This window comes from Lissotriton vulgaris, unplaced genomic scaffold (genome assembly GCF_964263255.1).
Source record: "Lissotriton vulgaris unplaced genomic scaffold, aLisVul1.2 SCAFFOLD_236, whole genome shotgun sequence".
NCBI classification, from domain to species: domain Eukaryota; kingdom Metazoa; phylum Chordata; class Amphibia; order Caudata; family Salamandridae; genus Lissotriton; species Lissotriton vulgaris.
The window spans coordinates 179,866-251,954 of record NW_028246389.1 but is presented as its reverse complement, the minus strand read 5'-3'; positions in this window follow the sequence as shown (position 1 = coordinate 251,954).

Sequence of the window (72,089 nt, the reverse complement as noted above, 5' to 3'; positions counted from 1 at the left end):
TGGGGTACAGGGGGATTTTTAGGTTTCAGGGTTGGGTTTGGGTTTTGGGGTACAGGGGTATTTTTAGGTTTCAGGGTTGGGTTTGGGTTTTGGGGTACAGGGGTATTTTTAGGGTTCAGGGTTGGGTTTGGATTTTGGGGTACAGGGGTATTTTTAGGGTTTTGGGGAACTGGGGTATTTTTAGGGTTCAGTTTTAAAATTAATTTAAATTAATTAAAAAAAGTAATTTTAATAATTTTATTATTTATTAATAATAGTGCTTTACTAATAATAGTTCAATATATATATATATGTACAAAATAATTATTTAAAAATAATTTAATTTATTAAATTAATTAAATTTTAATTAATTACATTTTTTAATAAAATAATATACTTACCTATACTTACGTTGTAATGGCATGCGTTGTAATAGCATCTGCTATGTAATGTCATGCGTTGTAAAGGCATTCATTGTAAATGCATCTGCGTTGTAAAAAATGCGTTGTAACGGTGTGCGTTGTAAAAGTTTGCGATGTAACGTCATACATCCCCATGAATGCAGATGCTATGACTGTTACAAAATGAACTTGCAAACTGTTTCAAGAAATTGAAAGAGACATTGTGTACTGCACCTTCATGGGGACTGCTGGACTGTGGGACACAACTATGTGTCTTTGCTTTCTGCAGTGGTTAGGAGCCAGCAGCTGTGATGGTGGAGAGGACGGCTCACATTGTGTTGGACTATACCTGTATTGTCTAGGTGCCATATTTGGTGCAGTTGTTGCTCTCTGAATCGACACAACATTTTTCTGCTAGCAGGCACACAGGTTATAATGGCACCATGTAAGATGCCCACCTGTTAATTTGGCAAAAATATCACCTGCAATAGGTTATTCTGATGAGGTCCATTCTCTTAGAAAAAGATATGACCCCTAAGTAAGTTGGTATTGAGATTGTAGAAAATGACACCACGCCAAGATTAGACACCATTAAAAAAGGCAGACTAAAGAAGTGGTACACTGATGGTTCCTCCAGCAGACTGATAGACACTGATTACAGAGCAGGGTATGCTATTGCAATAGCTGAAGTGCAGCTCTGCCACTTGGAACATCTACCCAATAAGATGAGCTGTATGCTGTAACAAAGCATGAATACTAGTCCAGAGTAAAACTGTTAACATTTAAGCTGACTCACATTATGCTTTGCAGTTCTTATTTGTGGCCAGCTGTGGAAGTATCACGGATTCATAACAGAAGTAGGGCGCCTTATTAAAAATGGTCCTTTAGTAAGGATCTTATTTACAGAAATACTATTATACACCACAATAGCGGTAATAAAATGTGAAGCCTACACAGGAGCTAAATCTAAGTTAGCCAAAGGTGATGCCATTGCTGACACAGCATTAAATGAAAGCATGTTACAGCCAGTGCAGATGGGACTAATGAACAAAGCATTCCAAAAATACAGCTCATTGAGAGACAATTGTAGCAAGGTAATGTAAAGGAAGCACAATGGTCTGCAACACCAGATGAACATAGAGGGAGGATTGATGATGGATGTAAGCTGAATAATGAAGAGAGTATGGGCCTACCAGGATGAGATGCCTGTGTCCCCACGCAGTATGTTCCTATCCCTTACAAGACTGGAGCAGGGACCATCTGATATTGCACAAGGGAGGATGAATGCGCAGATGCATGTTGCTTTTCAGTGAATGTATTTAAATATTTGCTGGTGTGGGTGGATATGTTTTCAAAATGTATGGAGGTGTATCCAACAGGGAAGAATAATGCGGCAACTGAGGCACAGTACTTCAGTAAAGCCATCTCTCCAAGACTAGGGACCCACTACGCCATAAATAGTGATAATAGGAGATCACTTACATATAGATTCATCATCGGCATGTTTTGCGAGTCTGTAATAGCGATTATTAAGGAATCGCTATTACAGACTCGCAAAACGGGATTCATGTAGACATCGCAATATTTATTGCGATTCCTACAGCTTCCTTATTTGCGATTAGCTAATTGCTCATCGCAAATAAGGAATAATTTCCCATTCATTCCTATGGGGCTAAAGGCCCATAGGAATGAATGGGAAGACATATCAATGTGCGAATCGCTATTAGCGATTCGCATTTTGAGTTTGCGATTTCAAGGGTGCAGGGGTGTCCAAAGGACACCCTGTTGCACCCCTGAAATGACATTGGATGCTGGTGTTACGCACACACATGTCCCAAGGACATGTGTGTGTGTAACATGAAACTTAGAAAAATGCACTTAAGTGCATTTTTTGTAAGTTTCCGCTATTTACCACGAGGTTTGACTTTGCGGTAAATTGCGGCCCCGGATTGCGAAATCGTAATTTTAAAATGGTTCATGCATTGCATATAAGGAATCGCAAATTGCGATTCCTTATATGCAATCGCAATTTGAGAACTCGCAATTATTTGCGAATTCTTATATTGCGAGAGCATGAACCATTGATCAATCCAAATGCAATTTTTGCGGGCGCAAACAGATGATTTTTGCAATTCGCACCGTTTGTGCTCGCAAAAATGCTTGATGAATCTACCTGTTAGTGACTACATTTATGCAGAAGAGGTTGTTTTGGGGAATAAAGTATAACATGCATACCCCATACCACCCTCCAACTTGAGGCCAGGAGGAGTAAATGAACTACAAAATACAAATAAAAATAAAAAATAGATTATTAGTACAAGAAACTGATGGAACAGGTCTGAAATGGCCTGAAGCTCTGACTTTAGTACTGCCTGCAATGTGGCAAAGATATCTAAAGCAATTATGGATACATGGTCATTGCGAGAAAAATAAAAGCTGTTTCTTTTAGTTCTAGGTGGACTGGACCACAGACAGTGAACCAAAGCCATGAATGGATTGAGGGGAGAAGATGCAGGGCAGCACCCCAACGTCTGAGAGGATGGTACCAGAAAGTGATGACCATCTGTAACCAGAGGACCTGAGCAACACAGCAGTCAAGAAGAGGACAGACCAGACCATTTCTACGATCTATGAGGGCCCATCATAAAGTGTCAGAGGGACACGACATCTAGATATAGATGTATGCTGTCAAGTGTAGTACACATGATGGTCTGCACCTGCAGAAAAATAGACTGAAGAGGACAACACAGAGCAGGTTTGTGACACCGCCCCTGAACAAGACGACTGCGGACCAGGAGGAGAAGCAGATGACCGCTCACTGCGTGCCTTTAAATTAGTGACACTTGAAGAAAGTGCCCAGGAACTGAGTGACTAAAGTGACACTTTAGCACTATGCATTGCACGGAGAAAAATATTTGTTGGACACTTACTGCTGGTATCTCAACAGCCTGCTGATATAATAATGATCTCATCAGGCAGTATCAATGTGACAATACATGCATTGTATACAAACACTGTGTAATGCCATCCGAAGATATGTAACTAATGTTTCCTTCATATAGACATATATATATATATTTTGGTTTTACACTAATGTTGGATAGGTCTATCCAAAAGGGGGGATTGTTACAAAATATATATGAATATCCATATAAATTCATGTGTATGCACTTCAAAAGATATCATGCTTAGATAAGATCACATTAACATGAGGCCTGGAGCTCAAAAGGGCTTCCTATCTGACCTTGACTGGACAAGCTTCAACAAGCTATTCTGTTCCACCTTAGAGGTCACCTTGCTTGTCTTGACTACATGATATTTCTTATTCTGCTTGTGCAAGTTGCTTACACAGTGCAGAGCCTGCCTTTCTGGTCTGCCCATATCTGGCTGTTTTACATGGTGCAGACATTGCACATCCATGTCAGCCATATCTGGCTTGGTGCCTTATTCTAGCTCCGCTGACATGGCATTACTTTAGGTATATAGCAATAGAAATCTGTCACTCTGGGAAGAAGCAGTCTGAGAGCCCCTAAGGTGGCAGATCTGACTTCTTCCTTGTTAATTAGCAATGATGCATGCTTTTGGTACCAATAAATACATTTCACTCTGTTTCTGAGAAAACCTGCTATGTCTGGTGAGTTTCATTCATTTGCTCCTGGGAGGGTGCCAGTATTTCCCCATCAAAATGGTGTCAAAAGTGGGATATATTGGAGGACTGTGATGTCACCAGTTGGTAAGTGAGATGTAAGCTAAAAAACTAACTTGCCTTACTGCAAGTGACCTTTCAGTCTTTCAAATATGTATTTAACACATAGTATTAATAAAAGGGGCATTGACTGGCATTTAAAATAGACAGGGGACTGTAGAGAATGTTTTTAAAAATATTCACTGTATCAGTACACTAATTGATCTGTGGCATACACTGCAGGAGAGCTTGGGTTAGAGAATAATTTATGTGTCCCTACACATATAAGAAGTAGTGAAGCAGGTGACTGATAAGTAACTAAGTTACTTTATGTCAATAAATATTGATAAATGGCTAGACCCTTTGGGGGTTTTATAAAATCCATTTCCAGGAGACCCTATGCTAGTAGGGGGTATTGATTTTACCCACAAAAAAAACTCTCCCAGAATATAGTGAGTGGAGCTTCTGATTTGCTGGTTGCACAGGAACAGAGGGAATAATTTTGAAATATGTGTAGTTATGTCATGGATGAATCAATGCATTTGAATAGGGTATTGATCTTCAGTACTTGACCTCTATGTTTCCTTGATTTATATACAAAATGGAGCGCATCAGTGCATGAGAGAAGGAACTGGGTTTTATATGTGATGTCCCTGGCTGGTCCATGAGTGTGCATTTTCCATTTTTTTAAAAACTAATTCTATCCTTCACCTAACAACTTTTCCCTTGCAGGTGACCTTTTGAATTTATCTTTCAGGGTGTAAGCGCACATTGTGAGTAAAAAATCAAAATTTCACAAGACAGGATCTCAGATGAAAATTATGGTAAGCTCACTAGAAAGCTATTTAAACAAGCATTTACAATGCAATAGGTCTCGCAGCATTTAAGTTTGAGTTATTGGCATTTTGTATGACAATGCGTTGCATAAACTTTTTAGCAAACTTTGAATTGGTGAGCAGTGTGAGTGTGTGCAAGAGTATGCTGTTGCTCACAGCTGTTATTGGCAGACTGTGAACAGACAGACAGTTCTGAAGACTGCTTGACACTTTTTGTCAAAGAGAATGAGTGGTTCTTTAAGGAACTACTGTTAGATCTCAGCAGACAGAGAGGTCGGGAGGTAATGGGAGAAAGAGGAATGAAACATTTGACAGTAGTGGATAAGAGCTGACATTTTCATCAGTCCATTACCCGCTCTGTCCATTTCATATCTACGTTTCTGTTAACTGTCTGACACTCAATGCATATGCTTACAAACCAGCCTATTCATCCATTCACACTCCCCAGTCTACCCACTGACCCATCCATGTATCTGTGGTCTGCATACCCACCAGTGTATTCATCCAGTCACACTTACAAATCTATCCACTTATCTCTCCATCTATGTCTAATTCTCTCTTATGTCTGCATAGCTATCAGTCTATTCATCATTCACATACCCAGGTCTATCCACTTATCTATAAACCTGTTTATGTAGATTACTCTCTTGTGTCTGCATATCTACCAGCCTATTAAACCATTCATACATCCCAAGGTATCCACTTATCCATCCGTTTATGTATGTTACTCTTATGCCTGCTCATCTGCCAGTCGATTCATCATTAACACACTCCAGTCTGTTCACTTATTCGTTTACTTATATGTTACTCTCTTATGTCTGTGTATCTACTAGGTCAATTAATCCATTCACACACCCCAGTGCATTTACTAATCTGTTTATCTATGTCTGTCACTCCAGCAATCTCCCTCTGCGCTCCCTCTATTTATGTGCCTATGTCTCTTCAAATCTATACAACAATGCCCTCCATGCTATCCATAGGTGTATGCCTATGTACATCTATCTATGCCCTCCAATCAATTCCTACAGTTATGTCTAACTACAGATGTCTCAGCACTTCACTTTATTTATCCTATGTATGACTATCTAATGTGTCTAGCTGCATCTGTCAGTGCACACCACTCTGTTTATTCATCTATTTATGCCTATCCACAAACTTCCATCTACACATATGCACTCCGCTCTATTCATCCATATATGTATAGTTGTCTACATCTATGTATGCACTCCACTCTGTTTATCCATCTATTTATGCCTATCCACAAACTTCCATCTACACCTATGCACTCTGCTCTATTCATCCATATATGTATAGCTGTCTACATCTATGTATGCACTTCACTCTGTTTATCCATCTATTTATGCCAATCTACAAACTTCCATCTACACCTATGCACTCCACTCTATTCATCCATATATGTATAGCTGTCTACATCTATGTATGCACTCCCCTATGTTTATCCATCTATTTATGCCAATCTACAAAATTCCATCTACATCTATGCACTCTGCTCTATTCACCCATATATAACTGTCTACGACTATGTATGCACTCCACTCTGTTTATCCATCTATTTATCCCTATCCACAAACTTCCATCTACACCTATGCACTCCACTCTATTCATCCATATATGTATAGCTGTCTACATCTATGCATGCACTCCCCTATGTTTATCCATCTATTTATGCCAATCTACAAACTTCCATCTACATCTATGCACTCTGCTCTATTCACCCATATATATCTGTCTACGGATATGTATGCACTCCACTCTGTTTATCCATCTATTTATGCCTATCCACAAACTTCCATCTACACCTATGCACTCCGCTCTATTCATCAATATATGTATAGCTGTCTACATCTATGTATGCACTCCACTCTGTTTATCCATCTATTTATGCCTATCCACAAACATGTATCTACATCTGTGCACTCCTCTCCATTCATCCATATGTTTATATCTGTCTACATCTATGTATGCACTCCACTCTGTCATTCATCTATTTATACCTATCCATAAATGTCTGTACATCTATGCACTCTGCTCTATTCACCCATATATATATCTGTCTACGACTATGTATGCACTCCACTCTATTTATTCATCTATTTATGCATAACCATAAACTTCCATCTACATCTATGTACTCTTTCTAGTAATCATACATTTATATCTTTCTACATATATCTATGCATTTCACTCAATGTATCCATCCATACCTAGCCACATATGTATACATATATCTATGCACTTCCCTCCATTTATTTATCTATTTATGCCTATTTACATTTGTCTATCTAAATGCATCTGTGCACTCCCCTCTATTTATCCATTTATGCTTATCCACATGTCTGTCTTCATCTATGCACTCCGCTCTATTCCTCCACATATTTCATATCTTTCTACGTGTATAATCTGCACACTCCACTGTATTTATCCATATGTTTAGCTCTTTCTAGGTGTATCCGTTCGTCCATATATTTATATAAATCTACATATATCTGTGCACTCCAGTCTATTTATCCATCCATGTATACCTATCTACGTGTGTCTACATATATCTATGCACTTCACTCGATGTATCTATATATTTATCCCCATTTTATGTTTGTCTGTACATGATTCTAAGCACTCAGCTCTATTTAGCCATATGTGTATGCCTATCTACTTATGACTACCTAAAAGCATCAATGCACTCCATTCTATTCGCCTGTCACTTGTACCTATCTACCCACGACTATCAACCCATTTATTCAACTATGTATCCATCTATTTACGCCTAACTACTTAGGATTACCTACATTTATCTGTGCACTATCTATGTATGCCTGTCAAGGTAAGTATAATGTAGCAGGCGCTGCACCCCAAATGTCTGATCCGTACTGAGAGTAATGGGCGTGGGGGTGCGGGGTGCACTGCTCAACAAAGCGGGACAGAGGACATGGGAATGTGCATTTTCCAATCCCGTTATTTTTATTTCTACTGCGAGAGAGGGTGGCATTTGTGGTAAATACAGGAAACATGCAAAAGTGCTGCGGCCCAAAAGGAAGGACTACCCCTCCGGTACCACATCCTGTAAGCAAAACAGTGGCTGGTTGGGGCGTCCTGCATTACCCATATGAATCCAGCCCTTCAGGCACCAAGTTTAAACCTTTATTATTCTGCCCGCCGGCGAAAGCCTATGTTTATTTGTTCGTCTTTCGGGGGCTCTGCAGCGTCAGGAAGAAGGGGCTGCAGGGGGCTCCGGGCTGGAGGTGGACAGGCTGGAGGGTGCATCCTGTGTATCCTGTAGATGCCGAGCTCGCGGGGGAGCGGTCAGTGTGTGAGGTCTACTGAGAAGGACCAATACAAGCGACATTGTGCAACCATGCTAAACAGGTAACCGAAACAGAATGGCCACAATCCTGTAAATCGCATATCTCCCATCTCTGCATATTTAAAATGGATTATTTTGTTTTTAGTTGTTTCCCGTGATGGGGAGAGCAGACAGTGGGGTTGACTGAGTAAAACGATGATAATACTCAAAATGGATGGGCACATTATCTGACTTCTGTTTTAGCGCAGTTAGAGAAAGGCTGCATGGATTACATTACCTAACGTTGAGGTGAAGAACACTGGTTCTGATCCATTCCCAACATATGACTCACCACCAGCAGATATTGGCCGCCCAGCCAGCACTTCATCTCAGCGAACCTGCTCCTGTACTCCCCAGCTGGTCGTGTGGTGCGCGTGAGGAAAACTACCGTGGGGCGGGACTTCCGTTTCCTGCTGGAAGCTCGCGCCCATGGAGTGCCTGGCCAGGAGAGGAGCAGTGGTGACGCGGGGCTCCCATGCCCGAGGGAGAGCCCCACGGTGGCGGCTGAAGTCCGGAGTGGCGGTAAGTGGGCTGGGGGGGCAGGGGGGGTGGGGGGGACGCTTGGTGCACTTGTGGGTGTGTGTGTGCGCGCGTGTGTGTATGCGACGGTGGGGGTGGGTTCTCTGTATGTGTGGGTGTGGGTGTGTGCGTGCATGGGCGCTCGTGTGTGTGTGTGTCTCTGTGTATGCGCATGCATGTATGGTGTTTGGAGCTTCCCAGGAGACAGCAGCTGAGCGCGTTCGCAAGCGCGTGCCCCGCTCAAATCGCCTCCTTGAAGAGGCAATGCGCGCGGCCAGGTGCTGTCTCCTGGGAAGCAGAGTCAGTAACAAAAGATCTCCTGGCGGACACAGCACTAATGCGCTGTTACGCCACGAGACCTAAAAAACCATCAGGAGAGAAAAATTCAAATGAAGGTAAGAACATTAATTATAGAAAATATGTTAAGTGCCTGTACTCTACTATGGACAGTGAAGCAGTGAAGCAGTTACAAAGTATAGCATATAAAAGGAGACTGGTTTTGCATACATTGTCCTGTATTCCACTTGTCCCTTTGTCGTGCCATGCAATGCTGCAACAAATTATGGCACCAATCTCATTATATAAAAGTTTTGTTATAGCATCTCTGATCATGCCAGGGCTCATACCATAGTAGGGTTTGAATACTAGCAATTCCCTTATGTGCCAAGTTTCTGCAGGTCTACATACTGAGGCTGAAGTTAGTGGTAAGCAATAGTTCCAGGGTTGGAATGCCCTTTTGAGTCTGTGCAAACCTACTGACTTGCATGTTTAGGGTTTTCACCAATTCTTCTCAAATATTCTCATAATAAGAAGGGTAGGAAATTTACTCTTGACAGTGGCAGACGTAAAACTTCTTCCAGGGTTAGAAAAAATTGGTTGGAGGAAAAGTGAACCTGGAAACATTCAGATTTTCACATGAGCAAATCTACACATGCAGATTTGCTCATGGAAAAATGCAGTTCACAAATATTTTCTAGGAGTACTAATTCTTGGCCTACTACTGTAAATTCTTGTGAACTCAAGGAAACAGTATATATGCAAGGATATAGACCATGCATGCACTTTTGGAACTTTCTTTAATAAGTGGGCTTCTAATTAGGCCTGACGTTAGCCATCACCTTTTGTGTATATTAAACTTATGCCTGTCACTCTCTCTCTCTATCAGCTGGCATCACTGTGAGTGACTGTATTCTGCTCTTTCACAAGGAGCATATTGACACACAAAGTAGTTTTGTACAGTGCCCAGAACTCCTGTGGCAAAGTGTACTTTTTGAGACCAAAAATTATTTTTGCTTTTGCCAATGCTTGTTAGAATGGTGAGGGTCCAGCAGCTCCAACACTGATATGGTTTTACAAAAACCATACCTAGAAAAAGGCATGTATTGAAAAAAATAAAAAACTGACCTCCAATTTCAGAACTACTGGCTTTGCAAAGATATAGTACCAAAAATATTACAGTAGTTTAGCTAAATGTTTTTCCTGCTTGCATTTTCTGTGAACGTTTTATTTTGAAAAAAAAGAATAATAACACTTGCTTTCAAGCATTTGCAAATATTTGCATATAATAAGAGAGCATTCTGGGATCATTATACATAGCCTCATATTACTAAACTTTCAAACGTGTGTACAAATTTATACTGGAACTACCGTCAGTGGTGCAGTCAGAGCTTACAACATTTAAGAATCTGAGGCTTTTTGGCAGCTGCTGACCCAGGATGTGTCAAAGAGGGCAGAGAGGATCCTGGGGTCAGGCAGGAATAGATTTGTAGGAGTGCGGGCGAGTGGTTTGGTAGAGACAGAACTGGGTAGCTCAGTGGGTCTTTAATACTAATTGGTACATGGCAATGTTCATACCGACTGTTCCTAGGAAAAGGAACTAAATAGAAAAAAAGTAGGCCTCACAGAGAAAAACAAATTTGTGTGTTTTTACAAAACTAGGACATAACAAATATTAAAAATAGATACAAAATGTTGCAGAAAACTCAAAATGTCAGTAGTGAAAGCTGAATTTATCATTGAGGTGGAGTAGATTTGACTCTCTTTAGATACATGATATTAAATATTAAAAGGCATTCACATTATATGAGTAATTGGTGGCTGCTTAGAGGATGAGCTGCTGTAAAATAAAAACTGCTAACAATAGATTTAGACTGGTTTGGAATATTTAGCACTGTTGAAAATTATTCTGTGTAAAGTATATATCCAGATTTCAATGTGCACATTAAGATTTATCCCCAACTGGTTAAAATATGTTGTTGCACCACAAAAAATGGTGAATATTAGTTTATCTAATAACACCAATATTACTGTCTCTTAGTGACAAACTTAAAATGTAGTATTGCCTAATGGCTGCAATGTCAAATACAAAGGCTTTCAAAAGTAATGCAAAGAGTAGCTCTAGAGACCTGAATTATATTGCACGCATTAATGCACAATAGTTCTGGGTGCATTATGTCAGTTCTTCAGGTGATAAGAAGCACACTGCACACAAATAAAAATAAGTTATTCTCTTACCTCTAAAACTGCCAAACAAGGAAATAGCACTGAACACAAGAGATGGAAGCTGTTCCTCTAGGTGTGGGGCCAGCCACCAGCAAGATAGTGGTGGTGGAGCTAGCACTAGGAGGAAGTGGGATGGAGGATCCTGCTTTTGTGGAACTAGGGTCCTCACACACCCAGCAAGCTAGGTGTCATGCTTCATCATTTGGACCTGCTCCTCATTGGGCCTGCGCTGCAATGTCCAAGGGCACCCACAAAGGGGCTCTTTGTCGGAGATCTTTTGTTCCTTTGCCGTATGATGAAGTGGGGGTGTGTGGCCCTTGGGTGTGTAGATATAGTGTGGTGCAGTGAGAGCGTGTTTAAAAAAGGTTGGATATTCCCAGTAGATAATCTTTATTCCGGCTGGTAATCCACCTTATTAAAAATATATAACAGAGTGGCAAATTCCCCTAAGGAGGGGTAGTCATTTCCTATTATGCTCTACTCTCTGGGTCGACATGTTTCTTGCCCTGTTGGTTAATTAAATACTGTGGTAATTCTTCAGGACTGATATGTGTAAAAGCAGTGAAAGTGGTGTTTGATATCTACACTGAATGGTGTTTCTAATAATTCGCTACCACCCAGGAGTGACTACATATCATAGCTCATGTAGTCTCTGTAGAAGGACCTCCCTATTGGGTAAGAGGTGCCTCAACAGAGGCGGGCAAGTCGTGCAGGTGCCTCAAAGTTAGGAGCCTTGTCCTTTGTGGAGTCCACGCTTGTAAGACTACCCTCGCTGCCCGTCGCTGGACCGCTGGACAAGGGAATAGGTCTGCTTTCCAGCTCTCTGTCTCCAGGGAAACTTTGAACTGGGAGAACTGCATGGAAACACTTGCACACAAAATGGAACAGCTGCTAATGGGTTAAAGGTCGAGATCTACATTTAGAAGGCTACCAAGGTTTGCCTTTGACATTTCGACCTCCGAAAATATTTGAAAGACAAGATGGCAGCACAGGGAAAGAATGAGGAGTTGTGCTTATTTTTTTTGTTGGCAAAAGAAAGTTCTTATGCACTCATATGAATATACAGCAATACAATTGTATATGTGAGCTTTCCCATATATACAGCGCTAATGCTTTTAGTTTGGCGCTTACTGTACAAGGGCTGAGGCAATGGGATTTAGTTTGACTTCATGTGCCGGTATTTTACAACTAGTATACTTACTAAAGGGATTGGAGGTTGGGTATTCATGTTTTTTAGCTCTCAAAGTACTATTTACCTCCTCAGAGTTTCTTTATGCCCAGTTTCTACAAATAGGGGTTGATAGTGTTGACAGAAGTGAAACCTGTTTCAGGTTTCCTACTGTCAAAATGGGGGAAGGAGGCTAGCTCCTCTACAAATTAAGGGCAGGCAAATTAATGTTTTCTCTCTCTTTTTCTCAATCTCTTTTGAGCCTGTCTAAACTGTCTATGAAATAGCCATGAGACATTCAATTAGCTATTCAGTAATACTGTTTTAAACATTGTTAGCATTAATAAAATGAATATATATATGCTATGTTACTGCCATCCTGTCTGATGTTTTAATGAGAGGATGAGTAGTCTACATTGCTGTTCCCTTATTTGACCTTTAAGGGGAACTAGATGTGGGTATTTTTGTTCTAAAAATCTAAGGTGATAACACCAATATTGTAGGTTATTCTCATGCTACATAGTTTTGTAAGGGCATTGCTAGTTTTTATTAGCTAGTCTGTGTAAATAAGCTGACCATGTTTATTAACGCTGATGTTGCATAGTTTGGATTGTGAAAAGTAGAATGCAGGAAAGACGCCCATGTGATCCTTAGCAAACATTTTTGAAGAAAATATTGTTTTATAGGAGTTTGCGACAACATGTTCTGCTGGAGAAAATCTACCCACTAGAATACCTGTAAAATTAGCAGTTTGGGATTTTCCTGCTGCTCCTATAACATAAGAGCATGGTCCTAAGCGTACAATGTAGGTGCTTTTATTAAGAGAAATAATTTTAAAAGTGTCTGCAGTCCTTTACAAGTAATGTAAATTCTGTCCACGCAGGGAGTTTTGAGCATTTTTTATCTGAGGTTAGCCACATTGTGTGTGTACAGAGCTGTGTTTGATTGAACGGGGAACATATTCCTTTCCAGCAGATTTGCTTCTATTATGGCCTACAGCAAATAACAAGTGTTAAGCAAATGCAAACTCCAGTGCAACTTGTTCTAAATAGGAAAAACAGATATAATACCTGCTTCTAATTTTGAAGAGTAGTTTAAACAACTTACATTTCTTTGTGTTAATTAAATTTCCTGATTCTAACATTATAGGATTAAACACTACACGTAATTTACAAATAAGATCATAGCATTTAAAAAAAATGCTCATTTACGAGAATGTCAAAATAAACTTAGCTCTGGTGATGTCTGAGGCTATCATGTCCTTAGGAAAATTAGGGTCAAATTAATGCTCAATTCATGTTAATAATATTCAGGATATCGGCATTAGTAATTTAACTACATTTAATGAATGAAAGAATTTACCTAGTTGTTTCAATGAAATTATGTCCTTGAATAAGCCTTCCTGGAACTAGATTGGAGATATCACTGTTTTCTTGAGAAATAATACCTTTGTAGGAGATATGCAGGGTGGGTTTATTTAACTGAATAACATTATCAAGGGGTGCAGCGTAGATACCAGACAGTAAATAAGAGTATGGTATCAGTTTTATTGTTGCACAGTGTTTCAGGATGAAGATACCAGACATGCTCAAGGAGAATCTCATGTTTCCACTAAAGTGGAAGATGTTTCCACTAACGTGGGAGATAAAGGGATACATTTCACAACTTTAATGTAAATAAATATAATTTTGCAACAGCATATATGTATATTTTTTTATAAATGGAATTTACTCACAAATACCTAACGATAGGTTAGAACAGGGCACTTGCTGCTTGCAGCTTCAGTAAGGGTTCTCTGTTGTATGCACCCCCTGTAGAGCACGTTTGGATGTGTTGAGAGATGATGAATGATGCTGTTAGACTGCAGTTTGTTACATATGAAAAGGAAATAGATGGATGTACACATAACTAACAAGAAGGTTATAGATCTAGGGAACGGAGAGGTTTTGGATAAATGCCCACACCATAAAGTGATATTTGAAATAAATAAAATTTAAAAAAGAGAGGGTGATGATAACATGTTGTCCCCATAAAGTGATTACCTTATGAACTTGTGGTTCTCTGAGAGCCGATCGTGCCTGACACCAGTACTGTATTATTATGTGTACCTGTAGAGGCAGAGTAGTTTCTCTCCTCATTGGGTTTTAGCATTAAAGTCCATTCACTGGGTGAAAACCTCTGTGCCATCATACTGGGATACCAAGTCCACTTCGTTCACTGTGAGTCCCAATGTCATTACGCAGGAAGTAAACAGAGACTTGGCTGATAACCTCCTTGTGACATCTCCATCACTTGCGGCCTGTGAAAGCTTGTGACAAAAGACACTGTAGATCTGCTGAACTACCTCCAGGAGAGAAGAGAAGCCTCATTGTCAAAATGCCAGTGCTGCAAAAAAAGAGGTGACTTACCTGTGTTTTGTGATATTCCAAGGTACACGCCGCATATCACCTGACAGAATTACATTTTTTTAGGGCATTCAGCTCCTGCCCACCAAGAAAGGAATGATGTCCTTCCTGGGAATAATGAACTGCTGCCACCAATGGGTCCATGAATGGGGAAACAACCGTTACAACGCAACTATTACAACGCACACCGTTACAACGCACACCATTACAACGCAGGATCCTTTACAACGCATGCCTTTACAACGCATGATATTACATAGCAGATGCTATTACAACGCATACCTTTACAACGTAAGTATAGGTAAGTATATCATTTTATTTAACCTTTTTTTAATTTCAAAAATATTAAAAATAATTAAAATAAATTAATTAAAGTAATTTTATATATATAGTTTGGGTTTTGGGGTACAGGGGTATTTTTAGGGTTCAGGGTTGGGTTTGGGTTATGGGGTACAGGGGTATTTTTAGGGTTCAGGGCTGGGTTTGGGTTTTAGGTTACAGGGGTATTTTTAGGGTTCAGGGTTGGGTTTGGGTTTTGGGGTACAGGGGTATTTTTAGGGTTCAGGGTTGGGTTTGGGTTTTTGGGTACAGGGGTATTTTTAGGTTTCAGGGCTGGGTTTGGGTTATGGGGTACAGAGGTATTTTTAGGTTTCAGGGTTGGGTTTGGGTTTTGGGGTACAGGGGTATTTTTAGGGTTCAGGGTTGGGTTTGGGTTTTGGGGTACAGGGGTATTTTTAGGGTTCAGGGTTGGGTTTGGGTTTTGGGGTACAGGGGTATTTTTAGGGTTCAGGGCTGGGTTTGGGTTTTGGGATACAGGGGTATTTTTAGGGTTCAGGGTTGGGTTTGGGTTTTGGGGTACAGGGGTATTTTTAGGGTTCAGGGCTGGGTTTGGGGTTTGGGGTACAGGGGTATTTTTAGGTTTCAGGGCTGGGTTTGGGTTATGGGGTACAGGGGTATTTTTTAGGTTTCAGGGTTGGGTTTGGGTTTTGGGGTACAGGGGTATTTTTAGGTTTCTGGGTTGGGTTTGGGTTTTGGGGTACAGGGGTATTTTTAGGTTTCAGGGTTGGGTTTGGGTTTTGGGGTACAGGGGTATTTTTAGGGTTCAGGGTTGGGTTTGGGTTTTGGGGTACAGGGGTATTAGGTTTCAGGGCTGGGTTTGGGTTTTGGGGTACAGGGGTATTTTTAGGTTTCTGGGCTGGGTTTGGGTTTTGGGGTACAGGGGTATTTTTAGGTTTCAGGGTTGGGGTACAGGGGTATTTTTAGGTTTCAGGGTTGGGTTTGGGTTTTGGGGTACAGGGGTATTTTTAGGTTTCAGGGTTGGGTTTGGGTTTTGGGGTACAGGGGTATTGTTAGGGTTCAGGGTTGGGTTTGGATTTTGGGGTACAGGGGTATTTTTAGGGTTTTGGGGAACTGGGGTATTTTTAGGGTTCAGTTTTAAAATTAATTTAAATTAATTAAAAAAAGTAATTTTAATAATTGTATTATTTATTAATAATAGTGCTTTATTAATAATAGTTCAATATATATATATATATATATGTACAAAATAATTATTTAAAAATAATTTAATTTATTAAATTAATTAAATTTTAATTAATTACATTTTTTAATAAAATAATATACTTACCTATACTTACGTTGTAATGGCATGCGTTGTAATAGCATCTGCTATGTAATGTCATGCTTTGTAAAGGCATTCATTGTAAATGCATCTGTATTGTAAAAAATGCGTTGTAACGGTGTGCGTTGTAAAAGTTTGCGATGTAACGTCATACATCCCCATGAATGCAGATGCTATGACTGTTACAAAATGAACTTGCAAACTGTTTCAAGAAATTGAAAGAGACATTGTGTACTGCACCTTCATGGGGACTGCTGGACTGTGGGACACAACTATGTGTCTTTGCTTTCTGCAGTGGTTAGGAGCCAGCAGCTGTGATGGTGGAGAGGACGGCTCACATTGTGTTGGACTATACCTGTATTGTCTAGGTGCCATATTTGGTGCAGTTGTTGCTCTCTGAATCGACACAACATTTTTCTGCTAGCAGGCACACAGGTTATTAATGGCACCATGTAAGATGCCCACCTGTTAATTTGGCAAAAATATCACCTGCAATAGGTTATTCTGATGAGGTCCATTCTCTTAGAAAAAGATATGACCCCTAAGTAAGTTGGTATTGAGATTGTAGAAAATGACACCACGCCAAGATTAGACACCATTAAAAAAGGCAGACTAAAGAAGTGGTACACTGATGGTTCCTCCAGCAGACTGATAGACACTGATTACAGAGCAGGGTATGCTATTGCAATAGCTGAAGTGCAGCTCTGCCAATTGGAACATCTACCCAATAAGATGAGCTGTATGCTGTAACAAAGCATGAATACTAGTCCAGAGTAAAACTGTTAACATTTAAGCTGACTCACATTATGCTTTGCAGTTCTTATTTGTGGCCAGCTGTGGAAGTATCACAGATTCATAACAGAAGTAGCGCGCCTTATTAAAAATGGTCCTTTAGTGAGGATCTTATTTACAGAAATACTATTATACACCACAATAGCGGTAATAAAATGTGAAGCCTACACAGGAGCTAAATCTAAGTTAGCCAAAAGTGATGCCATTGCTGACACAGCATTAAATGAAAGCATGTTACAGCCAGTGCAGATGGGACTAATGAACAAAGCATTCCAAAAATACAGCTCATTGAGAGACAATTGTAGCAAGGTAATGTAAAGGAAGCACAATGGTCTGCAACACCAGATGAACATAGAGGGAGGATTGATGATGGATGTAAGCTGAATAATGAAGAGAGTATGGGCCTACCAGGATGAGATGCCTGTGTCCCCACGCAGTATGTTCCTATCCCTTACAAGACTGGAGCAGGGACCATCTGATATTGCACAAGGGAGGATGAATGCGCAGATGCATGTTGCTTTTCAGTGAATGTATTTAAATATTTGCTGGTGTGGGTGGATATGTTTTCAAAATGTATGGAGGTGTATCCAACAGGGAAGAATAATGCGGCAACTGAGGCACAGTACTTCAGTAAAGCCATCTCTCCAAGACTAGGGACCCACTACGCCATAAATAGGACCCAGCCCCTGTAAGATTCCTAAAAAAGGTGTCCTCCACCATTGCCCCCATCATCAGGGATCTGATCAACTCTTCCCTAGCTAGCGGAACGGTTCCCCCCAACTGGAAGAACGCAGTCGTAAAGGCTTTGCTCAAAAAGCCCCAACTAAACCCGGACGACATGTCCAATTACAGACCGATCTCACTGCTCCCCTGCGTCAGTAAGATGGCTGAAAAATTAGTCAATGCTCAGATATCCCAATTTCTCGAAACCCACAGCATCCTGCGCCAATCCCAAACTGGGTTTCGACCTGGCCATGGCACGGACACCGCACTCCTCGCTGTCATCGAGGAGGCAAGGTGTATCCTAGACTCAGGGGGTTCAGTGGCAGTGATCCTCCTGGATCTTAGCGCCGCTTTCGATACGGTGGATCACCGTGTCCTATTACACCGCCTGGCCAAGGCAGGAATTGCGGGTACGGCGCGAGCATGGATCGAATCCTTCCTATCCTATCGATCCTTCCAGGTGTGGGACGGCAATTCCCGGTCAGATCCTCTTCCACTGAAGAACGGAGTTCCCCAGGGGTCGTCGCTCAGCCCAACTCTTTTTAATGTTTATATGGCGCCCCTGGAAGACGTAGTGGCCCCCTACGGTATAAAAATAATCAGCTACGCTGACGACACCCAACTTGTCGTATCCCTGTCCCACCTGGATAACCATCCGGACAGTTTGCTCCACTGTCTCCAGGACATTCATACCTGGATGTGTGACTCGGCCTTGAAGCTAAACGGCGCAAAGACCGAGATTATGCTCCTAGGCAATAAACGGATAACCCTGCCGCCTACGTCCTGGCCCGACACCTTCGGTGAAATCCCATCCCCTAAAAATGAAATTAAGACTCTAGGAGTTTGGTTAGAACCGGACCTCACCATGAAAACGCAGGCAACCAAGACAGCAGGCACCTGCTTCGGTCTACTACGGTCCGTTCGTAAAATCCTGCCCCTTCTTCCCCTCCCATCCAGGAAATTACTTGTCCAGGGTCTTGTCTTGGCACGGCTCGATTATAGCAATGCCATCTATCTAGGGGCCCCTGAGTACTCCTTGGCCATACTCCAACGTACTCAGAATGCGGCGGCCAGGCTCATCATGAACCTTTCCCCCAGAGTGTCGGCTAAGCCCGCCCTCAAAGCCCTACACTGGCTCCCTGTTCGCCAGAGAGTAGAATTCAAGGCCCTTTGTACCACCCACAAGCTTATGAATGGAGCTGGCCCTGACGCACTTAAACATATGGTTACCCCATATAAAGCCTCAAGATCCCTTCGCTCCGACGCCGAACATCTTGCCACGGTGCCCAAATTCAGGAAGGCTCGTTCTGGCGGACGCCGCTTCTCGGTAAAAGCCTCCACAGCCTGGAACCTACTCCCCCTCAGCCTACGTTTGGAACCCTCCCACATAGTGTTCCGTAGGAAACTCAAAACATTCTTGTTTCCCAATTAAAACTTTACCTCCCCCCTCTTTGGATAGCGACAGGTGTAATAGCGCGGGGATGCCTACGGGTCACCAGGCGCTTTAGAAATCGCGAAATAAATAAATAAATAAATAAATAAATAATAGGAGATCACTTACATATAGATTCATTATCGGCATGTTTTGCGAGTCTGTAATAGCGATTATTAAGGAATCGCTATTACAGACTCGCAAAACGGGATTCATGTAGACATCGCAATATTTATTGCGATTCCTACAGCTTCCTTATTTGCGATTAGCTAATTGCTAATCGCAAATAAGGAATAATTTCCCATTCATTCCTATGGGGCTAAAGGCCCATAGGAATGAATGGGAAGACATATCAATGTGCGAATCGCTATTAGCGATTCGCATTTTGAGTTTGCGATTTCAAGGGTGCAGGGGTGTCCAAAGGACACCCTGTTGCACCCCTGAAATGACACTGGATGCTGGTGTTACGCACACACATGTCCCAAGGACATGTGTGTGTGTAACATAAAACTTAGAAAAATGCACTTAAGTGCATTTTTTGTAAGTTTCCGCTATTTACCACGAGGTTTGACTTTGCGGTAAATTGCGGCCCCGGATTGCGAAATTGCAATTTTAAAATGGTTCATGCATTGCATATAAGGAATCGCAAATTGCGATTCCTTATATGCAATCGCAATTTGAGAACTCTCAATTATTTGCGAATTCTTATATTGCGAGAGCATGAACCATTGATCAATCCAAATGCAATTTTTGCGGGCGCAAACGGACGATTTTTGCGATTCACACCGTTTGTGCTCGCAAAAATGCTTGATGAATCTACCTGTTAGTGACTACATTTATGCAGAAGAGGTTGTTTTGGGGAATAATGTATAACATGCATACCCCATACCACCCTCCAACTTGAGGCCAGGAGGATTAAATGAACTCCAAAATAAAAATAAAAATAAAAAATAGATTATTAGTACAAGAAACTGATGTAACAGGTCTGAAATGGCCTGAAGCTCTGACTTTAGTACTGCCTGCAATGTGGCAAAGATGTCTAAAGCAAAAATAAAAGCTGTTTCTTTTAGTTCTAGGAGGACTGGACCACAGACGGTGAACCAACGCCATGAATGGATTGAGGGGAGAAGATGCAGGGCAGCACCCCAACGTCTTAGAGGACGGTACCAGAAAGTGATGACCATCTGTAACCAGAGGACCTGAGCAACACAGCAGTCAAGAAGAGGACAGACCAGACCATTTCTACGATCCATGAGGGCCCATCATAAAGTGTCAGAGGGACACGACATCTACATATAGATGTATGCTGTCGAGTGTAGTACACATGATGGTGGTCTGCACCTGCAGAAAAATAGACTGAAGAGGACAACACAGAGCAGGTTTGTGACACCGTCCCTGAACAAGACAACTGCGGACCAGGAGGAGAAGCAGATGACCGCTCACTGCGTGCCTTTAAATTACTGACACTTGAAGAAAGTGCCCAGGAACTGAGTGACTAAAGTGACACTTTAGCACTATGCATTGCACAGAGAAAAATATTTGTTGGACACTTACTGCTGGTATCTCAACAGCCTGCTGATATAATAATGATCTCATCAGGCAGTATCAATGTGACAATACATGCATTGTATACAAACACTGTGTAATGCCATCCAAAGATATGTAACTAATGTTTCCTTCATATAGACATATATATATATATATTTTGGTTTTACACTAATGTTGGATAGGTCTATCCAAAAGGGGGGATTGTTACAAAATATATATGAATATCCATATAAATTCATGTGTATGCACTTCAAAAGATATCATGCTTAGATAAGATCACATTAACATGAGGCCTGGAGCTCAAAAGGGCTTCCTATCTGACCTTGACTGGACAAGCTTCAACAAGCTATTCTGTTCCCCCTTAGAGGTCACCTTGCTTGTCTTGACTACATGATATTTCTTATTCTGGTTGTGCAAGTTGCTTACACAGTGCAGAGCCTGCCTTTCTGGTCTGCCCATATCTGGCTGTTTTACATGGTGCAGACATTGCACATCCATGTCAGCCATATCTGGCTTGGTGCCTTATTCTAGTTCCGCTGACATGGCATTACTTTAGGTATATAGCACATAGAAATCTGTCACTCTGGGAAGAAGCAGTCTGAGAGCCCCTAAGGTGGCAGATCTGACTTCTTCCTTGCTAATTAGCAATGACGCATGCTTTTGGTACCAACAAATACATTTCACTCTGTTTCTGAGCAAACCTGCTATGTCCGGTGAGTTTCATTCATTTGCTCCTGGGAGGATGCCAGTATTTCCCCCATCAGCCACATCCAGGGAATATAAACTATTAGGCCACACTCAAGAGGAGTCCCCTCTGACTCCTTTTGGGAGTTCAGTCCCAAGAGTCTACAATGTCACAATACTGATCGCAGTAAGTCCCCTAGGGCCCCGAATGCCCAGTTCATGGTTTACCAGCTCTGGCAGTATGGATTCCCTCAGTAGCGCAGTGAAGTCCTGGTCTGGGTCAGCAAAGTCAGGCTGCGCAAGGTCAGATGCAGCAGCACCCGGCAGGCACAGACGGTCTCCTCTGAGCTACTCTACAAGCTGGTTCTAGCAATTGGGGTTGTTCCCTGTCCAGTGATTGCACAGTAAGTCACACTTACCTTCGCAGGGCTGGATGTCAGCCACAGTGATATGTGCATCAAAAAGTTAAACCTGGGCTCCCAGCCCTACTCTTTATGATTCCCTTATCAGCCCCATCTCTCTCTCTCCCTCAGATGTGTCCAGGTCCCTTCCTTGGGATCTATCATTGAATCAAAGAGTGCTTTGAAATGCACAGAGAGAGCTGGCACACCCATCCTCCGATGCAGGTTCCTCCCACCTTACAGAAATGCAGCCATGTACAAATCTGTCTTGGCGGGGTTTCCTCTACTTCTCATGTTTTCCACCAGGTAGGCCTTGGCATCTCAAAATGGAACCTAAGGTCCTCCATGTAATGTACCAGTGTAGGCACACTTCCACTCAGTGTACATCCATAGCACACTTACTGCACAGCACTGATATTTCCATGTATTATTCCACCACAAGCATAACTACATGCAGCAAACACATTCAGTCTGTGCATACTTTTCCGTACTGCAGCCTTTCTGTATTGTACCAGAGTGTGTTCATCTGAAAAGACACACTGCCAGCATACACACATTTACCATGTGTGCACCGTGCCACTCTTCACCCTTTGTGTAGTGTACTTCATACAAGTAGACATGAACTCAGCATATGTTTCCATCACACATAGCAATCCACATCAACCTGATGTAGGCCAGGGCGAATTAAGCACAAAGCAGCGAACCTTTTAAAAAGAGGAGTGATCCTGTAGGCCTCGCTCCAGTGACACAGGATAACAAGGTCCTGTTCACTACTACTGATCACTACATGGTATGCCACCATCACCACGCTTGTGCTGCTTAACTCCTGGTGAAGGTGGTAGCCTTCCACCACTATGAGGGCAGCTCTTTGGGCGCCACTCTCAGGCCAACAAGACCACAATCCGTGAGTAGGTCTATGACATGGCGCGCACTCATGAACCGCGTAGCCTGTAACAAAACAAATTTGCATTAGGGATCCAGACAACAATACTCAGGCTCTTCTGCTTTGAACTCTCCGCTAGCACCGGGACACCCCTTCGGAGGCAACTGTGTGCTCTAGAAATGCTGTGAATTTAATTTAATTGAATACAGTTGGGCACTCAGGGCAGGGGTACAGATCTCTTACCATGTTGGGTACTTTTTTAATACCCATTAGAAATAGTTGTTTCATTATTTTTCTAGCTAGTCCCATTCCTGAGATACTGTATTAGGTTTTTAATCTGTAATCTAGTTTTCTAAATAAAAACAGTTAGGCATGCCACAGTGAAAAATAGCCTTTGGGTGGTAATCACTGTAAGTACATCTTAACATTACATTTCTACATGTCCTGCTTTTAACATGCACCATACCTTGTGGGCTCAATGCCTACATAGGGGTGGCTTATTAATATTTAAAAGTCAGATTTTGACCTGTTAAAGGGTTTACATTGACAGGTCGAGTTGCAGTCTTTACACTGTCACAGTCAGGCTACAACCGTAGGCTTGAAGAATTGTTTTACATTGCCACTGCAGTGAAGGACACAATGTGTGCGTAGTTCACAAGTGCTGTTCAACTTACAAGCCCTGGGTACATCGTGTACAATTGCTAGAGATTTATAGGTAAGTTAAGTACGCCAAATTGGAATAGGCCAATCTAACCATGTTTAAAGGGCGAGCACGTGCACGTTACCCCTAGTTAGCAGGGTTAAAGCGCAAAGAGTTCTAACACCAGTAAAAATATAGGGTCCAGTAAAAGACAAAAATGCAGTATAGCCCATAGGAAAAGGTGACTTTCCGACAACTTACGACTTTATGATGAACCTACCACCTCTCTCCCAGTGCTGTTGGTGAAATTGGAGAGATTCTAGGTGGACATTGGGTTTAAGGTCAACTGCCAAAACTCAAATGAAATGGGAATAGGTGCTGCAATAGAAAGCATTAGAGAAACAACACTGTAGCATGGATTTGATAGGGCACCAATGGAAATTGATTATTTGGGAGTGACAGTCCCTTCTAATTTCAGTGAGCTCTATGTAAACAATGTGCTGCCTCTACTAGATACAATTTACAAAGACCTGTGTAGATGGGGCAAGTTGGAAATCTCTTTAATAGGGAGGATCAACTGTATCAAGATGAATTTTATGCCCAGACTGCTCTACATCTGTTCCTGGAAAACCTTAAAATTATACAAAATCAAAATTTTAAAGGTGTTTTGACATAGCAAACCAACAAGAATCTCCAAAACAATACTTTACAGATCTGCATCAGATAGGGGGATAGGTCACCAAGTATCTAAATATATATTTTAGTGACATACGTGTTGCCAGCCCTATCTTTGTGCTCCCTAGATTGGGGGAAACCCTGGTGTACACTATCGCTGGAGGCATGTATAGTACCTTTACAACACTCATTATGGCTACCCCCAAAGACACAAAGACTCCAGGGGCATTTGTGGGCTTCTTCTAAAATAACATTACACTATTGAAAAAAGGCAGTCTGAGCTAGAATGATCACAACATTTCCTTCATCCATCACCTTTGTGGTAGGGAACCCAGACTTTCCATCAGGAATGTTAGACAGGGGCTATCTAAAATTGGATGGAGTATGGTGAATTGAGATTGCTATTTGAGAGATGTGACCCTAAAAGTAGAGAGCAATGTACGTATATGATTAAGACGTTTATCGTTTGACACAACTATTACACTGCGCTAGACAACCATTGGTGAGGGAAGGGGATTGCCATAGATTTACCGAGATATAGGATGTGTATTTGGAAGTGGTTGCAACACAGGCTGTTTCTAGATAATATAAGTCATTGGATAAAAGCACCCCATTACAAAACCTAATGTATATCCAAAAATGGTCGGAAGATATAGAAAGCAAACTTTCAAGAGCTATTGGATCAATATTTGGCAACAAACAACAAAATCTCCCATTTGCACCCGATATAAAGCAAATGGTTAAAAATCATGCTAAGATTGTCCCAGGCACCTATACCCTTTTGAGTGATATACGGGATAATTATAATTGTTAGAGAGGATGCAAGGAGATTGGTACCTACATCCATGTGCTGTGGGATTGTGAACCAATTAATAACTTTTGGATCATTTGTTAGGTCTGTCCATTTTCTAACAGCATTGTGAGTGTCTGATGTTGGCTGAGTAAGGGGATTGTTGGAGGCCAGTCGTAAGTGAAGGTGTGATGGTCTTTTGTGAGCTATGTGAACGATTGCTGGGAGCTATTGAAGCGTTTTTCTTAGGGCTGTTTTGTTGAGGGTATTTGAAAGTCTACTGGAAGCTGAGTTGAAGGAGTATCCTCAAAAAGATATATATTAAGAAAGCACTAGCTTCCAAGTCTTTGAAGTCAAAGCTGGACAACTCACTCAGCGGGGTTTGGCATTTTGGTTCTGAAAGACTTCTTCCTATATCTTGGTGATTGTCTGACACCCAGTTACCCTATTATTGATCCTGAAATGTTAATAAAACTTTTTCAAGCAATGTTAGCCATACAGACATGATCTACAGAATAACCTGGAATTACGAAAATAAAGATAAAATTAACTACTATGAGACTGAGACCTCGATTACATGTACCCTGGGGCCTCATTTATGACTTTTTGCCGTAGGGAAGCGCAGCAGACCTTCCTGCTGCGCTTCCCTACGGCAAAAGCAAAGGGCAGGAATGCGCCGTATCTATAAGAAAGTGAAGTTCCGATGGCGCAAGGGGCCTCAAATGAGGCCCCTTGCGCCATCGGAACTTCACTTTTCATGAAGTTCCGTGGCGCAGAAGCCTGCGTGGTATTTATCAGGCAGCAGTACGCCAGTTTTTGTGGCGTACTGCTGCCTGATAAATATCAGTCCCTTTAACGCAGTGTACTGCGTTAAAGGGGCGTACAATGGGTGTTGCTGGGGGCGTTCCCAGCAACATCCATGGCCTTTTGACACTGCCCCAGATTTACGAGAAATCGTAACTCTGAAGCAGTGCCAAAAGCTTACGCCTCCCAAGGGGAGGCGTAAGGGAGGCGCAACAGGGAGAAATATCTTTATTTCTCCTTGTGTTTCCTTTTTCTATGTGTGCTGCATTCTATAGCACACATGGAAAGAGGAAAAGCCTCTTGTGATTATTTTTGTACAGAAAGGTTTCCCTTCCTGTTCAAAACTAATCTTCCCCGCAACGCAGACACCCTTGGACCATTGTGCAAGGGTGCCTGCGCTTGCGCAGGCAGCCCATTTTGCGCCGGCGCAGGGGAAAAGGACAGGAATGCGCCGTATCTTATAGATACGGCGCATTTCTGCCCTTTTCTTTTGCCGTAGGGAAGCGCAGCAGGAAGGCCTGCTGTGCTTCCCTACGGCAAAAAGTCATAAATGAGGCCCCTGCCCGCTCATTTATGAAAGCCTTGCGCCACCGGTGCGTCACTTTTTCCCATGTTAAAAGTGACGCACTGGTGGCGCAAGGCCTTCATAAATAAGGCCTCTGGGGCCTTATTTATGAAGATCTTGCGCGACTTTTACGTGACTTTTAAAATGGGAAAAAGACACGCACCGGTGGCGCAAGGCCTTCATAAATAAGGCCCCTGGTATTTAACAATGCCGGCACATATACAACTTTACGCAGGAATCGCAAATAAAATTTGCAGGCCAGACACACATGATTTTTTTCCATAAATTCTAGCACGTCAAGACTATCAAATTTTATTAGGAGATTTTGCAACAGAAAGCAACAAGATTTGCATGTGACGCCCCATTTTTAGGGTTGAGGTTGTAATTGGTTCTGTTTATCACTACCGTTAAATGCCAAAGTCGGGGTGGGAGCGTCTGTTTTTAACAGGTGCGAAAAGTAGCACATCACCCTCGAGGTCTATCGTAATTGAGGCATAAATAGCAAAACTGTTTAAGACAAATCACTTCCTGTTTCTTGGAAGCAAAAAATATGGATCCAATGAAAAATAAGGCGTACTGCATTAAGATTGTGCTTTACCTGCATTTTTTTGTAGAATCCCTCGACGTTACCCTTTGCTAGTTTTGTGACTATTCTCAGTTTAGGCTCATTTCTGCTCATCTTCACCCGAGCAACGTGTTTTTTTTGTTCATTGAGAGATCATTTTTTTATCTAATCAAACCCAAACAAGACCGAACATGTATGGAGATTTTTTTCTCTTAAAATGTACCTTTTGCTGAGTTTTTTCAATGCAAAATGGCAAATATATAATATTGATCAAATATGACAAAACAAATCATTGAGTTGCACAATACTTCAGCTTTCATAATAAATTATTCAAATTACTTGAAGAGGCTACAGGTCTTCTTCGACAGAGCACAAACCAATTTGGTGCAAACAAACCAATTTGGTGCAAACCTATACTACACCAACATAGACCGGTCAAACTCTTATAAAACCAAAGAGGTTTATTGAAGCCACTGGCGCTATAAGGAGGCGGGGCTCTGCATTACATGACGCATCTTTGGTAGAACCCTTCGAGAGAGCTGAGGTGAATGCGTGAGTCACAGGGTTCACAGATTCGTGATTTGTACAGACACGTCATTATTTCGGCCGGTTCCTGTTGCACGGGCAGGTCACGCGCACTATTGTTGTTAGCTAATCCTGAGCCGCGATGACACCTTAATGGCAGCCATTTTACCGTTGCTTCGCCCCTATTATGAGATTAAAGGAGGGCAATGAGTGAGGGGAAAACTGCTGGGCAAGCCCACGTCTGCCACAAATAATGGACCCCAGATGGACGGACAGAGGAAAGAAAGAGTGGACAGAATTTATGGAGTGCTCTGTGGGTGAAAGTTAAATACCCAAAGTCCTCCAAGAGCGATTAACTAGTTTACATCTATATTTGACTATGGTTAATAAAAGTGGCTATTCTCAATCAACACTTTGAACGGGGATCAACAGGCAAAAGTAGTGCGAGTTTCATTGTCATATAATACTATATATATATATATATATATATATATATATATATATATATATATATATATATATATATATATATATATATATATATATATATATATCCCAAGAAGCAGAGCAAGCATCTATCTCACAACTCAGAAGAGGCACAACTGTGGTGGTGCAGGCAGCAATTCAACCACCAATCACACACAGGGGCATATTCTCAAGGATTGATTGCCCAGTTATCGGCATTTTATCGCAGTCAAAGTGGCAATAAATTTATTGCCCCATTCACAAGCTATTTAAAGGTAAAAGATGTCTACAAGGGATTTTGCTTGTATTATATTTTGTTCTTTCTATCAATTAATCGTGAGTTAGTCATGTACGATCAAACTTCAAAGTGTCCACAAAGACAATCACAGTAAATGTAATTTACAAAAACAAAGGAACACGGAAAATCCTATTGATACAAAATGAATTTATATATTTTTCAAATATCAAATTTAGAAGGGATACATTTGAGAAAAACAGATATCAGCAAAACAAAGTTATGAAAAGATGTACAAATCAATTTAGACACACAGTTCATAACCTACATCAGCTCCTGGAATCATAATAAAGCAAATATTAATCAGAAATGAATAAATATTACTAAAGAGACTAAAGAGGAATTTCTTGGAGTTGACGGTATTTTCTTGCCTAACTATCCAAGCATGCCTCTGCTAGGTTGTGTATTCCTTGTCTGGAATTTGAGTGACAGTTGCTGGGGGATTCCAGGAGACAGGGTGAATCAGCACAAGGCTGAATAGAACCCATCTGTATGAAGAGTGAGGGGAGGGGAGCACCTGGGACCTGAATAGGGCTGTGCCTGCCTTCCACAATTCTGGCTCCACCTCCTGTGGTGAGTCTGATGTCCCTGGCCCACAATGTCAAAGGAAGGAAGGAGTTTGGTCAACAAAGTGCTCCAGGACTGACCAGAACAGGTTTGGACTAGGTACAGACACTCTCTGCCTTCAGAGACAAAGGATTTTGGTGGATAAAATAGGGGACCCAGACCCCAGAACTTTAGATCACTTTTGGGAAACAAGAAGAACATTTGCTGAGGAGAGGAACCAGAGATAAACTGAAGGAGGAGACTATCCCTAAGCTGAGTGTTGTTTGGGGGATTGGCCTGCAGTGGTTGCCTGACTGCCAAAGAAAGGAGAAAGGAACTTTGTGCTACTTTCATCAACTTGTAAAGGATCTCCAAGGGCTTGGAAATTGAGCTTGCCTCCTGGTGAAGTCTCAGGGATAACAGACTTCACCAAACAGCTCCCCTTAGTTCTTCTGAAGTGCCTCCTGTTGTGCTGGGCCTTCTGAGGGACTGCATGTCGCAAGGAGCTGGAAGCGCGACTCACGAAGAGGAAGTGTGACCCCGCCGCAGCCACTGTCGTTGCATCACTGAAAAAGGGTTTTGTCGCTGCCGCTGTTACATTGCATCGCAGATGCGCCTCGCATCGCCGGAGAAGAGTGTCGCCATCGCAGCAGATGCCGTCGCATCACCGAAGAAGCGTGTCACTGCCGCAGCCGCGGTCGTCGCATCACTGAAGAAGGGTGTCGCTGCTGCCACTGTCGCATCGCATCACCCGAGTGCCTTGCATCACCGGAGAAGAGTGTCGCCGTCGCAGCAGACGCCGTTGCATCACCGGAGAAGTGTGTTGCAGGGCCTGTCACAGCTCAGAAGATTTGTAGAGTCACCGCACGGCCGTCGGGCGTGCACACATCGTTGTGGCATTAAGAAGAAGATGCCATTTTGTTTCATTGTACCGGATCATCATCGCATCACTGCATTGCAGGTCGCATCGCCATGGAAGCACAGTAAAAACTGATGCATCACCCCCCATGCAGAGAATAACCAACGCATCACCGTCCCCTGTGCAGCAGGAGGGAACCAACGTATCACCGTTCTTGCGTGTAAGGAACCGACGCATCACCTTCCCTGCAACTCTTTTGTTGTACATCGTTACGCATCAAAAGGTACATTGAACTTATTTATTTATTTATTTATTTGCTTGTAGAGCGCTGAGTCAATTCCCGAAGGGATATCTCTGCGCTGTTGCTTGCATTTAGGCAGTTTACTGTATGAACTGAAGCTGAACGGGGAGATTAGATAGAATTTATGGCAAGGTAAAGAGGTAAGTTTTCAGTTTTTTCCTAAATGGTTCTAGATTCCTGATCTGTTTCAGTTCGGTGGGTAGGGAGTTCCAGAGGATAGGTCCTTTATAAGACAGGGCTCGGCCTCCCTGTCTGGCTCTTCTTATCTTTGGGACCTGTAGCAGTAGATGGTTGCTAGAACGTAGTGTACGTCCAGGGGTGTATGGTACAAATTTTTCTTTTAGATATTTGGGGCTAGTACCAAACAAGCATCTGTGTATCATGTTACAAATTTTTAATTTGATGCGCTGCTTTACAGGTAGCCAGTGAAGTTGGCGAAGTAAAGGGCGGGAAGGCGTTCTGGGAGGGGCATTGAGGGCCAGTCTAGCTGCCGTATTTTGGACAACCTGAAGTTTATCTAGCTGTTCTTCATTTGCCGATAAATATAGTCCGTTGCAATAGTCCATTCTGCTTATTATAAGGGTTTGGATAAGAGTTTTTCTGTGATTATCTGGCAGAAATGGAAAGACGCGTCGCAGAAGCCCCACCACATGAAGGCAAGCACCTGCCACTTGTGTGGTGTGCTCCTTGAGCAGGAGCGCCTGGTCTAGCTTGACGCAAAGGTTTTTCGCTATTGGTTTAGGGTTAGGAACAGGGCCTAGCTCCAGGGGCCACCATTCTGGGGACCAAAGAAGAGTCGCCCCTCCAAACAGCATGACCTCGGTTTTGGACACATTGCATTGAAGAAAATTTTGAGCCATCCAATGTGCTACTGCTCTCATCCCGTTAGCAAATGATGATTGAATTGCTGGTGTGAGAGTTTGAAAAGGAAACAGAAGCTGGGTGTCATCAGCGTATGACACCGGAGTGAATCCGAAAGATCTTATCAGATTTGCTAAGGGGGCCACATAAATGTTAAAAAGCATGGGGCTAAGGCATGAGCCCTGTGGCACTCCCTTAGTTAGCACTCTTGATGGAGAGGAATGAGAGCCCAGTCTGACACCTTGAGTTCGGCCAGAAAGAAAGCTTTGCAGCCATGATAGAGCCGTTCCTCCTACCCCGACATCACTCAGTCTTTCGTGAAGAAGTTCATGTGATACCGTGTCGAAGGCAGCGGATAAATCTAACAGCACTAAAATCACTGATCCCCCCCCTGTCCAGTGGCATCCTGATGTTGTCGGTCACGGAGAGGAGGGCTGATTCAGTGCTGTGATTGGGCCTAAAACCAGATTGAGATGGATCCAGGCCCTCCGCTGCCTCGATGTATTTCGACAGGTGGGTGTTAACATGCTTCTCTGTAAGTTTACTGAGGTAGGGTAGGAGGGAGATGGGTCTGAGGTTTGATAGGTCCGACCAGGGTAGTGTGGTATTTTTCCGAATGGGGTTGACTACTGCTTGTTTCCACTCAGTTGGTACCTGTCCTTCGCTAAGGGATTGATTTATGATGGTTTGTATAGATGGGCCTAGGAAGGAGTTTAGAGGGGCCATCATTTTCGCAGGTATGAGGTCATTAGGGGAGCCAGATTTTATATGGTTAGTTAGGAGGGGGAGATTGGTGTTGGACACTGGGGGAAAGGAGAGTAAAGATAATGTTTTCTGTTGCGATGCTGTGGGGACAGGGTAACCACAGTTGGTACTAGTGGCTTTCAAGATTTTATCATATATGGTGTTGATTTTACTCTCGAAAAACAGGGATATCTCATTACAGAGTGGCAGTGAGAAGTCATCCGAGCTTACACAAGCTGTAGGTTTTACAAAGGATTCAAGTATCTTATATAATTCCTTCGAGGAATTACCTGCCTCTGACAGTTGTTGGGCCAGACTATTTTTGCGAGCCTTTCTGATGTTTTTATAGTATTTCGATTGGGCTTCTAAATAGGCTTTCCTATCCTCTACGAGGTGCGACCTCCTCCATTTTTTTCTAGTCTTCTACACCCTTGCTGCTCAGTTCTTAGTATGTCTGTGTACCATTTCTCCTTTTTGTGAATGGGGAATTGTTTGTGAAGTTTTAGCGGGGCTAGCTTATCTATTGCTTCCATAACAGAATCATTGAATTTAGCGAGCGTATCTTGTACCTTGTCTGTTTCAAGGGATATGGGTTTTTTCCAGATCTTCTGTAGTCCTTCTGTAGTGACTTTATGCCACTGACGTTGCCATATTGGAGGTAGAGTTTTGTTGGATGGCCGTTTGTTTGTTATAGGAAGGTCAAATTCTAACAGATAATGGTCTGTCCAGTCCAACTGAGAGGTGGCTTTACAGGGCAAGGTGGGGCAGTTCGAGAAGAGTAAATCTAGAAGGTGTCCCCCTTCATGGGTGGGGTTGGAATTGTGGAGTTGAAGCCCTATCGTAGACATATCTGCAAGCAGAGCTTTTGTTTCTGTGAGTTCCGGGTTGTCTGCATGTATATTAAAGGCGCCTAGGAGAACAAAGTCTTCTTTGGCTCTGAGGTAAGGGGCTAGTAATTCCATGAAGGAAAGGGAAAACCCTGCACATGGTCCCGGTGGGCGGTATATAAGTGCACCTTTCTTGGCTATTTTGGTAGAGAGATTAATTCTGAAAGTTATAATTTCTAGAGTAGGACTACATTTTTTCTCTAGAATATTGACTTTCAGATGTTCCTTATATATGATGGCTAATCCGCCTCCTGTCTTAATAGGTCGGTCCATATTTAAAAACTTGTATCCTGAGGGAATCGCTATCGTAATAGCGGGGGTTGTATGGGGTTTGAGCCCCGTTTCCGTCAGAAAACACAGATCTGGCTGATATGAGTGGAGTAAATCCCATATCTGAAGTTGGTGTTTTGGCATTGATCGTACATTTAGCAATATGCATTGTAATCTGTTTTCATGTTTGCTTGCCTCTGGGGTCTTGAGGTTTGGATGAGGTTGAGTATTGGCTTGAAAGTGACATATGTTGCAAGAGAAAGGGCCTTCTGGAAATGGCCAGTTCTCATTAATGCAATATGAAGGATGGACTGGTTTCAAGGCCAATAGATCCGGGGCGGAATACCTGATGGTTTTCTGTCGGTTGTTTTTGATGGGCATAGCCCCTGGCACCTGGCGCCGTCCTGGCGCGGACGGACGCAGACGGGCAGGTCTTTGGCTTGTCTTCGGCGCCGTCTAAGGCGCCCCGCTGCACGCAACCGCTGCGCGCTAGATCCGACGAGGGGCTAAATAGCCCTCAGAAGTGAGAAGCTAGAACGCTAACTGCTCGACTTCCTGTGGGTGTCTGGCTCTCAAGGTGTTGCATTTACCATCTTAAGAGAACTAAGCTATTTCTACCATTTCTAAAGTACAGTATTGTGGATTTTTGTCATTGTTGGTCTTGTGTTAAGTCTATATAAAAATACTTCTGTTTTTACTACAACTTGTGTTATGTCTGTAGTGTTATCACTGGGTTACTGAATGTGCTCATAAATGCTTTGCACACTGCCTCTGAGATAAGCCTGCCTGCTCGTGCCAATCTACCAGGGGGATGAGCAGGGGTTATTTTAGGAGTGTACCCTCTTACCCTAACTAGGCGCAAGGGTCCCTATTTGGTCAAAGGTACCTACCTCTGCCAACTAGAGACCCCCAAATCTAACTGAGAGAAAGAGAGAGGGAAAGAGAGGGGGAGGCAGAGAGAGAGAGAGAGAGAGAGAGAGAGAGAGGGGGAGAGAGAGAGAGAGAGAGAGCGAGAGAGAGAAAGAGAGGGAGAGAGAGACAGTAAAAAGAAGAGAGGGAAAGGGAGAGAGAGTGCCGACACTGCGGACCCAGGCCTCACTGCTCACCTGCTGCTACCTGTGTGTCTCCAACCATGTGCCGGTATACACTGCAGTCCACCAGGTCCCTTATCTGAAACAGAGTCCAGATTTATGAATGGCAGAGTCCATACAATTGCACGCCATCATTGCTTGCCCGCCCCTGCGAACACAGGCTGCTGCACCCCAGTGCCTCCCACCGCTCAGCGGTTATTGACTGCCAATGCGCACCCAGGCCTCACTGCTCACCTTCCGCCACTGGCGTGTCTCTAAGAGGGCCCACCACGTGCTGGTGCAAGCTCCAAGCCCGGGGCCCGTGAACTTGTCACCCTCCACATCATGCAGCCCGCTTCGCGGGCCACCAGGTCACACACTTGATTCTGGGTCTTGATTTCGCTATGGCAGGGATCATATCATTGCACATGGCATCATCGCAGGCTGCACACCCGCTCAGCCCTTTAGGTGCCACTAACTCTGTGGCCCACGAGGCAATGCCATGTAGCGGTAGGCCAGCACTGCCCGCTGGCTCAGGCCTACACTACGGTCCAGCAGGCCTCACACAAATCCTCACCAAACTGGACCGTCAGGACAGGGCATCATTGCAGGCTGCACACCCGTTCAGCACTTAAGGTGCCCCTACCTCAGTGCACCGAAAATCACCATCACGTGGCGGTGTGCCAGTGCCGGCCGCAGTGTATCCGATGCCACCAAGTCTGTGCCCCGCAAATCATGGACCCTTTATGATTGAGTCTCGTGGTGCAGACACCATCATGTCACCTCCGGCACCGGGGAATGTGAAGTGGCAGGGCCCTAGCCTCTCCTGCATAAATAAGAACCACACAGATACACCCAGATAGAGAGTGGAAATGGCGTCCAGCACGTGCGCCCGGCCCTTTATATTGGCCGGGTCACATGTCTTGTGACGCGTGTGCTGGATGGGTGTGGTGTGGTGTGGGTGTAAACCAGCCATGAGGGAGGGGCTGTGGCATGCTGACAACTAATCCTATGATCAGCAGTTCACCACAGGGAAGACCTCGGACATGTAGTGTTGTCCCCCCCCCCTGTGAGCGTAAGCGGAGTGGGCTGGCCTGGTGTATGCCAGTCCAGCATAAAGGTGTGAACAATGACCCCGGGGCTCTAGGCGTGGTTCCTTCCTGGGCTGGACAAGGAAGTAACTAATGCGTGTGTCCCTGTTGTAGTGCCCGCACCACCCGGACCGCAATTGGCAATGTGTCACCCTGTGGCCCAAGTCCCACAACATGAGCAACATGGACGTAAGGGGGAATTACTGAGCCTGCATTCATCCATACTTCCACACTTGAAAGATCATAGACTTGACTCATCTGTGTGAATATGAATGTTTAATGCACATTCAATGGAGTGTTGTAGCTGGAGCAGTACAGGGCCATGCAAACCCCACTTTACATTATTGGACCGTGGAGGGCCAGACTTAGTCTTTCAGGGAATGACAAGTGCAACGGAAGGGGAAGAGCTCAGTCCGCAGTCTGATAGCTGTGTCATTGGTGACCAAACAGAATATGGCAGTCCATGTTGAGGTCCAAGGTGAGTGTCGCAGAGTGTATTGGGGGACGCATCTTTGGTAGAACCCTTTGAGAGAGCTGTGGTAAAGGCGTGAGTCACAGGGTTCACAGATTCGTGATCTGTACAGACACGTCATTATTTCGGCCGGTTCCTGTTGCACGGGCAGGTCACGCGCACTATTGATGTTAGCTAATCCTGAGCCGCGGTGACACTTTAATGGCAGCCATTTTACCATTGCTTCACCCCTATTATGAGATTAAAGGAGGGCAATGAGTGAGGGGGAAACTGCTGGGCAAGCCCAGGTCTGCCACAAATAATGGACCCCAGATGGACGGACAGAGGAAAGAAAGAGTGGACAGAATTTATGGAGTGCTCTGTGGGTGAAAGTTAAATACCCAAAGTCCTCCAACAGCGATTTACTAACAGTGGCTCAATGGAGTTTGATCCGAATAAACTATCACTGTGGGGTACTAGTTTACATCTATATTTGACTATGGTTAATAAAAGTGCCTATTCAACACTTTGAACGGGGATCAACAGGCAAAAGTAGTGCGAGCTTCATTGTCATATGATACTATATATATATATATATATATATATATATATATATATATATATATATCATCCAGACCTTTATCGTCGAGATAGGAAGAAAAGGCGCTGACTCCGTGGATTTCACAAAAAAGGGAATTTTATTTACCCTGTGATGATGACTTTACGCGTTTCGGCGGACAAACCGCCTTGGTCCCAATATATATATGTATATATATGTATGTATGTATATATATATATATATATATATATATATATATATATATATATATATATATATATATATATATACATACATATATATACATACATATACATACATATATATACATATATATATATATATATATATATATATATATATATATATATATATATATATAAAATCCTCGAGAAGAAATCCAAACAGGAACAAAGCAAATGGTGGGAATCTAAGTCCCTCCAGTGGTATATCGACGTCAACAGAATACCGCGGGGATTGCGTATTCTCACCCCACCAAGCTATGAGAGCCCAAAACCCGACGTCATGAAGGAATGGGCAGAGAGCATTTTGGAGGCGTCCAGACGATTGGTCTTGATTCTTATCAAGTATGAAGATATTGACCGCGCCAAGCTCTTAAATGAAATTGCGGCTTTACATAAGGAGTTGGATTCTATGGGCTCTGAGGAGGAGAAAGCAAAACTAATGAGAGAAATGAATATAAGACTAAAAAATGAGGAGGAAAAAATTATTGAACGCAAGACCTACAAGTTTCAAAGGGACTGAACCGATTATGAACTCGGCCAATTTTTACTTTCTCTAAAAAATATGACAGCTTACGTATGGCGGCAGGGGGTACTCAACTTGGTGAACGCAGTAGATGGAACCGCAAAAATACACACAAGGATCAAATGTATTCGACCGTGTCGGACCTCAGTTCCGGGCCAGTAAGTGAATCTGAGTCTGAGCAACGCGGTGCAATTTCTACTTCTATGAAGAAGAAACCATCACCTGGTGAAGAAATACATTTTTTATGGCAGGATCGCCTACAGTCCCTACGACCTCGGACTCAAAAAAACTACAACGAAAACAAAAAAATTACACAAGGAGGAAGAGGCAAGGAAACAGCGGGCAATACAAAAAGAGAGGCAGGGGCTAGTGGTCCAAGAAGTAATGAATTTAAAGAATTCGCAATTTACCATTGTCAACCTCACACCTATGGTCCTTACAGCCAAGGAAGAGGACATTCTTAAATTGTGTCTCTCCTATGCCCCCAAGACAAATATGAATTATGCAGCGGCCAGATCCGACATATCTAAAGCGACAAGGAAACTTAAATTGAAAAAATTCCACCTACTGAAAACTTGCAATGTACAACCTGACATCGGGGAACCTAATCCAGGCACTGTGACAACAACCTTTTCACAGGAAATGTTTGGACTTTGGGAGACTGATGAGGCAGATTCTGCCTCTGTGGATAATCATATTAGGGTAATGGGTGCTGAACAGAAAGCAGCAAATACATCTGTACAAGTGCCCTTAACACATTTCAAGCCACCCTCCACATTTTGCCCCTTCATGCCACGTGACGTCAGTGACGTATTTCATGATGAGAATTTAATCAATGAACTTAAGGACCGTCACAGTAAGACTTGTACGGGTCATTATAAATATAACCAGTCAACTACAGAATATGAATCATTGGTATCCAAACTAAGTAAAGATCGAAGTATCATTGTGCGCACCAGTGACAAAGGGGGCAATGTTGTTCTACAGACCAGGGTCAACTATAAAAAAGAAGCTTATAACCAATTGAACAATCGTGACCACTATGAAAGGATGAAGGGTAGCATGGTCAAGGCCATGCAGTGTGAATATCATCAACTTCTGTCCAAATGGAGATCAAAGAAGTTATTATCGGAGGCAGAATACAAGTATTTGAAAACTGACTAGCCAGTGACTCCATCAATATACTTTATACCGAAAGTCCATAAGGACCAAGCCAATCCCCCAGGCAGACCAATCATCACAGCCCTTGGGGGTCTGCTTGAAAGGACATCGGTCTACATTGTTTATTTTCTACAAGGTCATGTTAAATCCCTTGAATCATATATACAAGACACGGGGGATTTTCTGTTCAAATTGAATTAATTGGCAGGATGGGGACTGGATGATGGCATTAGATGTCACTGCCCTGTACACGAGCATCCGTCATCCCGATGGTATAGCTGCAGTTAAGTACTATTTGGAGCGAAGGGACGCAATGTTTGACCAGCACAACAACATGTTGATTCAAATGCTTACATTTTGTTTGGAGCACAATGTTTTCATGTTTAACAACCTACTCTGTAAAAAATTGCAAAGAGTTGCAATGGGGGCCAGTTTTTCTCCAAGCTTTGCGTGCTTACACATGGGGGCTTGGGAAGAACTGGTCCTCAGGGCTTGCTATCAATATGAAATGACTACCAAAGTTATAGCGTGGTACCGCTTTATAGATTACCTTTTCGTGGTATGGAGGGGTAGTCGAGAAGAGGCCTTGGACTTTGTAGAAAGACTCAACGTGAACCAATACAATCTTAATTTCACGGTTACTATAAGCCAAGAAAAAGTACCCTTCCTAGACACAGAGGTGTATGCCAGCGGGAATAAACTAGAAACTAGATTGTATTGAAAGTGTACCGCTGGCAATACAACCCTACATGCAGGCAGCACACATCCTGCTCATCTAATAATGAGCATTCCGTATGGCGAAATGATTCGCCTTAGGAGACTGTGCAGTAATGACATGGATTTAAAACTTGCACAGTCAGCCAGCACAGAGAGGTTCTTGGAAAGAGGGTATCAGCACAAGATTATTGATAAAGCAAGACAAAAATCTATGATGGTCAGCCGCCCCACATTACTATCCAAATATGATGTCTCGAATGAGGCATCAAGACAGGAATCTTTAGAAAATGCAGGGAACACCAATGCGGCAGATTCCTTCCGTATCATTATAGGGTTTTGCAAGCAACACAAGGAAATACGTAGATTGGTTAATAGGAACTGGCCTTTTATACTTAAGGACCCTGTAATAGGCAATTTACTACCAAGGAAGGCATCTATAAAATACAGTAGAGCCCTGAGCATGAAAGATAGATTGGTTGATACTGGCCCGGAAGTAATGGAAAAAACCTCTTGGCTTCAGAGCAATAGAGGTTTTTTCAAATGTAAAACCTGTAAGGCCTGCACACATGGTACTAACAGGATGACATACAAGGATTGTTTTAGCAATCGTGAACATCAGATTAGCAAAATTCTCACATGTAAAACCGAATACGCGGTCTACATTCTTGAATGTCCCTGTGCATTCCGTTACGTGGGAAGTACTAAGCTTCCGGTCCATAAACGTATATTGTAACACCTTAGGGCCATAACCTCCCAAGACAATACCAGTCCAGTTGCCAGACATTTTAAAGATCACCATCAGAGCAACAATAAGGGACTCCAATATTTTGTCATTGATGCAGTATTAGCCAGCAGACGGAGGGGGGGGGGGGGGGGGGAACAGGCAGTTAAAATTGCGCAAACTTGAAACAAGATACATCCTACAGTTAGACACCAAGCAGCCTGGGGGTTTAAATCTCACAGAGGATTTATACACATGTTTACACTAGGCTCTGTAGGATGGTAATAGGATTTTCCAGCAATGGGGGATGCAAGAGTCAATTAAGCTGTCTTTTAAATAGTGTTTTATGAGATTTATTACTACTATTTATTGTTTTAACATGACTCATCTTTTAATGATGTATTTTTGCACAATCCTATTACTTACTATTTATTGTGCTGTTTGCACTCCATACCCCCACTTTACAACTCTATGAGTGGTAATAAGTGGCATAATTACATACCCCCTAAGTACTGTTTACTGTGGTATCATCTTCTTCCTGAAAATAGTCTGATCAATATCAATTCATTCCTATGAATTTTCATAGCTGTATCCTTTTATTGTATATTTAGTGATTAATTCTGGAGGTATCTACTGGAAGACGTGACTGGGCTCAGTCTGTCTGTATGAATATTTTTTTAATTTTATGTTTTTAATTGCGCACATTGCACTTTTTGCACTTTCTTTAAGTACGTAGCACTTTAGGTATGGGTTACTTGTGAGAACATAAGTTAGGTATGCAATTACACTGTTCCTCTGGGGATTTAACCCATTATCCTGTATTCAAGACAAAATACCTGACATCTATGACATCGATGATGATGATGTGTAGTATTATATGCAGTCAGGTATGATGTGTCAGTTCAAGCAAAAAAAAAAAATATGTATATATATATATATATATATATATATTCACTGAAAAAACCATAGGTTATAGACCATATATAGTTAGGGATTAGCATTTAAAAAACCTTATTTTATTTGCACAAAACCATTGAAATTCCATATATAGTTAGTTGCACTAACTATATATCGCGGACCCGCAATCCACTGCTAATGATGTCACATATTACATCATTCATGACATGGTCAGTGACATCACTGATGACATCACTGATGACATCTCAAATGACATCACTGATGACATCACTGATGACATCTCAAATGACATCACTGATGACATCACTGATGACAACACCCAGTGACTGTATGTTTCTGTAAAGTTAAAATATGTCTTACATATTGAAGAATGAGTGGATGTATAAGTGTCTGGATGAAGGATTTAGTAGGTGCATGACTGACTGTATGAGAGAATGATTAAATGTGTCTCACTGAGTGTATGGGTTAGTGATTAAAGTGTCTTAATTTGGCAATCATTATTTATGTTGTTCTGTAAACTGCTGCATGTTTAAATCAGTAGCTATATCAGTAACTATATGGGTTATTGAATGGTTGCCCAAGTATTTGTATGGGAGACTGAGTATGTGTGTGGGTGGCTGGGAGGTGTATATCTCTGTGCATAGATGTGTGAGCAGTTGATTCCCTAGGTTTATGGGTTCAAAAGTGCATGTAGAAACAGCTGTATGGACAGTTGACTGTGTGCATGAGTATATTGGTGAGTGAATGGATATCTCAGTGCTACATGTCAAAGTAATTACATATGTAAAACACACTCCATGTGAGAGTTGACATATATAAATAACTGAACATAAGAGCCAGTGAATGTGTGAGTGGCTGTATGAATCATTGTGAACTTGTATCAAGGATTGTATAAGAGAGTAAATATGTGTTACTATATGTTTGAATAAGTAAGGTGTGTATAACTGTATAGTTGAGGAAATGGAGATGTGATTGATTCTTTGCATGACTGACTAGGTGTGTGAGTAACTCCATGGATGTGTGACAGTCTGTGAGTGCCTGTTTACACTGAGTGTATCTAAGGTTATATTAGAGTCTGAAGATGTATTATCACATAAATGATATCATCAGTGATGTAATCAGTAATGTCAAATGAGATGTCAGTGATGTCATCAGTGATGTCATTTGAGATGTCATCAGTGATGTCATCAGTGATGTCATTTGAGATGTCATCAGTGATGTCATCAGTGATGTCACTGACCATGTCATGAATGATGTAATATGTGACATCATTAGCAGTGGATTGCGGGTCCGCGATATATAGTTAGTGTAACTAACTATATATGGAATTTCAATGGTTTTGTGCAAATAAAATAAGGTTTTTTAAATGCTAATCCCTAACTATATATGGTCTATAACCTATGGTTTTTTCAGTGAATTTTCAAGGTTTTGTAAATGCAAATTCCTAACTATATATGGTCTATAACCTATGGTTTTTTCTGTGAATTTCAATGGTTTTTTAAAAGCTAATATCTATAGCTGTAAAATATATTCTTTATTAAGTGACGTATCACGTAGCCCGTGAGACGCCTCATGATGCATCGCATAACCGTGACGTATCGTCTCTGCAGCGCAAACCAAACCCAAAACGTAAGCGCGCCAGAACACGCTTAAAGATATATATATATTTTTTTAACCTTAATTAGACAAAATCCACTCGTGCACATATCACAAACGTTCAAAAAACACAATATGTCGGACTCCCGTTACGCTGCCGGTTAGCTGCCCGGTTAACGTACCAGGAAGCACCTTTACCGCGAAAAATCAAAAAAAAAATTTCTTTTGCCCCGCAGGGAACTTTATTAGCCCCCTCATCAATCCTAGGGGTTCAGGAGGGGTCTGCCTTACCCCTTTCATTCATTTACACCTTTTTTTTTTCCACCTCTTGTCTCTCGATCCTACCGAGAGACAAGATGGCGGCCGCTCCGGACTGTTTACAATGTTGACAGCCAATCAGCTACTCCTCAGACTCCCGTTACACTGCCGGTTAGCTTCCCGGTTAGCTGTCCGGTTAGCTGCCCGGTTCGCGTACTAAGACGCGTCTCTACGGCGAAAAAATCGGATTTTTTTTTTTTTTTGGCCCCGCCTGGCTTTATAATATCCCCCTCATCAATCCTATGGGGTCATAAGGGGTCTACCTTCCCCTCTTTCATTCATTTCCCCCTTTGTTTTGGTCTCCTCTTGTCTCTCGATCCTACCGAGAGACAAGATGGCGGCCGCTCCGGACTGTTTACAATGTTGACAGCCAATCAGCTACTCCTCAGACTCCCGTTACACTGCCGGTTAGCTTCCCGGTTAGCTGCCCGGTTAGCTGCCCGGTTCGCTTACCAAGACGCGTCTCTACGGCGAAAAATCTGTTTTTTTGTTTTTTTTTGGGGCCCCGCGTGGCTCTATAATATCCCCCTCATCAATCCTAGGGGGTCAGAAGGGGTCTACCTTGCCCCCTTTCCTTCATTTCCCCCTTTGTTTTGGCCTCCTCTTGTCTCTCGATCCTACCGAGAGACAAGATGGCGGCCGCTCCGGACTGTTTAGAATGTTGACAGACACCGGAGAACCAATCAGCTTCGCTTCGCAAAGTTCCGATACGCGAAAAGTTCGCTAACCGGATCGCTACCCGGAGCGCTGTTACAGATATATATCTTGATTTAAACGTTAATTTCTCAAAATCCACTGAAGCACATATATTGAGACCTAGCAAAGGCACATCGGGCTAACAGTCCCTACAATTTTGGCAAGTTTCGTGGAAATCCATTCAGCCGTTCGGGCTAAAAGTGAGTCCAACCGCCCTATGGAAATTAACATGGGAAAAACGCGTTTTGGGACCCCCCTTTTTTCTCGGCCCCCCCTTGAGGAAACCCCCCCAAATTTTCAGGGGCTGCTCAGAAACAAAATGTGCCATTTTCCTGAAAATTTCAGCCGATTCCGTCCACAAACGCCAAAGTTATTAGACATAGAATTTTCAAAAATGCCATAGGGAAAAAATCCTAATATATATATATATATTAAAAGTGTTGCTATTTTACCTGCATTGTGACTTGGTTTTATTATGTGTATATCTTCCATTTTAGAGAGATATTGCGACCAAGTCTGTCTATTATGTTTACTAAACTGTAACCCAATCAAATGGTAGCACTTGCACTTTTAAAAGTTCCTTCACTCTTATGACACACTGTCATGTGATCAAGGCTCAAGTGAGCCGAAACGTTATGGCGACAGCACAAGAAATAAAGTAAATTTGGCATCCTACACCTGGGTTCGTGCCTGTTCCTGTTCGAGGCTGTGTGAAAGGCTGCAGCGCGAGCGAGACAGAGGTTTCTTTCATTTATATATATATATATATATATATATATATATATATATATATATATATATATATATATATATATATATATATATATATATTCACAGAAAAAACCATAGGTTATAGTCGATATATAGTTAGGAATTTGCATTTACAAAACCTTGAAAATTCAATGAAAAAACTATTGGTTTTAGGCCATATATAGTTAGGGATTTGCATTTACAAAACCTTATTTTACTCGCATAAAACCATTGAAATTCCATATATAGTTAGATGCGCTAACTATATATCGCGCACCCGCAATCCACTGCTGATGATGTCACATATTACATCATTCATGACATGGTCAGTGACATCACTGATGACATCACTGATGACAACTCAAATGACATCACTGATGACAACATCCAGTGACTGTATGTTTCTGTAAAGTTAAAATATGTCTTACATATTGAAGAATGAGTGGATGTATAAGTGTCTGGATGAAGGATTTAGTAGGTACATGACTGATTGTATGAGGGAGTGATTAAATGTGTCTCACTGAGTGCATGGGTTAGTGATTAAACTGTATTAATTTGTGCATCATTATATCTGTTGTTCTGTTAACTGCTGCATGTGTTGATCAGTAGCTATATGAGTAACTATATGGATTATTGATTGGTTGCCCAAGTATTTGTATGGGAGACTGAGTATGTGTGTGAGTGGCTGGGAGGTGTGTGACTCTGTGCATAGATGTGTGAACAGCTGATTCACTAGATGTATGGGTTCAAAACTGCATGTGGAAACAGCTGTATGGGTGGTTGACTGTGTGCATGAGTGTATTGGTGAGTGATTGGATATCTCAATGCTACATGTCAAAGTAAGTACATATGTAAAACACAGTACATGCGAGAGTTGACATATATAAATTACTGTGTTTAAGAGCCAGTGAATGTGTGAGTGGCTGCATGGATCATTGAAAACTTGTATCAGTGATTGTATAAGAGAGTAAATATGTGTTAGAATATGTTTCAATAAGTACGGTGTGTATAACTGTATAGTTGAGGAAATGGACGTGTGATTGATTCTTTGCATGACTGTCTAGGTGTATGAGTAACTCCATGGATGAGTGACAATCTGTGAGTGTCTGTTTTCACTGAGTGTATCTAAGGTTATATCAGAGTCTGTAGAGGTTCATCGTATTAACACATGAATGATGTCATCTGTGATGTTGTCATCAGTGATGTCATTTGAGTTGTCATCAGTGATGTCATCAGTGATGTCACTGACCATGTCATGAATGATGTAATATGTGACATCATCAGCAGTGGATTGCGGGTGCGCGATATATAGTTAGGGCATCTAACTATATATCGAATTTCAATGGTTTTATGCGAGTAAAATAAGGTTTTGTAAATGCAAATCCCTAACTATATATGGCCTAAAACCAATGGTTTTTTCATTGAATTTTCAAGGTTTTGTAAATGCAAATTCCTAACTATATATCGACTATAACCTATGGTTTTTTCTGTGAATTTCAATGGTTTTTTAATAGCAAATATCAAAAGCTGTCAAATGTCAAGTACGTGATAGGTAAAAACGTTTTCGTGTTTATGCACGCTGATGTGCTTTGAACGCTGCCCCCCCCCCTCCCCTCTTTTCTCTTAGTAGTACTCTCTCTTTGCAGATAGTGAACGGTAGTTAACGCAGACCTTTACCCCTGTTGTAATCCGTCGTACCTGCTTGTCTCTCCATTTGATTGATTGTTATCCAAGCATTTACTGTTTTAGAATTGGTTCTCTTTGGATCATTCTCTATTTACAAACAAGCACAAAGTCGCAATACTCTGTTTAGTCTTTGCAGATAGTGAAAAATCGTGTAAAAAAATAAAAGTAATCGAGCAAAATCAGTAGACCACTAATTCGATCTCTTTTTGACCTCGGTAAAATACAAACATTAGGAACAACCCTTCATGAGAAATACGAAAATAGTGAAATGAACTGAGCTCCACACCATGAGGGCTGCAAGACAGCTCGACTCCGCCACCCACCCCGCCCAAAATAACGACAAACCCTATGCAAATATTATAAATATAGACAACACACCAGCAAAGAAACAGGGTAAAACATTTTATTAAATAACTATTTACATAACTATTTTATACTTTTTATTGCCCGATCCGGCTAGCTCAATCGATCGAGCATGAAACTCATGCACTGATAGCAAGCGTTGAGAGTTTGTAGAACGATGGCTTCAGATTTTCCACATACGGTGTAGTGGCGCGAACTGGAAGGGGGCGTTTGGATTCTACCCCTTCCCCAAATAAGATTTTCATACGTGAATGTTTGTTCATGCTTTTTGTCCCTGAGTTGCTTCCATGTCACTGCCTTACACAAATGGCATAAGTCCTGGTTGTTGAGTGCCATACTTCAGAGTTCTAAGCAGCTCTTGTAACACTGTTTAAACCTTATTTGCACCTGTTGCAGCTTCACTATTCAAAGTAAGTGGGGTCCATTTGTGGACCTGACTGCATTGGAAAACAATGTGATACGGTGCCTCCCTAAACCGCTTGACGGAGGCCCCCGAGGGGCGGTGAGATGGCGCGGACTGAGAGGGGGCGCTTGGCTCCTGCCCCCTCCCCAAGTCGTGTTGGCCTGGTGTGGCCTGAGATCGCCCCCGGCATAGGCGGCCGGCTCCCGGGGTCCGGCGGAATTTTTTCCCTTTTGATGACTCTTCCATTCTGGACCTTGTCCCACAATCCGTTTGACCTGAAGACACGCTGTCGTGGGGCGCCCCTTTACCGTTTTAGTTGCCATTCCGCCCGCTTTTGGTACTCTGTGCCTCTTCCGCCATTCAGCTGTTTACCGCCCGCTCTTGCGACTACAACGTCTCGCTCACCATGTAGTTGAGTTGCTCCCGCTCTTAAGATTTAACCGAACTTTTTGTACTGCTGAAAGCGGTTGTATTCCTACCGCTGGTTGGTGGAGACATTTTGACTATATTCTGGACCTGCATTGTCGCGTAATGCGTCATATGACGCGACGCGTTAGCGCACCCGGAAGTGCTCCGGTGCGCAAGGCGCAGCTTCCCGGAAACGATCCAGAGCCCGCCGCGCAGCGCGTAACGTAAGCATAACAGGTCATGTGACTTGTTAATAAAACTTTTCATTGGTTCATTTTACTTTTGTTTTCCTAATGATGTAAGACTAGGTCATGTGACCTAAAAATAACACTTTTCATTGGATTAAAACATTTTTTTTCCCAAACGATGAAAGCCCCACCTTGTTTCTGGATGTTTCAGACTGAAGCTGGCGTCACCATGAGAGCACCACCATCTCGTAGCTCCGTCGTGGCCATTCCGCAAGCAATCATGGCAGCCGCTCCCCACCGGAAGCCTGCGGGAGTCGACGGCCCCCAAGACTTTTGTACAATCTTCAAGGCTGAGGGGACGCTTTCGAGAATGGAACCCAAGCCCTGGCAGACAAGCGCCCGAGTTCCAAGGTGTCCCAGGGCCATTTTACTGGACCAGGCCCAAATCCGAAGAGCCGGCCGCGATTTTAAGAGTCCTGTGGAAGACGCCTATCGCTGCACCGCAAGAGTGGGAGCAACTCAACTACATGGTGAGCGAGACGCTGTAGCCGTAAGAGCGGGCGCTAAACAGCTGAATGGCGGAAAAGGCACAGTGTAGCAAAAGCGGGCGGAATGGTGACTGAAACGATAAAGGGGCGCACCACTACAGCAGACAAGCCTCCGCCATGTGCTTCAAAACTGCATATGTATCTCGTGATATCAAGGTTGGGCAACCAGTACACAACAAGCAGTTACGAGTCCCATTTACACCGGCACCATTTTGGGCGCGGCCGGGCAGGTCCAGGATCTAGTCAAACATAACAAATGAGGCTGACGTCTCTGAAGCAGTTGACGAACAGCAGGACATAGCAAATAAACATGAAGTCTCTAAAGCTGTTAACTCACTGCAGGACAAAACAAGTAAACCTGAAACCTCTGGAATAATTGTCGCTCAAAAGAACAACACACAAAACTCTGTAGAGCCTGAAGAAAAAAAAACAGAAGGGCACTGTAGTTTCAGACACACTTAACACTAATGACTAAACAAAGATATCATCTGTTTATGAAGCAGTTATCATCTTCACAGAATTGACAAAGAAGTGTGCAGACACCAATGCTATTAAGAAACACAAGGAAATCCTAACGCATCAGCATTCTCGGAAGAGGTTGACACAGATAACATCTTAAGGAACAAAGAAAGACCTGTTCACTCTTGACACCCCAGGTGCTGTGTATGTTGCACTATAGTGCTGCATCGAGAAAACGGACAACCCTATTGATGTGGATTTTTCAGTATTGATTATTGTAAAGAAATGGCGACTCCCCCCTTTAGCAGATTAGCTAAATGTTTGCGTAATTTAGGCATAAAAGTTATATTATTGTTGTTGTTGTTGTTATCGTTATAGTTCTGGTTAATTTCAAAAAATGGTTAAATATATTTACAGTTTTTGTTGCGTTCGTTATATTTAAAAGTTAATAAAGTTTTAAAATCAAACTTTGTTGGAGTGCTATATATTTTTTAAAAATCGGGTGAATGGGGCCTTGAATCGGGTTATTGTCATGTGTGGGCTTTGCAAGTGTACTGCTACAGGATCGGACATTTCAAACTCAAATGCACGTTCTTTTTCTTACCTTTCCGAAGCATGGAGCGCAATAGCAGGCAGAGAAAGGGTGATGCACGTGTGGAACACCTGACCTGGCAAGTTGCTGGCAGTGCCCCCCCCGCCCGGTCCTGAAAGAGGGCACACACACACCGCCGCCCCGAGTACTTCACAAATCTTTAAAAGACCATGCGCTTGTTCATGAGGCTTAAATGGTTTATCACCCCTTCTAGAACCCCTGCATCGACCCTCTGACGTTTCCTGGAAGAATTAGCACGTAACACAATACCAAGCCCTGTCAGCTGAAACCCCCGAGAAATCGTGGGGCATATTATCAAGGGGGTTTATTTCCGCTTTTTTGGCTTTAAAAGCCAAAAAAAAGAGATAAAATTATCTCCCTATTACCAAGCTGTCGCTAACACCAGTTAGTGACAGCTAAAAGGAGATAGTGACCATCTTGGGCCCCGCTTTGCATGTCAGTGATATTTATCACTAATGACATGCAAAGTGGGCGTGCCAAGATTTTAGCGACTGGAAACAGTCCCTAACCATCGCTATCTCCTATTACCAACTTTTGGAGATATTCGCGCTAAGCGGGAATATCTCCAAAAGCTAACACCTGCCCTGAGCAGTTCTTAGCCATGTTATCCAATGGGAGGTGGATAACATGGCTAAGAGCATTAGCTCGCTAATGCATGAATATCGTTGACTTTTCAGCGATATTCATGCATTGCGGCCGTTTTTTATCGCATTTGCGATAAACCTTGCTAATAGCAAGGTTTATGTGCGATAAAATTCGCCGATGTGCGGCGATAATTTTTGTCTCTAAACAAGTTAGAGACAAAAATTATCGCTAGTTGTTGGTAATATGCCCCCGGATTTTTCCTTGCAGGAATCGGGAGGCGAAAGACTAGCACTGAAATCAGTAGTCTCACGCCTGAATCGGGAGGGTTGGCATGTCTGGATAATCTACAGCTGGGGCCATAAACTACATCCGCAGGGCTAGGTGATAGCCTGGGTCCGGCCTGGACAATCGGACACAGAGGAAGAGGAGTGTCAGAGGGTGCGGTAGTGAATAGGGTGAAAGGGAGGTGTCGGGCGGGCACAGGGTGTGATTCTCAGAGAAGAGCAGCGCAGATGGGGGGAAGTATATGGCCCATGCATGAGAGAGAGAGCGGGGGTGACCAGTGCGTGGGGAGATGCTTGCGAGGGTGGGGAGCCATGCTGAGGATCGGCGGCGTGCAGAGAGTGGGCCTGGTCAAGGCATCTAAAATGGCTGCCGTGCACGACAAAATTGTGGCATTGAACAAAAAGGCAAGATGGCGCAGACAATGTTTATCAATAAGGATTCATTTATAACAAAATATTTACTCGCAGTGACAAATTGGCGGTCAACACTTCCTGATTTCCATCGAATCGAACGTTAACAGACGTCACGCAGCAAAAAAAAAAAAAAAGCTCACGCACAGCCGCTGGAAGACATGTATCAACATATTCAGAAAACATAAGGGGTCAGGATACGTCTCCCGCACCCCCTTATACCTAGTAATTTAATTAAAACGAAACACAAAATGGCGAATTCCCGTTTCGCTACCAGTTTGCGGCCCAGTTCGCGGCCCGTGAAGCGCTTCTACCGTGAAAAATATTTTCTTTTTTATTTTCCCCACGAGACCCTTTAATAACCCCAACATCATTCCTAGGGGGTCAAGAGAGGTATACCTTGCCCCCTTTCATTAAATTCCCCCTTCGTTTTTCACCTCTTCTTCTCTCTCGATCCTACCGAGAGATAAGATGGCGGCCGCTCCGGACTGTTTAGAATGTTGACAGACACCGGAGGGCCAATCAGCTTCGCATCGCAAAGTTCCGATACGCGAAAAGTTCGCTAACCGGATAGCTGCCCGGAGCGCTGTTACAGATATATATCTTGATTTAAACGTTAATTTCTCAAAATCCACTGATGAACAGCACCTGAAGTCATGACTGCTTGCATGCTGCCCATGAATTGAATGACTATTTCACAACCTTCCTGTGGCCTTCCTCAAATTGGGGTTCCTGCAAGTGATGGTATATATATATCTATATATATATCTATATATATATCTATATATATATCTATATATATATATATATATATATTCACAGAAAAAACCATAGGTTATAGACCATATATAGTTAGGAATTTGCATTTACAAAACCTTGAAAATTCACAGATATATATATCTATATATATATCTATATATATATATATATATATATATATATATATATATATATATATATATATATATATATTCACAGAAAAAACCATAGGTTATAGACCATATATAGTTAGGAATTTGCATTTACAAAACCTTGAAAATTCACTGAAAAAACCATAGGTTATAGACCATATATAGTTAGGGATTAGCATTTAAAAAACCTTATTTTATTTGCACAAAACCATTGAAATTCCATATATAGTTAGTTGCACTAACTATATATCGCGGACCCGCAATCCACTGCTAATGATGTCACATATTACATCATTCATGACATGTCAGTGACATCACTGATGACATCACTGATGACATCTCAAATGACATCACTGATGACATCACTGATGACAACACTCAGTGACTGTATGTTTCTGTAAAGTTAAAATATGTCTTACATATTGAAGAATGAGTGGATGTATAAGTGTCTGGATGAAGGATTTAGTAAGTGCATGACTGACTGTATGAGAGAATGATTAAATGTGTCTCACTGAGTGTATGGGTTAGTGATTAATGTGTCTTAATTTGGCAATCATTATTTATGTTGTTCTGTAAACTGCTGCATGTTTAAATCAGTAGCTATATCAGTAACTATATGGGTTATTGAATGGTTGCCCAAGTATTTGTATGGGAGACTGAGTATGTGTGTGGGTGGCTGGGAGGTGTATAACTCTGTGCATAGATGTGTGAGCAGTTGATTCCAAAGGTGTATGGGTTCAAAAGTGCATGTAGAAACAGCTGTATGGACAGTTGACTGTGTGCATGAGTATATTGGTGAGTGAATGGATATCTCAGTGCTACATGTCAAAGTAAGTACATATGTAAAACACACTCCATGTGAGAGTTGACATATATAAATAACTGAACATAAGAGCCAGTGAATGTGTGAGTGGCTGTATGAATCATTGTGAACTTGTATCAAGGATTGTATAAGAGAGTAAATATGTTTTACTATATGTTTGAATAAGTAAGGTGTGTATAACTGTATAGTTGAGGAAATGGAGATGTGATTGATTCTTTGCATGACTGACTAGGTGTGTGAGTAACTCCATGGATGTGTGACAGTCTGTGAGTGCCTGTTTACACTGAGTGTATCTAAGGTTATATTAGAGTCTGAAGATGTATTATCACATAAATGATATCATCAGTGATGTAATCAGTAATGTCAAATGAGATGTCAGTGATGTCATCAGTGATGTCATTTGAGATGTCATCAGTGATGTCATCAGTGATGTCATTTGAGATGTCATCAGTGATGTCATCAGTGATGTCACTGACCATGTCATGAATGATGTAATATGTGACATCATTAGCAGTGGATTGCGGGTCCGCGATATATAGTTAGTGCAACTAACTATATATGGAATTTCAATGGTTTTGTGCAAACAAAATAAGGTTTTTTAAATGCTAATCCCTAACTATATATGGTCTATAACCTATGGTTTTTTCAGTGAATTTTCAAGGTTTTGTAAATGCAAATTCCTAACTATATATGGTCTATAACCTATGGTTTTTTCTGTGAATTTCATTGGTTTTTTAAAAGCTAATATCTATAGCTGTAAAATATATTCTTTATTAAGTGACGTATCACGTAGCCCGTGAGACGCCTCATGATGCATCGCATAACCGTGACGTATCGTCTCTGCAGCGCAAACCAAACCCAAAACGTAAGCGCGCCAGAACACGCTTAAAGATATATATATATTTTTTTAACCTTAATTAGACAAAATCCACACGTGCACATATCACAAACGTTCAAAAAACACAATATGTCGGACTCCCGTTACGCTGCCGGATAGCTGCCCGGTTAACGTACCAGGAAGCACCTTTACCGCGAAAAATCGCAATTTTTTTTTTCTTTTGCCCCGCAGAGAACTTTAATAGCCCCCTCATCAATCCTAGGGGTTCAGGAGGGGTCTGCCTTACCCCTTTCATTCATTTACACCTTTTTTTTTTCCACCTCTTGTCTCTCGATCCTACCGAGAGACAAGATGGCGGCCGCTCCGGACTGTTTACAATGTTGACAGCCAATCAGCTACTCCTCAGACTCCCGTTACACTGCCGGTTAGCTTCCCGGTTAGCTGTCCGGTTAGCTGCCCGGTTCACGTACCAAGACGCGTCTCTACGGCGAAAAAATCGGATTTTATTTTTTGGCCCCGCGTGGCTTTATAATATCCCCCTCATCAATCCTATGGGGTCAGAAGGGGTCTACCTTGCACTCTTTCCTTCATTTCCCCCTTTGTTTTGGTCTCCTCTTGTCTCTCGATCCTACCGAGAGACAAGATGGCGGCCGCTCCGGACTGTTTACAATGTTGACAGCCAATCAGCTACTCCTCAGACTCCCGTTACACTGCCGGTTAGCTTCCCGGTTAGCTGCCCGGTTCGCTTACCAAGACGCGTCTCTACGGCAAAAAAATTCGGATTTTTCTTTTTTTTTTTGGGGCCCCGCGTGGCTCTATAATATCCCCCTCATCAATCCTAGGGGGTCAGAAGGGGTCTACCTTGCCCCCTTTCCTTCATTTCCCCCTTTGTTTTGGTCTCCTCTTGTCTCTCGATCCTACCGAGAGACAAGATGGCGGCCGCTCCGGACTGTTTAGAATGTTGACAGACACCGGAGAGCCAATCAGCTTCGCTTCGCAAAGTTCCGATACGCGAAAAGTTCGCTAACCGGATAGCTGCCCGGAGCGCTGTTACAGATATATATCTTGATTTAAACGTTAATTTCTCAAAATCCACTGAAGCACATATATTGAGACCTAGCAAAGGCACATCGGGCTAACAGTCCCTACAATTTTGCCAAGTTTCGTGCAAATCCATTCAGCCGTTCGAGCTAAAAGTGAGGCCAACCGCCCTATGGAAATGAACATGGGAAAAACGCGTTTTGGGACCCCCCTTTTTTCTCGGCCCCCCCTTGACAAACCCCCCCCAAATTTTCAAGGGCTGCTCAGAAACAAAATGTGCCATTTTCCTGAAAATTTCAGCCGATTCCGGCCACAAACGCCAAAGTTATTAGACATAGAATTTTCAAAAGTTCCATAGAGAATTAATCCTAACTATATATACCTACTGGCGAGACGCCAGTAGGTAATATATATATATATATATATATATATATATATATATATATATATATATATATATATATATATATATATATCCAAAACTCGCAGTTCCCAACTTTAGAAAGAGCCATTGGAGAACCAGTCGTGTGGCAGCAGATTTATTTTGAGCAGCAGCCTGCACGCAGAAGTTCCTTCAGACAAGTAAAAAATTTAAAACCATGGATCACAGCCAAACGCGTTTCGAGAATAACTCTCTTCGTCAGTGGCTCATGTGGAATGGCGAAGAGAAAGCAGTTGACTTATCTTTCACTCGCCCTGATGGGCGTTGCCCTTGGGCCTCCTGGGAGATGTAGTCCGTGCCCCAAATGAACCACAGTGGGTCCGCTTTCACTCCGTCAGGAGGCTCTACCGTAAATGCGCCAGTCAAACAGCGCTTTCAGTTGTCTGCATGAACACGCCACTGAGGAAGAGAGTGGTAAACTCTCGAAACGCGTCTGGCGGCTTACTTTATGATGAACAGCACCTGAAGTCATGACTGCTTGCATGCTGCCCGTGAATTGAATGACTATTTCACAACCTTCCTGTGGCCTTCCTCAAATTGGGGTTCCTGCAAGTGATGGTATTTTGAACGGCCGGTCCCGGCCGGGAGGAAGGTCCACCGCCACCTGTGGCGGGTCCCCGCCGAACAACCGTCTGGGGTTTGGATTTCGAGGAGGAAGCTGGGCAGACGCCACTGCAGGGTGGTGTTTGCCACATCACACGGACAGTAAAAGAAGCGGGGCAGTCAACTCCAGAATGCCCACATCAAACGCACTTGAAAAGCACTTTGTTTTACTTGGACACTGAAGGGGCGCGCCCACTAGGGAAGAAACACAGCGCACTACCACGACCAGGTTGCCGTGCGGTGAGTCACGCCCACTACAGCAGGCTCTACCGTAAATGCGCCAGTCAAACAGCGCTTCCAGTTGTCTGCATGAACACGCCACTGAGGAAGAGAGTGGTAAACTCTCAAAACGCGTCTGGTGGCTTACTTTATGATGAACAGCACCTGAAGTCATGACTGCTTGCATGCTGCCCGTCACATCAGTGATGTCATCAGTGATGTCATCAGTGATGTCACTGACCATGTCATGAATGATGTAATATGTGACATCATTAGCAGTGGATTGCGGGTCCGCGATATATAGTTAGTGCAACTAACTATATATGGAATTTCAATGGTTTTGTGCAAATAAAATAAGGTTTTTTAAATGCTAATCCCTAACTATATATGGTCTATAACCTATGGTTTTTTCAGTGAATTTTCAAGGTTTTGTAAATGCAAATTCCTAACTATATATGGTCTATAACCTATGGTTTTTTCTGTGAATTTCATTGGTTTTTTAAAAGCTAATATCTATAGCTGTAAAATATATTCTTTATTAAGTGATGTATCACGTAGCCCGTGAGACGCCTCATGATGCATCGCATAACCGTGACGTATCGTCTCTGCAGCGCAAACCAAACCCAAAACGTAAGCGCGCCAGAACACGCTTAAAGATATATATATATTTTTTTAACCTTAATTAGACAAAATCCACACGTGCACATATCACAAACGTTCAAAAAACACAATATGTCGGACTCCCGTTACGCTGCCGGATAGCTGCCCGGTTAACGTACCAGGAAGCACCTTTACCGCGAAAAATCGCAATTTTTTTTTCTTTTGCCCCGCAGGGAACTTTAATAGCCCCCTCATCAATCCTAGGGGTTCAGGAGGGGTCTGCCTTACCCCTTTCATTCATTTACACCTTTTTTTTTTCCACCTCTTGTCTCTCGATCCTACCGAGAGACAAGATGGCGGCCGCTCCGGACTGTTTACAATGTTGACAGCCAATCAGCTACTCCTCAGACTCCCGTTACACTGCCGGTTAGCTTCCCGGTTAGCTGTCCGGTTAGCTGCCCGGTTCACGTACCAAGACGCGTCTCTACGGCGAAAAAATCGGATTTTTTTTTTTGGCCCCGCGTGGCTTTATAATATCCCCCTCATCAATCCTATGGGGTCAGAAGGGGTCTACCTTGCCCTCTTTCCTTCATTTCCCCCTTTGTTTTGGTCTCCTCTTGTCTCTCGATCCTACCGAGAGACAAGATGGCGGCCGCTCCGGACTGTTTACAATGTTGACAGCCAATCAGCTACTCCTCAGACTCCCGTTACACTGCCGGTTAGCTTCCCGGTTAGCTGCCCGGTTCGCTTACCAAGACGCGTCTCTACGGCGAAAAAATTCGGATTTTTTTTTTTTTTTTTGGGGCCCCGCGTGGCTCTATAATATCCCCCTCATCAATCCTAGGGGGTCAGAAGGGGTCTACCTTGCCCCCTTTCCTTCATTTCCCCCTTTGTTTTGGTCTCCTCTTGTCTCTCGATCCTACCGAGAGACAAGATGGCGGCCGCTCCGGACTGTTTAGAATGTTGACAGACACCGGAGAGCCAATCAGCTTCGCTTCGCAAAGTTCCGATACGCGAAAAGTTCGCTAACCGGATAGCTGCCCGGAGCGCTGTTACAGATATATATCTTGATTTAAACGTTAATTTCTCAAAATCCACTGAAGCACATATATTGAGACCTAGCAAAGGCACATCGGGCTAACAGTCCCTACAATTTTGCCAAGTTTCGTGCAAATCCATTCAGCCGTTCGAGCTAAAAGTGAGGCCAACCGCCCTATGGAAATGAACATGGGAAAAACGCGTTTTGGGACCGCCCTTTTTTCTCGGCCCCCCCTTGACAAACCCCCCCCAAATTTTCAAGGGCTGCTCAGAAACAAAATGTGCCATTTTCCTGAAAATTTCAGCCGATTCCATCCACAAACGCCAAAGTTATTAGACATAGAATTTTCAAAAGTTCCATAGAGAATTAATCCTAACTATATATACCTACTGGCGAGACGCCAGTAGGTAATATATATATATATATATATATATATATATATATATATATATATATATATATATATATATATATATATATATATATATATATATATATATATATATATATATATATATATATATATATATATATATATATATATATATATATATATATATATATATATATATATATATATATATATATATATATATATATATATATATATATATATATATATATATATATATATATATATATATATATATATATATATATATATATATATATATATATATATATATATATATATATATATATATATATATATATATATATATATATATATATATATATATATATATATATATATATATATATATATATATATATATATATATATATATATATATATATATATATATATATATATATATTTCCAACTTTAGAAAGAGCCATTGGAGAACCAGTCGTGTGGCAGCAGATTTATTTTGAGCAGCAGCCTGCACGCAGAAGTTCCTTCAGACAAGTAAAAAATTTAAAACCATGGATCACAGCCAAACGCGTTTCGAGAATAACTCTCTTCGTCAGTGGCTCATGTGGAATGGCGAAGAGAAAGCAGTTGACTTATCTTTCACTCGCCCTGATGGGCGTTGCCCTTGGGCCTCCTGGGAGATGTAGTCCGTGCCCCAAATGAACCACAGTGGGTCCGCTTTCACTCCGTCAGGAGGCTCTACCGTAAATGCGCCAGTCAAACAGCGCTTTCAGTTGTCTGCATGAACACGCCACTGAGGAAGAGAGTGGTAAACTCTCGAAACGCGTCTGGCGGCTTACTTTATGATGAACAGCACCTGAAGTCATGACTGCTTGCATGCTGCCCGTGAATTGAATGACTATTTCACAACCTTCCTGTGGCCTTCCTCAAATTGGGGTTCCTGCAAGTGATGGTATTTTGAACGGCCGGTCCCGGCCGCGAGGAAGGTCCACCGCCACCTGTGGCGGGTCCCCGCCGAACAACCGTCTGGGGTTTGGATTTCGAGGAGGAAGCTGGGCAGACGCCACTGCAGGGTGGTGTTTGCCACATCACACGGACAGTAAAAGAAGCGGGGCAGTCAACTCCAGAATGCCCACATCAAACGCACTTGAAAAGCACTTTGTTTTACTTGGACACTGAAGGGGCGCGCCCACTAGGGAAGAAACACAGCGCACTACCACGACCAGGTTGCCGTGCGGTGAGTCACGCCCACTACAGCAGGCTCTACCGTAAATGCGCCAGTCAAACAGCGCTTCCAGTTGTCTGCATGAACACGCCACTGAGGAAGAGAGTGGTAAACTCTCAAAACGCGTCTGGTGGCTTACTTTATGATGAACAGCACCTGAAGTCATGACTGCTTGCATGCTGCCCGTCACATCAGTGATGTCATCAGTGATGTCATCAGTGATGTCACTGACCATGTCATGAATGATGTAATATGTGACATCATTAGCAGTGGATTGCGGGTCCGCGATATATAGTTAGTGCAACTAACTATATATGGAATTTCAATGGTTTTGTGCAAATAAAATAAGGTTTTTTAAATGCTAATCCCTAACTATATATGGTCTATAACCTATGGTTTTTTCAGTGAATTTTCAAGGTTTTGTAAATGCAAATTCCTAACTATATATGGTCTATAACCTATGGTTTTTTCTGTGAATTTCATTGGTTTTTTAAAAGCTAATATCTATAGCTGTAAAATATATTCTTTATTAAGTGACGTATCACGTAGCCCGTGAGACGCCTCATGATGCATCGCATAACCGTGACGTATCGTCTCTGCAGCGCAAACCAAACCCAAAACGTAAGCGCGCCAGAACACGCTTAAAGATATATATATATTTTTTTAACCTTAATTAGACAAAATCCACACGTGCACATATCACAAACGTTCAAAAAACACAATATGTCGGACTCCCGTTACGCTGCCGGATAGCTGCCCGGTTAACGTACCAGGAAGCACCTTTACCGCGAAAAATCGCAATTTTTTTTTCTTTTGCCCCGCAGGGAACTTTAATAGCCCCCTCATCAATCCTAGGGGTTCAGGAGGGGTCTGCCTTACCCCTTTCATTCATTTACACCTTTTTTTTTTCCACCTCTTGTCTCTCGATCCTACCGAGAGACAAGATGGCGGCCGCTCCGGACTGTTTACAATGTTGACAGCCAATCAGCTACTCCTCAGACTCCCGTTACACTGCCGGTTAGCTTCCCGGTTAGCTGTCCGGTTAGCTGCCCGGTTCACGTACCAAGACGCGTCTCTACGGCGAAAAAATCGGATTTTTTTTTTTGGCCCCGCGTGGCTTTATAATATCCCCCTCATCAATCCTATGGGGTCAGAAGGGGTCTACCTTGCCCTCTTTCCTTCATTTCCCCCTTTGTTTTGGTCTCCTCTTGTCTCTCGATCCTACCGAGAGACAAGATGGTGGCCGCTCCGGACTGTTTACAATGTTGACAGCCAATCAGCTACTCCTCAGACTCCCGTTACACTGCCGGTTAGCTTCCCGGTTAGCTGCCCAGTTCGCTTACCAAGACGCGTCTCTACGGCGAAAAAATTCGGATTTTTTTTTTTTTTTGGGGCCCCGCGTGGCTCTATAATATCCCCCTCATCAATCCTAGGGGGTCAGAAGGGGTCTACCTTGCCCCCTTTCCTTCATTTCCCCCTTTGTTTTGGTCTCCTCTTGTCTCTCGATCCTACCGAGAGACAAGATGGCGGCCGCTCCGGACTGTTTAGAATGTTGACAGACACCGGAGAGCCAATCAGCTTCGCTTCGCAAAGTTCCGATACGCGAAAAGTTCGCTAACCGGATCGCTGCCCGGAGCGCTGTTACAGATATATATCTTGATTTAAACGTTAATTTCTCAAAATCCACTAAAGCACATATATTGAGACCTAGCAAAGGCACATCGGGCTAACAGTCCCTACAATTTTGCCAAGTTTCGTGGAAATCCATTCAGCCGTTCGGGCTAAAAGTGAGTCCAACCGCCCTATGGAAATTAACATGGGAAAAACGCGTTTTGGGACCCCCCTTTTTTCTCGGCCCCCCCTTGACGAACCCCCCCCAAATTTCCAGGAGCTGCTCAGAAACAAAATGTGCCATTTTCCTGAAAATTTCAGCCGATTCCGTCCACAAACGCCAAAGTTATTAGACATAGAATTTTCAGAAATCCCATAGGGAAAAAATCCTAACTATATATATAAATATATATATATATATATAGATATATATATATATAGATATATATATATATATATATATATATATAAATATATATATATATATAATATATATATATATATATATATATATATATATATATATATATATATATATATATATATATATATATATATATATATATATATATATATCCCAAGCATCTATCTCACAACTCAGAAGAGGCACAACTATGGTGGTGCAGGCAGCAATTCAACCACCAATCACACACAGGGGCATATTCTCAAGGCTTTATTACCCAGTTATTGGCATTTTATCGCAGTCAAAGTGGCGATAAATTTATCGCCCCATTCACAAGCTGGTGCTAACAGCTGATATCACAAGTTTACCTGCGATAGCAGCCACAAAAACCATTGCCACAGATTACCCCGGCAACTATCGCTAATAAGATGCAGAGTAGGTGTTTCCGTGCAAAAAGCTGTGACAACACCACTCCGCAACATTCTCAACGACCAGTCAGTTCGGCGATAAGATCCCAAAACAGGCGATAGATAAGGCGCGTTAGCAGCAGGAATTTAACACCTGCTCTTACCTGGTGTAAAGTCGGACGACAACCTGCACCAGAAAAGGGAGCCCAGAGCCACACCTGAAGAACAACGAATGCCATGGAGCTACTGAACATGTAGCCCGGAGCCCCAAGAGGGCCACAACCCACCGCCACCACCCCCACCTCCCCGCCCCCTCCCCCCGGAATAAGGTATGTTACATCAACTTCACGAAATCATGCACAAAACAATTCGCCTGATGTCACACAATTACAATAATCATCATGCATGTTTGTTCTGAAAAAGGAGAATCACTCATTCATCTTTGAATTACCAAACAAAACATTTGATTGAAAAAACCTCAAAACAACTATTTTGAAGCCATGGCTGGTCTTCTCAGAACAACCTGTAGGTCACAGCCTGCAAGGCAAAATTCTAGATAAGAATGTGTGTCCTGCACTCATCAAAGAACAGGGAAATTGATCAAAAGAGAGCGATAGATAGAGTGAGAGAGAAAGAGAGGGAGAGGGAGAGAGGGAAAGAGAGGGAGAGAGAGAGAGAAAGAGAGTGTTAGACCTGGCACCATTGGCGTGGGACTCCCTTCCATTTTTTGCTGTTGCCTCCTATGTGTTTGCTGGTTATAGATGCTTTGGGCACTGTGCCACTGCTATTCAGTGCCACAGTGCAAGTGCTCCCTATTGCAAATTGATGTGTGGATTAGTGACTCCATGATTGGCTGGTTTGGTTTATTTGTCAGACCCTAGTACAGTGCACTGAGTGTGCCCAGGGCTTGTAAATCAAATGCTGCTGGTGGGCTCAGCACTGGTTGTGTCACCCACAGAAGCAGCCTGTAAAGTGTGTCTCATGTCTGCCATTGCAGAGCCTGTGTGCAGTCTGGTACGGCCATGTTGACTGGGCATGTGCACCCACTTGCCAGTCCCTAAACCTTCCCTTTTTAGCATATTAATCACCCCTATGGTAGGCCCAAGGGCAGGGTGCATTGTAGGTAAAATATAGGAGGACATGCCCTGATGTGTGTGGTATGCCCCAATAGTGAATTACATCCATTTTCGTTTTTCACTATTGCACGGCTATCTGTTCCCCATAGGCCAGAATGGGCAGTTTGATTATAACATTTTATAATCCTAACTGACTCAGGGAATTAGGTAGAAATTCGAGTTCACATCAAGCAAAAAGTGGGGATAACCATAGAAGCAGATCCTGCTTTGCTACAGCAATCCATAGGGATTACATGCCAGTTCCGACTGCAGGCGGGCTCCTTGAGCCTGTTGGAAGCCAGCCATCCTGTCCAGCCATTTTTAAAACCAACAGCCTCCATTGTAATGAGGCTGTTGGTTTTGAAACTGCAATGAGGCTCGGAAAGCCTGCGTAGTGCGTTCGGAGGCTTTCTGAGCCTCATTGTAATTGGCCCCCAAACACCATATATCAGTTGGGTTTGTGCTGTTTATTCTTTTAGGTCATTTTGGGAGATTGTGAGAAACATTCGCTACATGTCATTTATTTATGAAAAAAAGAAATCATTTTATTTTTTACACTTTAATATGTCTGATGGAAGGACAAATTGAGAATTAAATTGAGAAAAAGATACTACAGCTGTCTTTGACTTTGTTCGTTTTGTTTTTATTCTACCAAAACAAATAAACTAAAAAAGAAGCAAAAAAGAAAAAATCTAACAAAAATTATAAAAGTCATTCATGGTGAATGAAACTATTATTGAAGAGCTAAAAATGTTTGAAATTCAATGTCTAAAATTCAACTGGCATCAGAAAGGTAAATGTGTCCACAACATTTTCCACAGAGTGAATCTCAGTCATGCACTGGAGGAAATTAGGTTCTGCGTCTCTTGGTGGTGGTGGTGGTCTTGCCATCCTCTCCTGGTGGTCCGGAAGAGCGTGTGCTCCTGTGGGGGGCTGATGGATCCCCAGTTGCAGGGACTGAGGTTGGTGCAGGTATTGCCTCTTGTGGTAGGGTCTCCCTTTTTGTGAATGAGGCAGATATAGTTGGCCCAAATTTGGTTGGACCACAGAAAAAGGAAGATGGTGGTGGAAAAGCCCTGCACATATGGGTGTAAATGTTATGCAGCACCCCGGTCAGGCCCAAATTGCATCTGTACATTGTGCTCCCTCTGCAACTGCTTCATCTCCCTGAGTTTTGTAAGGATCTGGCACATCATGTCTTGGGACTGATGGAAGGATCCCAAGACTTGGGCAATGGGGATCTGGGTGACAGTGAAACCAGTGCATTCACTTTGTTGGCCCACATATTCTCTCCCACGACCCTTACCCCCACTACCCTTTGGCCTTGACCCAATGTGCCCCATCCCACTGGTTCCTGGCTGACCTGAAGAAGATGGTAGAGTTTGCTGAGCAGCAGCCTGGACTTGGGGCACAAGATTGAGATGATGTTGGTTTTGTCACAGCAAGTGGCGGTATCCATAGGCTGAGGGGTGGTAACAGATGGGGTGGGAAGTGTAGGTATGGGCCGAGCGTGACTCACTGGAGCTGTCTGCCCAAGCAGACCAGATGGACCTGGCTGTTCCTCATCATCCAGACTTTCATTAGTGGAGAACTCTCTGAAGGATTGTTCCTGGTCTGGAGTGGAGGTATCCTGAATGGAAGTTTGTTGTCCACTACTCTGGGTAATGTATGCAGGAAAAATAAGATTGTTGTAAAAGTCGGTATTATCCGTCAAATAAGTTTGAAGCTGAAAATTAAGAAGAACAAAAAAAAAAGTTAATGAACATACTGAATGTGCCTTTCATTGGTATTATGATAAATTACACAAACTGTTTAAATTGCTTACAAAACAACTTCAAAATGGCAGTTAAAAAGATGTCATAAAATGAAATAAAAATTGAAAGTATACATAAGATATACCAAACATTTAATACAACACAGTAGAGAGGAGAATTGTGACAGAACCCAACACAAGGCATAGCAGCAAATATGCTGAAAATTATACAACTTAGGAGGATATATAGATGTATTGATCATATAAATATAGCAGAGTACATTTATTTAAATATGTGCTTTATAAGAGACAGCTGATATTCAGCATACAAAATTCAATAACTTCCCATTTGTAAGTCAGAAACTTTAATTTTGATGAATTCAGTGAGATACCAAGGATAGGACAACATACAACCTTAAATACAAACACATTAAAAAAAAACAGCATGAAATAGAGATTGATAACCTACATAGCACTTCAACATATGTGATAATTTTCAGAAAAGTGAGAAAGATCAAAATTGCATATTACATAACAAAAACCAGGCATCATGGTAGTTGTAGTCATTTCAATTAAACATTCACAACAGTTGCAAATTAGTAAATTATACATACCTAGTGAAAATATGCAGTAAGAATCAAAAACTGACATTTAGAATATAAAACACATATATGAAATATGTTATTTGGTGTAAAAAGCACCAGTACATCATGTGAACTGTAATGGAGATTGAAACCTGTAATCTTAATTACAACAAACTACATTCAAGCAAACAAACAAGACAGAAAATATTATTATACTAATATATCTAGGTTTATATGTTTAACAAAGGTGCAAAATAGTTAGCAACAGCTAAATTAAAATGCTAAATTAAATTTAGGTCAGTGAAACTTTCAAAAGTATAACTCACCAGTCTCTACTCCACCAGGAATTCCTGACAAGCCTTCAGGATGTAGGATCTGCAAGACCTTCTCCTTCCAGGGCTGGGAGGACCACCACCAGTCCTCTGTGCCTCCAGGTGACGCTTGGAGGCCAGGGAACGTACTCTCCCCCAACGGTCATTCCACCTTTGCCTAATTTCCTACTGTGTGTGCATGTTGTTTGCTACAGCATTCACTCTGTCAACTAATCTGGCCCACATTTGCCTTTTCTGAGATGTGGTTTCATTTTGGACCTGGGCTTTAAACAATTGTGGCTCTGCTGTGCAGGAATGGTAAATAATCATGGTCTGAAATGGATGTGTTTTATAGGGTGGGATGAGGTGCAAACAATTAGGCAAAACACATCAGGTGTATGATGCTAGCATCCATCCTACAGCCACAGGAATAGTCCAATTGTGACCACATCCAGTGATGGAATCAGTCCGTTGGCAAACCGCCCCTAGAACACTGCCAGCACAACTGTAAAATCTAAATAGGCTCAGTGAAATCCTGCCACACTGATGGTGACAGAGTAATGTTAGCCAGCAGAGAAGTCTGCTGCATCGACAGCAGCAAACCTCTTGCATGACCGGAAATACTCTGTCGACGCAGATGACAATTCACCGACCACAAGTCTAAACAGTGTGGGCAAGATTCTGTCAGATTGATGGAGTACTTGTGCACTCTGCCACAGAGGGTCGATGGTAGTGCAGCCAACATCTAAATCAGGCCTAAGTGATTTACCCAAATGTAAGGCCTTGATTCAAACCTGGTTTTCCAAGTTCCAAGGTCAGGGGCTCTAGCCACTGGTCATATCGTCTCCATAGAAACTTGCTTTAACTATAAGAAACTAAAGTTTTATCATTGCAGGTTATTTACACATAAGTGCTTTCAGCCAGCCCTCTCCATCCATTGGTCTGTTATTGTGTCATTCACCTTTTTTCTTCCATTTACTACAGCATACAGTATGGGTAAATAGCTTAGCTCACATTAGCCACTGTTTAACTTCACTGTCAATGACGGGATTTTGTTTTATCAAAGAGAACTAGCTCTGGAGTGGGTGCTCCTACTTTATATTTGTTTTGGAAAAGAAACACATTATGTTTATAGTAAGGCGCTCACTCACCAACCTAGTTGGTGACATGCTTCATTATCGGGCCCCACCCAATGCACCGGGTGCACTTTGGGTGTGCTATGACGCCTGGATACAGCGGAGCTGGTATTGTGCCGCGAGAGTGCAGTGAAAGGAAGTGAGTGGATGTTAAAAAAAGCTGTCCTAAGGGTCCCTGGGATAAAAAATTATTATTTTAATGAGTGGGCCCTTGGCAGTTAATAAAAACGAGAGTCGGATATTTAAGGAGATCTTAAGGTAACTCCAATATCCTAGTCGGTCAACATGTTTCAGCCATGCTCTCTTAGTGGTGGCTTTCCTCAGGACCTATGTGTAGTGCAAAGTGAGTGGTCTAAAAATGTGTTATTAAAAGACCATGTATGTGACACACACACACACTAAGGTGTGATATGTGGTAGAGGAGTATTTCCTCTAGTGGTGCTTTCTCTGACAATATCTGGAAAGTGCCCCATGAGTTCCATGTGGAGGCCCAACCTGTAGTCACACTTTCATCAAGGTCTAGGACCCTTCTCGGTACCTGCTTCAGCCACCATGAAGCTCATGATATTGCCCTTTCACAAGGACAAGATTACTTGAACATCCTTAACGACTGGAACCCAATCTCCACTGAGGACACCATCCGCCTGATGAACTCCATCCACTCAGGATCCCCAACGGACCCATGCCCTCACCACATCTTCAACAAAGCAGACTCCATCATAGCACCACACCTCCGAGATGTCATCAACTGCTCCCTCAACTCCGCCACCTTCCCGGAAAGCTGGAAACACGCAGAACTCAGCGCCCTTCTGAAAAAACCCACAGCTGACCCCACCGAACTCAAAAACTACCGCCCCATCTCGCTTCTTCCATTCCCGGCCAAAGTCATTGAGAAAGCTGTCAACAACCAGCTCGGCGCCTTCCTCGAAGCCAACAAATCCCTCGACTCCTCACAGTCCGGCTTCCGAGCCAAACACAGCACTGAAACCGCCCTCATCGCAGCAACAGACGACATTCGAACTCTACTGGACAATGGAGACACAGTCGCCCTCATCCTCCTCCACCTCTCCGCTGCCTTCGACACAGTCTGTCATAGCACCCTTCTACAGCGCCTCAGAGACGTAGGAATCCAAGGAAAAGCACTGGAATGGATCACCTCGTTCCTCACCGGAAGAACACAGAGAGTCCGCCTCCCACCATTCAAGTCAGAGGCCTCTGCAGTCATCTGCGGCGTACCACAAGGATCGTCACTCAGCCCCACCCTCTTCAACGTATACATGAGCGCCCTTGCGGCCATCGCTCGCCAACACAATCTCAACATCATCTCCTACGCGGATGACACTCAACTGATCCTATCACTCACCAAAGACCCTAACACCGCCAAAACCAACTTACACGAAGGAATGAAAGAAGTAGCCGAGTGGATGAAGCACAGCCGTCTGAAACTGAACTCAGACAAAACAGAAGTCCTCATCTTAGGCACCTCCCCCTCCGCCTGGGATGACTCTTGGTGGCCAGAAGCCCTTGGAAAAGCACCCATCCCGACGGACCACGCACGGAACCTGGGCGTCATCCTGGACTCCTCACTCTCGATGACCAGACAAGTCAACGCCGTTTCATCATCTTGCTTCAACATTCTTCGCATGCTCAAAAAAACATTTCGCTGGATCCCCACCGAAACTAGAAAAACGGTCACCCACGCACTGGTCACGAGCCGCCTGGATTACGGAAACACACTATACGCTGGTACCTCCGCAAAACTCCAGAAAAAACTCCAACGCATCCAGAACGCTTCAGCCAGGCTCATACTAGACATCCCGCGTAAAGAACACATCTCTGGTCACCTGAAAAACCTCCACTGGCTCCCCGTAAATAAGAGGATTACTTTCCGCCTCCTAACCCACGCACACAAAGCACTTTACGAACTTGGACCCGAATGCCTCAACACACGATTGTCCTTCTACACCCCCCCCCCCGTCAGCTGCGATCCTCCAACCAAGCCCTTGCCACTGTACCACGCATCAACAAAACCACCATGGGAGGTAGATCCTTCTCCTACCTGGCAGCTAAAACCTGGAACTCACTTCCCACTCACCTTCGCCTTACTCAGAACCACCTAGCATTCAGAAAGCAACTTAAAACTTGGATATTCGACAAGTAATTCCCCACCCTTCCTCTAGCGCCTTGAGACCCTATGGGTATGTAGCGCGCTATATAAATCTCTTGACTTGACTTGACTTGACTTTGTGTGTGGGTGGGCACCAGACGTAAACTGCTAGAATATGTACCACTTGCAAACCCATTACAGAACATAAAGATTGTTATATAAATTACATAAATAAAGGAACAACCCAGCACTGCACCCTCATTCTGATCCAATTAAAATATAAACAATATATCACCCTCTCTCTAATAACCACACACAACTAAACCATATAGTATACACACACTAACCCACATCATGGGATACCACTTAAAAGGTGCCACAGACAAGGACTATTAACACATAGCTTAGCACTCACAAATGCACCCCAGCTGCAGCAGTTTATTTACTAACACAATCACTCATTAATACTGGACAACACCAGACTCCGCTTGGACATTGCATCAGCTAAGCCTTCTTACATCATCAATCTCTATTCCAGCTTCCTTACTTGAAAGATTTGCATTTTCTTCTACACTCTCACCATCACCTTCGTTGATACCACAACTACCACCTCTTGGACCCAGTTCATTGACCTACAGTACACTCTAGAACACATCCTCATACAGGTCAAGACATCAAATTGAAAAACGTTGGTGCATATGACACAGACCATTGAATTTATTTCACAAATTGCCCAACTGTGCATAGGAAAAGCTAGCTGCAAGTCAAGGTTTTCGTGAACTGAACACACGAGCAATGTGAACTTATAGAATTCAAAAGTCACCATTAGCCTGGCATTATGATAAGCGTGAATACCATATACATAATGTACAATTCCAAATTGTGGCTGTCATCAAAGGAATTAAATGCAATAGAGAGGATGTGTTCCTACAAAAAGCGGCATACAAGATTGAGGAACTTAAAATTCCTTGGCCAAAGACCTTAATGACAGTTTTGATTTTGCATGCTTTCTATAAACTACAATGGGAATGATAAACAGATTGCTAAATGTTTAATAGCAAGTCTTCATTTCAGAGACCAAGTTGAAGATCCAGACAACAAAGAATTTTGAATGCTTGCATTTATATGTGATACAGGACATTTATGTGATTACAAAGAAAGTTTACCACATTTTTGTCATGTTTTGTCTTGTTTGAGCTCCACTAAGCGCCTGATTACCAGTTTGGCGGTGCGGCGCCGGATCCGCCCTTCCGCCGCACCTCCAAAGCTGTGGTCAGACCACACACCAGATTAGTCGTTTCCTCCTGTCTGGCTGCCTTTTTTGTGTTCCCACAGCGGAGCCTCTAAAAATGAGATCCACAATGGGAATACCAAAAACAGTTCCTGTACGGCATAGACTGTTAAGCTCATGCTGTGAAGGAACTGGTGTGCATGCACACAGGGGGGTACATGCTGTGCCCACCTGTGTGCATCTACATACCGTGAGGCACCAGGGGGCCCTGTAGGGCCTCTTGGTTTTCTCTCTGCCATGCTTTTAATGGAGGAGGAACCGCCTTGAAAACTGGGGCGGAGAGGAAACTTGTAATAGGCGTAGGTCCTGCCATGCATTTTACTGCATCTACACCGCTGCACCATCACCAAGGAATGGTGGTTCCCTGGCGGCTGCGGCGGGGCAATGGCGGTCTGACCGCCCTCATTTTAATAGGACGGTATGGAGACTGCCACACTCACGCGAGTCTGCTTGTCCAAGGACCGCCAGACTCGTAATCAAGCCCTAAGTGCCCAATTAGGTCCCTGAAGAAGTGCTGTGCACGAAAACCTTTGAGCAAATGACATAAATGAAATCTCATAAGACTTCAAATTAAATGAAATTAAGGGATGCTCAACTGAACATTGTTTCAAATTGCACAAAATATTTCGTTATACAATTTGGGAGACAATTGAGGTAAGGAGCAAAATGCCATTGACCTAACAGTAAACACCACCAGCTAGTTTTGACACGTGCCAACATGGATAAGCTCAATGGATTCCTATCACTTGCTTCCTCAATCTACTTTCTTACACTACAAATCCATACTCACCATCCAAAGTACCTTCACTTACTCAAAATCATCCCTCTTAAGCTGTATGCATCTCAAAGCACCAATGCATCCTTTCCTCTACCACCAGGCTCTCAGTCACTCCTTCCTCCAGCCAGCATCAGCCATACCTTCACTTTCCCCTTCTCGCTCTTTCTCACAAAACCATGATTCAACTTGGCACAAGGTATTCTAACATACAGTAGCTCAAGTGCACCCTTCAATTTGCAACTATGCATCATTTCATCCACTTCCTTAGACACTCAGATAATGTTTATTGTATGTAAAAATTAATGTGATGTTGGTTTACTGTGGTGCAGCTCTGTGAGTCTGTTCCAGAGGGCAAAGTGGGGGTTCTGTGGGCATAAACATGCCTATATTCCTTTAGTTAAACAAATAATTCCTCTATTTTTTGTTAAAAGACATCTGTCCTAAAATTCAGATTGTGTGCTGGCATGATGTGCTGTACCAAAATAAAATGTTATGAAAGTAACAAAAAGGGGGAGTGAGAGAGAGTTTATTGGATTCGTTCTCCCTATCAGTACACGCATAAACAGTAAGAATCCAACTTTGAATAGAGCGTGTTCCCTACAGTGGTGGGGAGCACAGTGGTGCCGCGTACGGGGCAGGAAGGAATGAATCTCTCCTCCAGATCGTGAGAATGGTAGCGGTACAACAAAGGAGGACTACTATGTGAGTAATTTGGGATTCTAAAAATGCGTATTCCTTACAGGTAGCAGTTTGGCATGACAACCCCTACGTTAAGAGGCTCATGAGGCATTCCAGATGGTCTAGACAAGTATGAACTAACCAACTTATCAGATCAAACCCCTGATATAATTATGACACAGAAACTGAATTATCCTTAACAAATAGAGCGTGTATTTTATGTTTTTTGTATGTATGTCTTGTATGTGGTATTTGTTTACAGGGCACAACATCACGGATAGTATGACACCATGTGTCTAGTGATAGCAGCCCACACTATATATAAATATATATTTTTTTTTTACAGGTCACTGTACTTCCCAAACTATGGGGAACGGATCACCAGACCACTGTTTTTTCCTTTCAGGTTTTGCAAGTGGCAGAAACCATCGACTTTCAAGTTGTAAGTACATTTAGCCTGCATTACATTGCACTTTTCTATAATTATCAAAAAAAATTGTAAAGATACGTGAGTAGCGTAGGGGATTTGTGCACCCCGTCCTGAAGAAGGAGTTTACACTCCGAAACATGTCGACGCACACAGGAGGTAATGCACATTATCTTGCATAAATACCTCCAACTTCACGTTTTTAGTAGTACCAGCCCGGGGGACCCTTTAAAAATTCTATTTTTTCTACCCCACAAGCCAGGTCCTTATTAATCTTTATTATCACTCACTTGATAACTCCACCACTCACGCACATTATAATTTTTTGAAACCCTCACATGCACCACACATAGACACAAAAGTAAGTGCTCCAGCGTAGCCGTAGGTCGCAGCACGCCGCATCCCGTGGAGGGGTGCGAAAACCCCAATGATGAAGCATGACACCAAGGGTCCTTTTGGTGTGTGAAGGGTATTTTACAAACACTGTGTGCTCCCCACCACTGTAGGGAACACTCTCTATTCAAAGTTGGATTCTTAATGTATATGTGTGTACTGATAGGGAGAACGAATCCAATAAACTCTCTCTCACTCCCCCTTTTTGTTACTTTCATGATCTAGGCAGCATACAGCTGCGGGAGTACATTCTACTGCATACACACATATACAGTCACATAAGCACACGTTCATTTAAAACCAATCCCGGACTTTCCTGAACAACCATAATGGAGGAAGAGAACGGCCTCACTTTTGGAGAGGAAGAGATAGATAAGATTCCACACGCAGTGAATCCCTTCGAAGGCCTCAGCAGTAACGAGCCTGGTCCCAGCGTGGCAGACTGGGATGAACTAACAAATCTAAACGAACCCAAATCAAGGCGGCCCTGCACGAGTTATTAATGACGGAATACTTAAGGCATAAAATAGCCCCTCAGGGATTAATCGAAAAAAACGAACATTTCATTTTTCAGACAGATATGCAGTTTAAAAAAGCAAGTTAACTGATCTTGTGGCACTGCACACGTGACTGGTTGGTGGTAATAGTCAAGACTGCCACCAGGATCGCTCAGGACTTAAAGGTGGATATACAAAAAATAGTCCAACCAAAAACGTACCAAATACCAGTCGCTTTAAAAAAGAGATTAGAGGAATTAAATCAACAGATGACGGAATATGAGCTGACTTTGAAACAAAGTAAATTCAATAAGCTCAAAAAAGATAAAGACGGTTTCACACCCGAGGGAGCCTATCCCTATACAAAAGACAGCTATCTTGCTAAAAACAACATGAGCGACACGGATAGTGATGGCTCAGATTGTGGTTCCTCTGGATCTAACTCCAGTGGGTACCAAAGATACAAACAATCAAGGGGTGGTCAGAGACAACAAAGACAACAGTACCCAAGGCAGAGGGGTTGGAGGGGATACCAGGCACAACCCCAATATCAACAATACCTGAGACCACCCCCTTTCGCACAATACCCATATGGTCCACCACAAATGGGACAGAACTACTCACAATGGGCCCCCGAATTCGAAAGGGAGTTTTACAATCATCAGCCTTTCTTAGGGTCACGCACAGGACCACGGAGAGGCAGAAACAAGAAAGGGAACACAGTGATGTGGCAGGACACGGATCAGCAAGACCCCAGAGTGAGCACCAGGAGCATGACGGGCACTCTTCCCAACCAAGCATCGACCAGCAAGAGGGGGACCTAGTGGTTAACATTTCTCAATATGAACTCATGGAAATCCAGAGATCAGTGCTGAATAAGGGCCTGGGCTTTGTCCCGACTAATAGACTAGATACTTTCAAGTTGCATGCTGAAATGTAGGACTTCCTCAGAAAAATCAAACTTCAGGTCTTTTTTAAGGACAAA